Raw genomic sequence first — 72,089 nt, 5'->3', positions numbered from 1 at the left:
ACGATTTAGCTCAGAGATGTGGAATTAGATGCCCATGAGCAAATAAGAATAATTAGGGATCCCAGGACTTAAAATTTCAGAACCTTCATTAACTAAAATAGAATATGCCTAAATTATAAACTCCTTTTGAATATATTATTAGAGATAAAAAGCTACAGGGATGTAGACCTCGTGGTTGCTCATGGACTTGGTGGAATGTCTATTGTCAAGCTCTGTCTCTGTCTCTCTCTTCTCTCTCCCTCCCTATCTCCCTCCCCCCTTCCTTTCCTCTCTCTCCCCGCTCCTGTATTTATATATGTGCATGTGCACATGTGTGCATGTATAGGTCAGAGGCCAACCTCTGATATTCCTTTTTAAGTCACTTCCCACCTTCACATTCTGAGACAGGATCTTTCCCTGGGTGGGACTTGATGATTGGGCTGTGTGGCCAGTGCACTCCAGGGACCCACTGTCTCTGCTTCTTCAGTACTGGGATCACAGGCATCAAGCATTAAATTTGGGGTTATCTCTTCACCTGCTCACAAGGTGAGTACTTTATTGATGGAGGGATTGCCTCAGCCATCTGATATAGTTATTTTGAATAACTTGTATGTAGTAAGTCAGGGAGTTTCTCATCTAGTTTTTATCTCACTATGTGGGTTCTCCTGCCTGAGTAGCAGTGTTTGACCAACAGAGCCATCTCCCCAGCGTTTTGTATCTTAACAGTCATGAATCCTAAGGTAGTGTGTGGAATCAAGGTAAAGGTCATTAAAATGAGAAAAAAAAATACATCTCGAAGTTGTGGATGGAGTTTGATCTTAAGTATGGCTTTCTGGAATTTCACTTTTTCTTGTAAAATGTATAGTTCCTCAGACTCAGTGCATGGCTGTGTAATTTGTTCAGAAGTAGTTGTTGCACAGGGAGCAAACCTTGATTTTTAACTAGAATTATTTTTTTTAATTGGCTATTTTATTTATTTACATTCCAAATGTTGTTCCCCTTCCCGGCTTCCCCTCTGCAAACCCCCATCCCATCCCTCTTACCCTGCTTCTATGAGGGTGCTCCACCACCCACCCACTCTGCCTCACTGCTCTAGCATCCCCCTATGATGAGTCATCAAGTCTCCACACGACCAAGAGCCTCCCCTCCCACTGATTCCAGATAAAGCCATCCTCTGCTACACATGCAGCTGGAGCCATGGGTCCCCCCATGGGTCCCTCTTTGATTGGTAGTTTAGTCCCTGGGAGCTCTGGGGGGGGGGGTGTCTCGTTAGTTGATATTGTTCTTCCTATGTGGTTCCTCTTCATCTCTTCTAGTCCTTCCCCTAGCTCTTCCCTTGGTCTTTTTTTTTCTTTAGTTTTGTTCTATGTGTATGGGTGATTTGCCTGCATATGTGTCTGTGCACCACATGTGCACAATGCCCACAAAGGCCAGAAGAGGCATTGGGTGCCCTGGATTGGAATTACAGACCCTTCCAAGGCCTCATGGGAACGTTAGGAATCTGACCTTAGTCTCCTAGAAGAGCAGCCAGTGCTCTTAAATGCAGGGCCATCTCTCCAGTCCCTTAACTAGAATTCTTAAAGAATGTCATGCTCATAACTTAATCTGGTGAAAACCTAAATTGTATTCCACAAATATCAGCCACAGTAGTGCACCTGACTGCTCATAACATGAATCCCAATCAATCCAAGAGACTTCAGAATCTTCTTAGCACACCAGTACAGGAAGCTCAGCTTCTCTTGGTGGGCTGTATTTGTTGTATAGGCTGGAGTGTTCCCCATCCTTCCTATTGTCATTAGTAAAAATGTTTAATTTTCCAAAATTTTGAATTTTGAAATTCCTTTAAATTTAGTCAGAAAACTTTTCTGTGTTTTAGTGTTTATAGCCAAATCCTTTCTGGTCATTTCCTATCTTTGCTGAGTCTAGCGAATACATTGTAATTTTTATGTCTCAATTCATTTAAATCTTCATTTCCTGAAGATTTAACTGGATGAAGTGATTCAGTGTTATCACTACAAAAACTGGCTACAAGGAAACCAAAGAGATGCTCCCAGACAGAACTCTCCTCCTCCCAACTGTCTTTCCTTTTTTGTCTAACAAATCCTAGATTCATAGAAAGACAGTTAAAAAACAAACAACAAACAAATCATAAAACCAAAAATAAAAATAAAAATAAATGAAACCAACAAAGCAAGCAAGTTTTCCAAGCCAGGGCTTAGAGAAAACACAGGACACAGACTCTCTGAAGTGTCCAGACTCAGGGCTGTCAGCTCTGAACTTCAGCCTCTGTCTGCTTTGTTGTCTGCTGTTTGTCTCCCACCCCAGCCCTGCTTTGATCTTCTCCTCTGCTATTTTCAGGCTGGCCTCTCTTGACTGAGTAGTTTCTGTCCTGGACCCTTGCACTGGTTTAAAAAATGCATAGCCCTCTCCTTCTACTCCTTCCCAAGTTAAGCATTAAAACTAGAATCTATCTAATTGGCAACTATCGACAGAGATATGTTTAGCAGACTTTACTAACTTTACTAACTACAAAATTCATCAAAGGGGACTTCATTCTTGTGGTCAGGCAATGTAGGCTGGCAGTAATTCTGTGTGTGGGTGTAAAGGTCCCAGGGAGAACTGGAGACATTTCAGGATAGCAACCATTACCTCAATTTAAAAAAGGAACGGCAAGAATTTGATATATGGTCTAACTGTGGGGCAAATATTGTAGCAACAAAGAACTGTAGGTTATCACAAGCATACCACAGAATAGGTGTAGTTGACATTATCAAAGAATAACTAGGAAATGTCCTTGAAAATGAAGAAGGAATGATTTATATGTCTATAAAACAATTGCGAGGGTGGAGAAATTAAAGAGCTACTTCCTGTGCACTAAGTATTGCTCCAAGCTTTTGAGTGTATTCATTGTTTCATATACACCTGTTGGGGGCTAGCTGCTATGACAGCCCTCATTCGAGATTGAGATAGTCAGTTCCTTGAGTGACTTGCTCAAATGACTGCTAAAGGGCAGATCTGGGGCCTGAGCCCAGGGAGGCTGACTGTAGTCCACACTTGGTTTGGTCAGAGTTTCTAAGGCTGAGTGTGCTTTGTTTTTTCTTTAGCATTCCTAAGTTGACCGTAAGTCATGTAAGCACAATCTCTGGCCTCTGATACTAGAAGGAAAGAGAGGTTACAAGAGGGGAAGAGAGGTTTTGGATAATGACAGACCACCCTCAAGGCTTTCATAATCCAACTTCCAGGAAGTCTGAAGGAAACAGAAACCAGGAAACAATTAGCAAATCTCAGAGCTTTGGATAAAACCAGCCCCAAGACCAGGGTTTTCTTCCCTGATAACTTCTTTTTTTCTTTTATGAGTTTTATGGCTAGTTAATATTGAACGGCTTGAAAAAGTCTCCAGACATAAAGAGGATGAAGCTTGGTGTCTTACAAATGAAGCCCAGGCTGGCAGAGGCACAGTGCTGGCTTCAGTTCCTCCACCAAGAGCAGCTGTTGAGGAGACAAAGAAAATAAAGCTACAAAGTATGTCCATCCCATCCTCACCATTAAATAACTGGTTCTCCAGGGCATTTATTGTTTCAGGTTGGATCCTTAGAAGTTACATTGTAGAAATAGATTGCTCTCCTCAAACCTACTGAAAATTCAATATGCATGAAGTGTGGTTAGAATTACAAGAAAATAAAATCCCTTCTGTTTACTGCTCTAATTGGCAGTGGCACCTTGGAAGATGGAGCCTAAAGTTGAGGCAGGCTAAAGTCTCATGCACTGGTCAACTTCATTCAGAGTATCAGACAATTTATACTCTGCGGGTTAAGAATGGTCCCATGAAAAAAGTGCTCATGAGTTCAAGTACGTGCAACCACAAGGATAAGCTTCATGGGGCAAAGACATGGCACTTTGCATAGAGAAACCTAGCCAGGATTCACCCTACTTAGGAAGCCAATGCACACTGATGGGTCCTGCCTGCCAGCAGGACATGAAAACTTGGGGAAGATGCTGGAAAACGGAGAATCAGTAGTCCTAACCTCAAAATGTCCTGGAGACCAGAATGGGCAATGCAGGGTTCTTTCTGGGAGGCAGTGTGATGTCACTAGTTGGAAGTGAATCTTGTGTGGGCAGACATGCCAGCGGCTATTGTGGCTTCTCCATTGGGCTCATCTCAGACATTCTTAGAGTCATGTTTTCCAACTTCATAGATTTTTTTTTTCAAAATAAAATTCAAAAGCCAGAAGGAAGCCCTGTGTTCATAAAACAAAACATACAAACAGATAGCATGTGCTTTCCTTGTTAGATTTCCAGAGCAGGTTCTGCAGTTTGCTTTGGTTTGGTTTATGTACCACACAGACAAAGCCGAAGGCCCCAAACACAACTGTGCACATCTGTACACTGGGCCCTCCACTCCAAGGCAGTGCAGGGGAGAACCAAGTGTTCAATGATAACCATGATAGCTCCAACTCACTAACAAAGAAGAAGATCCAATCAGTGAGTGGAACACCATTGTAACCTCCCTCCTCCCACCCCAGTTTCTCAAGACAACCCTGCAGTGTTGCAAAGATGCCATCTCTGTTTGTTGAAAGAGACAGACAATACTCAGAAGAGCTATTCCTTCCCCATCTTGCAGCTAGGAGGTAGGACCACAGTTCCCTAAAGCATGCTGCATGCATGCACCACGCCCCTTATTTCCTTATATGACCCATGTTAGAAAGCTCCGTATCACCTAACTCATGGCTGAAACAAAGAAACAAACAAACAAACAAACAAACAAACCCACAGCTGTGTTACAAAGTTAATCGTGAGGGGTAGGGTGGGGGGTGGGGCGAAGGGAGGGCTTATCAGCCCATCCAGCTATTTCTGATCACTGATCACTGATCACTGATCACTGATCACTGATCACTAATGCTTTGGGTCTAAGCTTTCAAAAGCAGGCTTTCCAGCCAGACAGGTGTGTGTCTAGACAGGAAGAAGGTGCAGAGGCTCTGCCGCACGAGGTGCTCCTTCCTGTCAGAACATATTTCCGCAGAGCCCCGCAGTCTGCAAGCTGGTGACACCTCCTGCTTCTGCCTCCTAGTGGGCTGTCTGAGGAGGCTATACATATGCATTAAGTTATTAAGCGGTGGTATGGGTTCTCACAAGTTCAAACACAAAGCCCGCTGTGTCTCTGCTCGAGCATCTCCAGGGGGGCCTGGATTAATAGGGATGCAAATAGAGCATCTGCACGAGGCCATATGATTAGAGCCTCCCCCTCACACCTCAGAGTCAAGAGCAGAGAAACACTGCATGCCAAACACAACAAAAAGTGGTGATATAATATGCAAAGTCTGCTCCCCATCGCAACAGCAGTCAGCAAAACATCTCTACTCACAGGGCTCGCAACGGGTTCTGCCCCGATTCCATTATGTAAGCTACTCTTCTCATCTCCGACGAAGGGCTGGCCCGTCTTAGAGACCCACTCACTGCGTTACGGCTCAGAACTCTCTGCTTGCCACTCAAGTGTCCGTCCCAGAAACACACTGTCACACGGACAAGCCTGGCTTTGATATTTTACCCCAACTCCTTGTTCCTGGGTAGAGATATTAGGGTCCCCCGGGGCTAGCCATCAGCTTCAGCCCTGGTGGCACCAGGCTGCTTTGGGCTCCCTCCATACCTTTGGAGACTCACACTCTCCCCTATGCTACCTTGTAATCCTCTGACTTCTCAGGACAAAGGCCAAGTCCAGTATCTTGCCACAGTAGTGTTCTGGATATAATTCGGGGACGAGCAGATGAAAGAATAAGTTAAAAGAAAACTCCACTGGTCTCCCAGCACACGCCTCAGGCAGGGGGTGGACAGTGTGGGGCTGTGGAGGATTAATGTGGCTAGCTGTAGCTACGGGAAAGAAACACCTTTCTCTGCTTGTCTCTCACAGTTCTCTTAGTGTCTCCCGGCCTGAACCGAGCCCTCTCCTTTATTTCTCCTTTATTTTATTTTGATTTGGCTTGTGTCTAAGTGGTTCTAGAAAACAATCATTTCCTGATTTTGACCTTGTGAGGCTGCCCAGCCGGGTGAGCGAAGCACAGCATTTTGAGACAAAGTGTCTAATTGGACTTTCCCAAATAGGATAGCCTGGCCTGCCAGGAAGCCCCAAGGGGTTGCTTGTCTCTGCCTCCCCAGGGGGCAGCTTGTCTCTACCTCCGGGGGGCGGGGGGGGGGGCTGCTTGGTTCTGCCTCCCCAGAGCTGGGCTTATAAACCCACACCATCTCGCTTTGATTTTAAACATGGGTGTTGGAACTTGAACTCAGGTCATCAGCTGGCAGGGTGAGCACTTGACCAACTGAGTTACTTCCTATCCTAACATCATACACACTCCAGACTTGAGGCTTAGATCCATCGTGGACTGCATTCATGGGGAATATAATTTTCTAGAGGCCATGTTGGTGTAGTAGAGTATCTTGCCTTACTCAAAGAATTCCATCTGGTGCAGGATCCCCGATGAAGGAGTTGGAGAAGAGATTGAAGGAGCTGAGGGGTTTGCAGCTCCATGGGAGGAGCAATCCTGAGCTCCTGGGGACTGGACTACCAAGCACAGAGTACACATGGGGGAACCCCTGGCTCCGGCTGCATATGTGGCCTTGTTGGACATTAGTGGCCCTCGGGCCTGAAGGTGTTTGATGCCCCAGTGTAGGGGAATGCCAGGGCGGGAAGACAGGAGTGGGTGGGTGGGTGGGGGAGCACCCTCATAGAGGCAGGGGGAGGGAGGATGGGAAAGGGGAGACCTGGAAAGGGGAAAATTTTTGAAATAAAGAAAATATCCAGTAAAATGAAGGAGGAGGGGGAGGGGGAAAAGGAGAAGAGGAGGAGGAGGAAGAGGAAGAAGAAGAAAGAAGAAGGAGAAGAAGAAGGAGAAAAAGAAGGAGAGAAGGAGAAGGAGAAGGAGAACCCCATCTGGACTCCCTTTTCCTCAGAACACAGCCATGTCCCTATAGACCTATAAACCCTCCCCCTCAACTGGGCTTCAACTATGTGCTCCTGGCTGGCCTCTGGGCACCCCACCCTCCACCCCCCACCCCTCAGTTTATATGCTGCACACTCTTCCACCGCTGTCATTCCAAAGCTGAGTTCTAAGTATCTCCTTAGCTCAACTCTTTCAGTAACTTTCTTTTGCCTAAGAAACAAACTTCTCTAGGACAAGAGGTTCATGTCTATGATCCCAGCACTTGGGAGGTTCAGGGAGGAGGATTACAGGGAATGTGAGTCTAATCCAGGTTACACAGTGAGCTCCGGGTTAGCCTGGGCTACAGATTGAGACTAAACAAACAAACGGAACTCAAAGTTTCTTTCCCAGACACTGCAAGATCTCTCAGCTCCCTTTGTATCTTGCAGCATTTTGAAATATCTGCACTTAATTTTGTGATAAGATCTGTGTCTTTTCCTTTTAAACCCCAAATACCTTTCATTTCAGCAAACATGCATCTCCTGTTCTGAGGTAGTGCTTTTCAGAAAGTATCCAACTGTCATCTCTCTGACCCCCGCCCCCCCCCCCCCCCCACACACACACAGCACGCCAACGGCTTCTCTGTGCGTCCGCCTATGGCGTTTGGCCCTTGTTTTTGGTTGACATCCCACTTTTTCTTAGATTCTGGGCCATACATGTCACTTGGACAGGGATGTGCTAAGTTACTTAGCAAATGAAAGAACGTTGGTGAGAGTCTGGCTGAACTCTCCCAGCTGGGTTCCGGTGGACCCCGAGGGACTCCTGGGACCTATAGGAGTCTGGGTTTCTGGGTCAGACAGACACCTGCACTGAGATCTCTCCTGGCCTTCTCTTTGCAGGACCGCAGACGAGCTAACTGGCTTCCTTATGCCTAATCTTAGTTGATGTTTATAGAACACACGGATTTTCATTGCAGATTTGTTTGTTCTTGTGTGGGCGTATTCCTTCGCCCCTAGAAATGCTGAGATTGCTTGTCTTACAGATAGCGAGCAGCTTCCTCATATAGATCCTGGTATGAACTGACATCATATACACCACAAACCTGGGAAGAACCAGTTGAAAAATAACAAGTCAGGTGGGCATTCCTTGGTCATGCTGGCACCGACCCCGGTGGCAGCTGAGAACGACAGAAATGGCCTGATTACTTTTAAACAGCGCCAGTTCGGATAGCTTAACTAATGTGGAGACCAGTAACACCAGAGGTGTGGTCGCTGCTCCAGTGAGGAATTTCATGGGAGAAGAAACAACGGGAGAGAGAGGTTTCTACGGTGATTTCTCGCATCTGCAATCCTAAATCTGATTTAGTATTAGTGCTCCTGACAGGAAAGGAAAATTCGGTGTCGTTACTCACATGTTTGAAGGTTTTATTTGGTTTAACCTCAGAAATAACTGTGGTGATGGAACCCAGTGCTCTCCGATGTGGGCTTCCTTTCTGAAATAAAGGACTTGAGTTTCTGTCCTGAGCTGAAATGGGCTCTGAGATGCTGTGGAGAGGGGTGGGGTGAGGGGGGTCGTTCCTGAAGACGCCTTTAACTACTTGTTATGTTAAAACATAAAACCATCCGCTGCTCGCTTATCGGTTTTTCTTTTTCTTTTTTCTGGGACACGGAAGAGACTGTGAAAGCTCATTGACCATGTGATGGATTTGAAGGTGATGGACATTGTAGCTTGCTGTTGACACGTGTCCTTCCTCCCATGTGCACTTCCTGTCATCCAGGGCTGTGCTTTGTGCCCTAGCCGCTGAGTTATGGTAAGAGGTCCACCTGAGTCCTGGGCTCGCCTGGAAAGACTTCCATGTTATTTACAACTCCCCCTCCCTCTTCCTGGCATCTGTCCTTTCCTTCTGAAGTTTCCCCCTGGCCTTTTGTCAAACTACAGCGGCAAGCATAAAACAGGAGGCACACACTCATTTTTCTGTTGGAGCTGAGATAAATAACTAAACAAGAAACTGTCAATCTTGTAGCAAACACTACAGGTGTAATACCTTGCTCTGCTGCCGCATGGGTAACAGAAACGGGTGGTTTTAGCATGGGGGTAACTGAGCTCAAGGCTACATTGCTGTTGATCATTTGTGTCCCCCTGCCTGGTCTGATGCAGTCCTATGAGAGCTCAGGAAGCAGGGATCACTGGTCCTTGGACATTTCCTGACATTTGCAAAGTGCTTCCCCCAAAGTTTTAGTATCAAAGAGAGCACCCATTATTTCTATCTCCTAATGGTAAGAGTTTCACAAGTTAAGTAACAGGCACTATGGAGGAGCCTCATGCTGCCCACGGTCCCGCTACCCTGGGAAGTGTTAGTGTGGGAAGTTCTATCCTGAGACAGATGAGAACTCAAGAGGATGGGCATAGATGAGAAGCCCTGCTTACGCCCAAAGTCCAGGGAAGCGCATTCTGAGGAAACCCGATGAAGAGGAGGATTCGGGAAGGAGTGGCCAGGAAAATCCTGGGCCTCTCTGAGTCCCTGAGAAAGAGTTCCAGGACTGTTATGTGGAATGTCTGTAGCTGTTGTTGAGATTATTTCTATGTTATTTATTCATTTTTGTGAGTGTATGGTATATGTGTGAGTCGGCGTGAGTATGTGCATGTGTGTATGCAGGTGTGTGTGTGTGCGCCCGTGCGCGTGCGTGCGTGTGTGATTGAGCAGTCTCAGATACCGATTATAGATTTGGAAATGGTAAAGCCTTTGGACTGACAACACCCAGGAGATACAGACAGTGATGTGAAGAAACGTTTGAATGTGTAAGGATAGTAACAGGGCTCCCGTTACTCTAGGAATCCCTGCTTGGCTCTTCCCTCACTTCCTTCCGTGATGGTTGATATTGGTCAGCTTGATAGCATGGGAAAGGATCAGAGACGAATCTCTGGGTGTGTGTACTTTTAAAGGTTTGTTTTTAATTTCAATGATGTGTCTCTAGGGTGTGTGAGGTATATGTGCACATGTGACTGCAGGTGCTGGCAGAGTTTAGAGGGGGCCAGTGGAGTCCGGTTGGAGATACAGCCAGTGGACCCAGGGGCTGGGGACGGACGTGGGTCCTCTGTAAGAGTGGTATTCATTCTTAACCTCGGAGTCACCTCTCCAGACTATAGGTGAGATTATTTTTATGTTATTTATTCATTTTTGTGTGTATGATAGATGTGTAAGTTTGTGTATGTGCATGCAGGTGTGTGTATGTATGTACATGTGTATATGTGTGTGCGCGCACATGAGTGTGCACATGTGTGTGAATATGTATTATTTGATTCCTTTCCACCTGATTATTTATTTATTTAGAGTCACAGTCACTGTACCTGGAACTCACCAATGCATCTAAACTAATAGGCCAATGAGCTCTATAGATCCTCTTATCTCTGCCCCGACCAGCTCGAGGATTACAGACCTGAAGTCAGAGCCTCGTGCCTTTGTGTTAGACACTTTACTGGCTGAGCCAACACCCCAGACATCCTTAGTTAACATTCTTAATTACTAAATGCTTCACTGGAAAACTATTTGACCGTATGAAAACCTGCTAATCACTCACCTTAGGGGTCTCTTCTAGGAAACTGCCTAGATGAGGGTTTTCAGTGTGTGTGCACCAGGCTGTGGGGCTCAGCTGGGGCAGCTGGGATCCCAGAAGATCCTCAATCACGAATGTGGGGAAACAGTAACTCCCTCCACACCTAAGGAGACCCTGGGGAGTCTCCAGGGGAGGAGTCGATGGTTTGGTCCATTTGTTTGTTCTGAGGCAGGGTCTCTGTCCGATTGTCTGAGCTGGGCTGAAAGTGCTTATATATCTGCCTCAGTGCCCTGAGTGCTAGGCCCTCAGCCTTGTTACTCATTGCTAGGCTCATTCCAACTTATGGAAAGAGAAAATGCAGTAAAGGACATTTGCCCATCTTGCGGATAGGTCCATGATAGTTATGGGTTCTAGGTCACAGACTGGTACCTAAAATAGCACCTCAGCTGACTTCATCCCAGGTGTAATCCAGCTCCTTATGTAACATATGTATATACCATGGAAGACACAAAATCAGTAAGGGGAAAACTAACAGTCACATGAAGAGCACTTTTTGGGAGTCCCTTGATTACCAAGAACACGTTCTGGGGAGACATTTATTGCATTTTGACCTGGAGGAAATGGAGGCCTGGGTGGGAGAAGATGGCCTGGACTAACCAGAGGCGCTAGGAAACTAGACAACTGTCAGTAAGGGGGTGGGACAGAACAGTGGTGTCTTGAGGTGCAGAAAGGCCATGGTAGGTCACATGTGTGCTAAGGAAGGTCAAGGTTGCTTCTGGCAGAGTGTAGAGCTGGTTACCAGTGTGAGGAACACAAAGACCCACATGGGAGCTACAGAGGATTGTGTGCCGGGAGAGCAGGGCCTGAGATCCTAAGATCCAGTTGTAGTTCTTGATCTGTTTCTCTTCTTTCTCTCTCTCTCTCTCTCTCTCTCTCTCTCTCTCTCTCTCTCTCTCTCTCCCTCTCTCTCTCTCTCTCTCTCTCTCTCTCTCTCCCTCTCTCTCTCTCTCTCTCTCTCTCTCTCTCTCTCTCAGGGGTAGGTGCATATATGGGTGCATGTGCACGTGGTGTATATATGTACATGTGTACACATGCTTGCTTATGTGTTGGTATATATGCACTTGTGTTCATATGCAGATAGAGGCCAGAGGCTAATGTCAAGTTTGTTTCTCAGTCACTCTCCACCTTAGTTTTTTATTTAGATGAGTCTTTTACTGAACATGGTATTCAGTGGTGAGGCTGACTGGCCAGCAAGCTCCAGAGAGCCATTGATATTATGTTATGTTATGTTATGTTATGTTATGTTATGTCATGTCATGGTATGGTATGGTATGGTATGGTATGGTATGGTATGTATGTTATGTTATATATGGTATGGTATAGTATGTATGTTATGTTTGTTATGTTATGTTATGTATGTTATGTTATGTTATGTTATGTCATGTCATGGTATGGTATGGTATGGTATGGTATGTATGTTATGTTATGTATGTTATGTTATGTTATGTTATGTTATGTTATGTCATGTCATGGTATGGTATGGTATGGTATGGTATGTATGTTATGTTATATATGGTATGGTATAGTATGTATGTTATGTTTGTTATGTTATGTTATGTATGTTATGTTATGTTATGTTATGTCATGTCATGGTATGGTATGGTATGGTATGTATGTTATGTTATGTATGTTATGTTATGTTATATATGGTATGGTATAGTATGTATGTTATGTTATGTTATGTTATGTTATGTTATGTATGTTACCACACTTAGTGCTTCTGTGGTTGGCACTTTGCTGACTCAGCCACCTCCCCATCCCCCAGTGCTTACATTCCTTTAAACTATCTTACTGACTATCCCAGTATGTTTATCCATTAAAGCACCTGTCATTCCTTCACATCTTCTTGAGCCAGACTGAGGCTCTTTGCAACCCAACTAATCAAATGCTAACCCTTGCACAATACTAACCAACATTCCTTTTCTCAAGGGAACAGTCAACACCATTCCTCAGCATCTGTTACAGAGCAGGGGCTCGTCCTTATAGGTCGAGAAAATATGGAAATCGGTGGAGCCACCTCTGTCATGTAATTGGTATCACCTAGGTTGCTCAGCAGAACCTTTTGTTAACTGGCATAGGTTAGGGAACCAGAACTCATGGGCCTCACTGGCTTCTATTCCACCAGGAAATATGCACACGAGGAAGGCAATGCTATAGGAAGACCAGCAGTCTCAACTAACCAGGGATCTCTCAGACACTGAGCCACCAATCAGACAGCATACACCGGCTGATATGAGGCCCCCAACACATATAAAACAGAGGACTGGGTTCAGTCAGAGAGTTGGGGCCCCAGAGAGTGGGGAGGTCTAGTGGGGTGGGTTGGGGGTGGTGGTGGGGACATTCTCATGGAGACAAGGGTGGGGTAGGAAGGTGTGGGATGTGGAACAGTCAGAGGGTGGACTGAGACTGGGATAGAGTCTGGACTGTAAAAAAGATTAAACATGAAAGAAAGGAAGGAAGAAAGAAAGAAAGAAAGAAAGAAAGAAAGAAAGAAAGAAAGAAAGGAAGGAAGGAAGGAAGAAAGAAAGGATGAAAGAGAAAGACAGACAGAAAGAAGGAAGGAAAGAAAGAGAGAGAAAGAGAGGAAGACAGACAGACAGACAGACAGAAATATGCACATCAGTCATGTGCCCAGCCTTAGCAAGGTGGTGCCTCACAGTCCCTCAGATTTCTGCAAAGAAGTGGGAAAGCTTCACTCACTAGCCACCAGTACTCATGGAGGTCATAAAATCAGATTAAAGGAATGAGGAAGGAGGAGAAAGTGAGCAAGTCGGGTAGAGTGTCATTGAGTTTTAGGGCATTGGGTTAGGTTCCTCTACTCAAATCTCTTGTCTCATAGGCAGGCTGACTGAGTCGGGCAGTAATGTGGTATTAATGTCAGCACATTAAAATGTTCTGTCACTTTTCATAGTCTCTTCAGCTCTCGTGAGACAGCTCTACAAAGTGGTAGGAGAGGGGAGGGTCTGGAATCATTCAGATTCCTTTGAGAACGTTCTAGGTTTACTGCTAAGGGGAGGAGTTAAGATGCCAAAGGTCAGGGTGTAGGATACCACAGGTGACCAGATTTGAGGAAGAAAACATCCTTCCATGAGTATGCATGGTAGTGTTCGCCTGCTGGGTCCCTGAAATCTGTGTGCGCTCATTGCCGGATGATGGATCCTGGGCATTTCAGGTAACAAGCTACCTGCTGTCTGAGTGGAAGTATTTAAATGCCTGCTGTTTTCCATCAGCCGAGTTGATTCCCACTATGCCTCTCCTGCTAGCAAGCAGGGCTGCCATATGTACAGGGCCACCTGGCTGGGGGGAAAAACCCACTTGGTGTTGGAACTACGAGCGGCTGCAATCTCCCAAGCACCTAGGATAGGCTCGCTCGCTTTGGCAGTTCTGTGCTTACGCCCCAGCTCCTGGAGTTATCTCTTGCGTTCTGGTCTCGGATGGGGGTCAGGCGTCTCCGATGTTCTTAACAAACGTGGGATGTTAGCTTCAAATCTCACATCTGAAGTTTCCATGAAGAGTTTAGGTTCTAGGGCTTAGAATTGGGCTCTGCTTCCCTTACTGTTAGGCCTGAAGCAAATGATCTAACTTCTCTAAGTCTTGGCTTCTCTATTTATAAAACGAGGTTAAAACAGTATCTCTCTCACAAGGTTAACTGTGGATAAATGAGGACACACCTGTGACACCCTTGGCCGTGTGTTAGCCTTGAATAAACACTCAGGTAGCTTTATGCCAGACATGAGCAGCTGGTCATTTCTTACCATTTCCCTGGACCTTGCTTATCTCACTTGCAGTGTTCAAAGTGTTAGCTTGTAGAAAAGATGTAAGATTTATTTTATACCTTTACCTTTAAATATTTTAGAAAACCAGGCTTTGTAAGATTCATGCCAAATGCAGAACAGTTCAAAGGAGTGTGAATGCTGGTTTGTTGGTGGCCCTGCCTCTCACAGACTGCGTAGCTCTGTGAGACCGGAAGGCACCGTGATCTCAGCTCCCCGTGTCCGGAGCCTCTCATCTGCAGTTACCCTTGGTTTCCTACTGGTGCATCTAATTTTTATACAATGATTTCAGCTCCTCATTTCTGCTCCTACTAGCTGCAGCCCCAGCTCAAGGCATAGGCTCATAACAGAAGCAGAGAATCATCAGTTAAGAGGAGCTCTGTTGCTGGGGATGACTTGTCCTGTTGCATTGGAGAGAGTTAGTGTTCATTGCTAACCTGGGTGGACTTGGTAACTTCAGTGTTGTCTGTGAGGGGGTCCCAGAGAGCCTTATCTGTGCAGAGAAGCCCCACCCCAGGTATGGATGCCACCATCCTGTGGTCTGTGGTGTGTATTGACTAAAAAACAGAGAAGTGGAAAGCCAGCGGGAAAATGAAAAGGAGACAAAAGGTGAACCCTAGCATTTATCTTTCTCCTGAGTGTGGCTGACAGGGGTCACAATGTGGTCCGGCACCCTGAACTACCACAGTCAGGGCTGTTTCTGTCTCCACCCCTTCCCTGTCATGGCGGGGGTGGGGAACGGAACCCCCACGCTTCAGTTCTTTTTTTGTCCGATTTTTATTCCAGCAGTGAGGTAACATGTCCTAATAACTCTGGAAAGCTCATGTAGGAGAGATGTAGAGACGGTGGCAGGTGGGGAGCTGGGGTGGGTGCAGATGCAGTAGCCTAAGAGGCTTGTTGGAAGCTGTTAGAAGAGGAGGTGAAAGGGGAACCGGGGAGGGAAGGGAGGTTTATGACAGAAAGTTTGCTGAGGGCTGTGTAAGCTTGCAGAGATGGGCAGCTGAGAAGTTAGCTTACTCATTTTAGGTTCCCAGGGAAATGAGAAATGATGATGGCTTTCCCGTTAGTTTGCATAGTTGGCCGTAGCCAGAAGAAATACCAAATTAACAGACCACACGGGCAGCTGTAAACAAGCTAATTATTTTATTTATTAGAGCCATAAAGCATGCATAAAACATTGGCCTCGTTATGTACAGAGGATCACGCGGTGATAACAAAATTGAGACTCGACTAGCAGAGGAACGTTTATATGACAGGAAATCTATATGTGTAGAAGGGAGGCATTTAACTGCTAGCAAATTAGGAACGTTATTGAGAAAGATGCTGGCCCAGGCTTACAGAGCTACTCTCCGTGAAGTAATTACTGTCGATGCAGCAGGTAGCTCGCCACCAACTCAACTGTTCTACCCAGAAAACTTCCTAATTATAATTGTTTGGCTTAGTAGTTCATTAGAACACCCAAGGAAGAGAATGAAGCCATAGTCAAGAGATCCTGAAGGGGAAACTGTGAGAGAAGCCATTTGACAGAATTAGATCAGATCACTGGGGGTGGTAATTTTCCTCATACATTTATTTTTAAATAAGGAAGAGGGTATAAGTATGGGCATGTGTTTTAGAAACAGCCATATAACTAATTTAATTCTAAATGCCTCTTTAAAAGGCAGGTGAGAATTCAGGGTTTAGATCACCTCAAGGGGAATATCACTCTGAATTAATACCATACAGTGAGTCTTACGTCGTGCAGGCGCTTAGTGAATCCATGGCGAAGGTTAGTCCGTGAGGAGGATGCAGGAGGAGTGGATCTGGAAGGCAAACAAACTCACTTGTGGCCTTCCATGTAGGTGTGGTAGCCACCGGGCTTTAGAAGTTCCTTAGAGTCAAGGCTATTAACTTGACAGTGATCAGACCAAGGCTCAACTGATAGTTATCATGGAGAAACTGTGAGATCCAGCCAAGACACTCAGAAACATAGCTGCACGTGAAGTCTTTTCGTTGCTATCCAGAAGCCCAAAGAGCTTCAACTTTTGGAAGCAAGAATATAGATGTTGGGAAGCACAGGTAATGATATAACTGAAGCTCTCAGATCCTGCACAGATGGTAAGACTGTCTCTTTATTCGATAACAGTGGGGGGCTGAGGCGCTGTCACCCCTCACCCCCATCCCCCACCCCATCCCCAACCTCCCTAACACTCCCCAACCTCCCAGCCCCCCAGCCCCCACTTATCTGACCGAAGACACTGTTATCAGCACCGCAGGCAACCTGTTCTATGACTGACTTCTCTCAGCTGGTTCATGGACCTTCAGTCTCTTCCTTACCCTCATTTAGAAGAGGGAACCAACTAACTGAAGTGGAAGCCTCAACTTGGATTTGAACCTAGATCTTTTGATCTTAAACCTGATAGTGTCATCTGTTCTATCAAGATGCTGCTGTCTCAGGGTTGTGCAATGATCCCTTTAAGGAGGTTTTCATTGTGTGCTATAGGACATAAGGTCTTGAATCATGGTAAATAGATGCTTTAGTACCATAGGGCATATGAACAGGCATGTTTGGGGGTGGCGGACCCTCCAAGCTTTCCTGAAATCACATACCTTATTTCTGGTATAATAGTTCATCTTTACCCTGCTCCCCAAAATCTGATCCTAGGATGGTGGTGTCCTTGTTAAATTCATGGGTGTGTGCGTATGGGCATACCCAGGCATGGTGTCAGTTCTCAGATGTTTTCAGTGCCCCGAAAACTCATTATACAGGCCAGGCTCACCTGCCCTGAAGCTTTCAGAGATCTTCCTGTCTGGAATTACAGGCATCTGCTACCTGCCTGGCTTTTTATATGGGCCATGGGGATGCAAATTCAGGTCCTCAGGCTTGCAAGGCAAGCAAGTGCCTTACAGACTGAGCCACCTCTCCAGCTTCCTTATGTATTTTATTTTTCATGCAAGCAGATGGGGAATAATATGGGAAAGAAAAGAATGAATCTCTCGGTCTTCATTTTATGAAGAAGAAACTAGAAGTTAGGGAAATATCACCCAGAGCCTAACTATGTAAAAGTAAAGGCCTGGGTTCAGGGTTGCCCTTATCATCCGTGATCTTTCTGCAGGACCCCGAGACCACTATCTATTGTATATAAACCTAGAAAACTCCATCCACTATAGAAGCCGTCATGCTCACTGTGTGCTTAACAAGGAAAATTCCTCTAAAATGGCTTTTCCCCCTTAGTGTTGCTGGCATCAAGTATAGTTATTTATATGCTTTCCATTTGCTGCTTGATTTATTTTGGAGAATGGCACTTTTACAAGCTGACATCTCGGCAGACAGACACTTTTTTTGCTTTGCTGAATGCGGCTGATGCTGCTTCCTTGACGCCATGCGGCGCAAAGCCTAGTTAGAGGTTTCTCTTCGTGCCACAACCCATCACTCCCATCACAGTTCTTCATCTGGAAAGGGTGTAAACGGCCTCCTAATTCTGGCATCTGTTACCTGACTCCCTGGCGCTCCCTGTTGCTTCCTGAGATCACTCTGTCAGGTAGACACTTGAGGATTTCACTGCCACCCACTAGTGCAGCAAATTCAGAATCGTTTAATGGTGTTTCTAAAGCTCCCATTGAGATAGTTATGATAGATGAATGACTAATAGCAAGCCAGATATTAAAATAGAAACCTGACCATCTATTTCGAGTGGGTTATTTGCCTACTTATTCCATTAGAAGGATGTGTACAATTTGTCTATTCTGGACTACCAGAGTCAAGGCAAAATTAAAGTCCTTTTCCCTCGAGAAGTTGAGCATCGTGAAACAGACCATTCAACGGTCTGTTTATAAAACTGTGGATTCTGCTTTCAATCCTTGTCTGTTCTTTCTTCGTCTCTGTCTCTCTGTCTCTGTCTTTGTCTCTGTCTTTGTCTCTGTCTTTGTCTCTGTCTGTCTGTCTGTCTCTCTCTTGCTCTCTCTCTCTCTCTCTCTCCCTCTGTGTGTGTATTTGAGAGAGCAGTTTCTCCACCCCCAAAGCACCATACACCAAGTCCCTGTCTTCCTGGATTTTCTGTTTTCCTTTCTAGTATCCAGCATACCCGTGCTGTAAGCCTGTGCTTTCCTGTGTCGGTAACAGTCAGTAGAGCCAGGGTTTGTTCTAGGTGCTGGAGACAGGTGTTACTTTGGCTTAGAGCTTTGAAGGGCCATGGACTTCTATAAGGTGTCTATGAGGTTAGGCTCCCTCTGTCAGACTAAAGTGTGAATAGCATAATAAAGTGTCGCTCCCTCTGGTCGAAGGTTTGTGAGCTGGCTGCCTGGAGACGTCTTGTTCCATGAGGCAGTCTCCTATCTGTCACACCATTGTTCTTTAGGGCATCAGCCTCATCGCCATGAAAGATCCCCCATCCTAGCAGGTTCTCATCCCACAGGCTGTGAGGAGGACTGGAGGGAAAGCTGCCTCCTTTAAGAGTACAGCCTAGACATTGTCCCAATCATTTTCCCTTAAGTGTTATTGGCCAGAATTACCTTAAAGGTTGCAGTGACTTGAATGGGATGTGGGAAAATGCATTTCCTAGCTGAACAACTAGATACCTTCCCCTAGATCTAGAGGAGATTTATATTAATGAAAACACCGGAAATGGGGATATTGCGGCAGCGACCCTGCCCTGCGTGAATGTCTGTGTACAATCTTTCATAGGGGAGGGAGTGGATGGGTCATCTCAACTTATAGGTAATTAAAAATAGAGATAGCTTTCTTGTATTCAGCACATCCTAGCAAGTGTAAGTGCCAGACCCCGGGTGTGCTTCAATGGACTGTGAGTGCATCCCTCTATTCCCTGGCCCTGATACTTTGACGAATATGTGGACTCTAAAGGCGTCTGTTTCAGCTGAAATCAGTTCATTAACTCTTTAGGACTCAGCTGCCCATTTTAAAGGTACACCTGAAAGTCCTTACGGCTCCCTCCCCACCACTTGAGTTTATCCGAGTATGACTAGCTGGCCATTTCTGGTCAGCCGCCTGGAGACTTTCGTTCTACTCATGATTGCTTATGGCCCCATTATGGGTCCCATTTGGAACTTAAGCCTTTCTAGTCCAATTTGCCCAAAGTCTTTGTAGCAAATGTATCGTGGATGCCTACCATGAGCGGTACCAGATGCTGATGCTGTGACGGCAAGAAAAGTAAAAAAGATACAGTCTCTCTTCTTAGTGTCTCACAGGGTAGGAGGTGAGACTGACAAACACATACAAAGGTTGAAGACAGTGTAGGATGTGTTAAGTGCTGTGCTAGAAATAAGGAAACATGCCTGAAGCCCAGGCTGGACGGAAAGCGATTCTGAATACGAGGGAGTGCACAGTTTTCATGGGGTTGTTGGATTTTACCTGAGAAAATGGGTGACATTTCATCTGCTCCGTTGGCCATCTGTGGAGCAAGTCTCTCCCTGCTGGCTTGCAGATTTGAAATATAGAACAGATACCTGTGGGCAAAACAAGGGGAGGGAAGAGGCTTTTGTGAGACAAGACTGGCAGCTCTCACCTTTGGAGGCCAGTTGTCTTCACAAACCAAAGTAAGAAGCTAAGAGAGTTCTAAGAGGAGTCTGTGGTATGAGAGCCAAGGTGTGTGATGTGGGTAGTATGTGTGCATGTGTGTGTGTGTGTCACTGACAGGGGAGAAGTCGTAAATGTCAGATAGGGGTGAGGCACAACTGTGGGAGTAGAAGAACAAAGATTGGGGGGCGCTTAGTCTGGCTGCAGTGGCTCACACTTGAGAAGCTGAGGCAAGAGAATTGCTCCAAGTTTGAGGCCAGTGTGGGAGTCAGATAAAGATTCTGTGTCAAAAAAAAAAAAAATGGAAGGAGATCATGAGAGTTTGATAGTAATTAGCCTCCAGAGCAGGTTGAGGGGGGTGGCATGGGGGTGGAGGCTGTCAGTTTTAACCACTGAGAGACACAGGTTAGTTTGCGGCTATAACTGGAGTTTTTAATACTTACCCTGTTCTGGCTCTATTGTGCAAAGGACTTTAAAGGCTTTGGCCAACCAAGTGGCAGATAATTCCAAGGAAACATTTTCTTATGAGCGCTCTAGAGCGTCATCCTCTCCAGGGAAAGCGGTTGTTTATTTCCTCCCTGTACCCTCTGTTTGACAGAATAATGAATATTAACTTGAAGCCTCCAAAACATCTCCAGTGAAGAACCATGTCACATTTCACTTGACCCTGTGTTTTATTGGGCTTTGAGCCATTTTCATGAAGATATCCCTAGACTGTCTCTCAGGGTAGTTCTTACAATACTGAGAACATGGCCTTGGGGTGATATATGATTAAGGGTTAAAAAAATAAAGGTGCTAAAGAGAGAAGGGCACTGGAGTGTCATCTGTCTATCTGTCTGTCTATCCTCTCTGAGCTATCCCTTGGCAAAGCCAGAGCCTTGAGGGGAAGTGCACTGCTGGCCTCTTCCCTTACACCTGATCACAGGTCTTGAAAGGCTCACCATCAATTTAAAACTGTGTCTTTAAAGCTGTAGATATGGCCCTAGGACTTTCCTCTTTAGACTCAAGTTCAAGGCGATGGTGGTCACAAGTATGTCCTGGAGGCAGCTCTGAGACCTTAAAAGCTTCATTTAGTTTTCAAATGTTTACCAGTGCTCCAGGCTCTGAAAGGTTACCAGACACTTCCAGAATTCAGAAACACAAGAAAGACATGTCAGGATCGAATTATCATGATTTCTTTCATAAGATATTGCTTCTATCATAGGGAGAAATTAAAACATATACATACATACATACATACATACATACATACATATAGTAGGAGATATAGTTTATCCTATTATAAAAACTCTTGGAAGGATGGGTAACAGAGAGAGAATATCAATCAGCAATCATGTGATGTTTTTCCTATGTATGCAGGGAATGAAAAGCACCCATATTAAAAATTATTGCATTAATATTTTTAAAAGGCCCTACACAAGGCATCAGCAAACCTTCTAACTTACACACACACACACACACACACACACACACACACACACATGTACACACACACACACACACACACATGTACACACACACACACACACATGTACACACACACCAGTTGTTATTCTAGTCAGTATATGTTATAGGCATTGAATTATCATTATGGGGCTTGATGTTGAAGTCCTGAGTGGTTCACAGTTATCCTAAAACATGTTCTGTTCCTATTCTTTTAAGGAGTAGCCACCGCCATACTTGCCTCTTGTCAAAAAGGACTGCTCTTTCATGAATGGTTAAAGTGCTAGGAACGAGATTTACAGCTCTCTTGCTCAAAATGCTCATGTGCCTCGTGTCTGATGAAAGGTACCCACCGTCAGGCAGATCTCATTTACAGTGTAATTCTTGGGTTACCACGGTAACATTAGGTTAATCATCTGTACCACGCTTTGCCTAATTGAGAGAGAACACTTCAGCTCCCACTTCAGTCCCTGAAAGATGAAAACCTTTCTTCTCATCTTTCTCCCAGTCTGATGACTGGGCTTGTTCTGTATGCACTTGACTTCAGAAGCATCTCCCTCTGCAGTGCTGACACACGCTTGTCTGCCAAGGTGTCACCTGTGCTGGAGTGACTGGGTTTTACTGCGGCCATCCCCTCTCTGCTGAATATAAACAGAATCACGGTTATGTAGCATTCTCTGGAATTCTACTGAGATAGTTGAACTTACAGTTTTGTCTGCCAGCAGCCTAATGTATCTCTAAATGGCCTGTTCTTAAGTTCCTGGGTTGGCGTAAATGAGGAATTTTACTTAAGCATAAAGCAGTGGAGACTTGGCTGAGCCCCCTAGAATTTTATGTGCCAGACTTTAAACAAAATTTCCAAGTGCCATTTTAAGTTTTTCTTTGTATTCATTTTATTTCCCTCTGAAGATGAGCAAACCGGACCCTCAGGCCAGCTACCACCTGCTTCCAAGGAGTCACATAGCAGCTGGCATTAACTGGAGTTAACAGTTGGAGAGCAGATATAAAAGTCACATGTGGTGGTGCCTGTCTGTAATCCCAGGACTCTTGTCACCAGAGTTTTAGGGTAGAAACCCCTCTCAAAACTCAGGCTGGGCTCATGCCTCAATACACCAATCAGACAAGGAATATCTTTGCAAACCTGGGGAAGAGGGACCAACATTGTAGAATCCGGATTATCCTCAAAATTTCAGTCTCAGAGAACACCGAGATAGGTTCTGGACCAGTGGTTCTCGACTTTCCTAATGCCATAGCCCTTTAAAACAGTTCCCTCAGTCACAAAATGTTTTCATCGCTATTTCATAACTGCAGTTTTGTTACTGTTATGAATCATAATGTAAATATCTGTGTTTTCCAATCATCTTTAGCAACTTCTGTGAAAGGCTTGTTTGACCTCTACCCCCCACCCCCAGGGGTCATGACCCACAGGTTGAGAATCTCTGTTCTAGAGAGACACTTTAGTGACAGCATGTCTATAGTAGAGGTAAGCACGTGTCCCAAAGACGGAGTAGGAAGGCAGAGATGCCATTCTTTCAGCCAGTTTTTCGTAATCTTGTAGACCTGAGGGGAAGTCAATGCAAAACAAAAATAAAGAGAACAAATATGGGGTTACTATGGCATTTAGCCTAACTGGCTGTTGTCTTAGCCAACCTAAAATAATGTAAAGTAAGCCTTTAAAAATCTACCCTGGTGGTATAGGTCTATAATCCCAGTACTGGGGAGTCAAAGGCAGAATCAAGAGTTCAAAGCCAGCATAGCAAGTTTGAGACCTCATGCTGTTTTGATACAAACAAGGACAAGACGACCCTGTGCCAGCTCCAGATGTTGACATTTGATTAGGTGATTTTTTGACCTTGATTAAAGAGAAATACTAAGGAAAATTAAACAGAAAAATGAACAATTTAGCTTTGAATGAGTTTCAAGACTGTAAGAAAGTCACACCTCAGGAGTGGTTTGTGTCCCTCTCTGACTCTTGCTTTTAGACTTTGGAAAACAATGGTTGGCAACAATGTATCATGTTGTTGCCTCTACGGCAACAATGTTTCATGTCATTGCAGCATTCTGTGTGACTTCTAAGTATTTCCAACATCTATGAATTGCTAAATGCCAAATGCCTAAAATGTTTCCTCTCCTACACCCTTGAATTAAAGATCAAACCCTCTCTCAAAAGGAAGTGAGAGCCTGCACATTTGAGAATCCTTGGTTGTGTAAGGGTTTAGTTATTCAAGGTTCCATGGAGGGGTCCTGGGTATAAGTTCTCTAGTCAGCACTCTATAAAGGTTAGACCTGGTTAACTTCTTTCTTTTATATAATGAGGAGTTCTTACCTTGCTGGGGGATAGCATGAGATCAAGGGTTTGTATTGGTCCTGTTACTCTCTAAGTGAGAAATATAGTTATTAGGGAACAACTTGAAAGATTTTCCCATTGATCTTTTTTCCCATAAGGGAATAACCATCTTAAGTGGTCTATAATTTTTTTCAAGCACATAATTTTAGGCTGTATATTTCTTCTTGAAGGGCCTTTTATCTTGGTTTCGTTTTATTGACATGAACAGTCTACTAACTCAAACAAGCTATATGTCCAAGCTGTGCACTTACTTCGATAGAATTATCAATGAGGAGAAGTGATACATATACAATGACTATTCCTTCAGTAAACATTATCAGCTGCTATGTTAGAAGCCACCAGTCCAATTGTTGCTACAGGAGGCAGCCTCTTAGTGTGTAAGTGGCAACAACAGACATATGTAATAGGACCTTCATAACTTGGCACAGGCTACAGAGATAAGCAATGTATCTTTTTTGGATTACCATCTGGAGCAATGTCAGCAGGTGGTTACTGAGAAATTTGCAAATCTGAGCATGTCCTGTGGGTTCTATATTATCACCATGCATGTTACTGTTGTTGGCATCTTCGTGATACCCATGTTGTTGCATAAGTGAGTTTGAGATGAAAGTCAATTACACCAGGACACAAATTCTTCTAGCTGTGTCCAAGAGGTTTCTTGACTTCTTCTATGTCTTCAACTGAAAAGTACCCTAGGGAAGTCTTCTGGGGCCACCAATGCTGGCTGTTCTGAGATCTCTGCCTTACTGTGTTCTATAGAAAGCTCTTTCATATTGACTTGCTGAATGCTTTTACATTTTATTTATTTATTTGTTTATTTATTTATTTATTTTTGTCGTTTGTGGGTGTGATTTTCTGGGTATGCAGGAGCATACTGGTGGGTTGAATCAGCCTCAGGTGTCTTCCTTAGGAGCCCTCTGCCTTGTTTTGTCTGTTTGATTTGGTTTGGTGGTGGTGGTGGTGGTGGTGGTGGTGGTGGTGGTGGTGGTGGTGGAAGCATGTTCTCTTACTGGCCTGGAGCTCTCCAGGTGGCCCAGTGAGCCCTTAGTATCTGTTTCCCAGCTCTGAGATTACAAGCATATTCCACTATGCTGCTGTGTGGTTTTGTTGTTGTTTGTTTTAAGTATGGTTTCTGAGTATGTTCTGCCATGCTTGTTTATGTATTTATTTTACACATGGGTTCTAGCAATGCAACTCCATTCCTCAGGTTTGCCAGGCAATCGCTTTAGCACCTGAGACATCTCTCTAGCCCTCGATCTTCCTTCTTTTGAACAACGCCTATGTAGTAAAGTGCTTCATTCACTCTTTTAAGCTTAGCATGTTTTGTTTTTGCTTTTGTTTTTTGTTTTTGTTTTGTTTTTTGGTGTTTTTTTTGTTGTTGTTGTTTTTTACAACTCTGGTGTTTCATATTGTCTTGTTGCATTTATTTTTAGAGACATGTGGACTTTGGGCATTTGTGTCCTGGCAGAAGATGGCTAAGTGACTTTTCTTCCCAGTGGGCGGTGGTGTTTTTGGCTGAGTTGGTTTCCATCCTTCTCACTCTCTTCTTTTTGATTGTGTGTCACATTTTTATGAACTGTATTTTTGGGCCACCTACTCCGTTCCTTTTTGACATATCACCCCATTCCAGTCCCTTGTCCCTATTTTGGGTTATACTAGTCATTGTTATGAAATTAATATTCAGTAAAGCCAGTGTTTCAGAAAGGAAACGAGAATTCTTTTACATAGTAGTTAGGAGCTGAGCTTCTTGTCTTAATTTTGTTAATGGTATCCCTCCTGCAATCACCTGACTTTAACCACAACTGTAGACTTAAAGAGTATTTTTAAAATGTATCCATGCCATTTTAGACTATGTTGCTGCATATTTAAAAAGCCACTCTTTCTGTCCATTTGTTCCAAAACTTCTTAAAAGTACAGTTGATAATACATAACGTCTCTGTGCCATGAAACTGGGCTTTAGAGAGTTGATTCTGTTCTAAAAGCAATCTACCATTAAACATCAGCAAACACATTTCATTTAGTTAAGAGGCTTGTTTGGGATGATCCTTTTCAGGCATCGAAGGGTTAAATTATATATCTTTCCCAGTTGTTACCGTAATTCTAACAATTATTATGAGCTTAAAAATATCGATCCCGCCAGGCAGTGGTGGCACATGCCTTTAATGCCAGCACCTGGGAGGCAGAGGCAGGCAGATTTCTGAGCTCGAGGCCAGCCTGGTCTACAGAGTGAGTTCCAGGACAGCCAGGGCTACACAGAGAAACCCTGTCTCGAAAAAAACAACAAACAAACAAATATCAATCCCTTCTTTGTCCTCAGTTCTGCCCCCATATGTGCACTCATTACCACTCTGCATTTCTGTGTAACAACGACACAGCGGATTTCTACGATCTACTTTATCCAAAGAGCACGGTGCATGCTGGACTGATCTCTTTATTGGCCAAAATTTAGTTGTTTCCAAATAAGACATTTTCAGCCAGATGTCGTCTGTGCAGTGCTCGAGTTCTGGGAATCGGCATTTAATCTCTGGTTAGCCGAAGTTTAGTCAGCAACATCGACGCCTCTGCATCTCAACACTGGGATTTCTCTGTGGGACACAATTCCCTTCAATCAACTTAATATCCCATCCTGGTCTCTAAGGGACAATAATTGAGTTTAGGCTAGTTTTAAATAGCAATAAGGACAGGGGACCCAGATGGGTGTTTCATTGATTAACACTCACCCTGGCCCAAGGCCCTGATGTCACGCATTAGATTAGGACATTATGAAGAGAGTGGCAGAGTTTTGGGACTTTATTCCTCTCAATAACATTCTTTCACATATTAAGTTTATCCCCCCTAGGTAGCTACTTTATCATGCAGAAGGCCTTAATCCACTGATGGGACTCTCTGCTCTCACTTTGATGCTGTCTCTGTTTACAAGAGTAATGCAGGCTGTGTAAGACAAAGTGCTCAGGACACGCACAACTGAATAGGCTTTCAGATGGACAGTGATCCGCCTGAAAGCCCGGAGTGTGCGAGCACACACACACACACATACACACATACACTCACACAATCGCACACAGACACAAATCCACAGACGCACATGCACACACAGACGCCAGCAAAACGAGCCTGCTTTGAAACGAAGTTATGAGTCCCGAGTCCTGAAGAAGCAGACATTAGGATTTCATCAAGAAGGCCCCGCGTTACTGATCTCCTTGTTTGGCACTTTATCTTTTCTTGACCTTTGACCTTCCTTTCAGGCGCTCTTCAAGGCGCAGTGCACGTAAGCCCTTCTGCTGTTCTTTCAGAAGCAGGGTTGCTGCCATCCCCGCGGGTGAGTTCAAACAGCTGCTGGGACCAGTGACAAGGTTGGGTACAGATTTGGTATCCTGGCTGGGAAAGAGATTACGGGTCAGTCCCCAGTGCTGGAGGACAATAGATTCAAGCAGTTCAGGATTTTTTGGATATCCGAAAAAGATTTCATGAAATTTGTAAAGATCTAACAGTGTCTTGCAGATTTCATGTGGTCTAAACAGCTTATTCTGCGCAGAACCCTCGGCAGCAGCGAGTGAGAGGCCTTTGCACAGCTCAGCAGTCTTTCTATGGCGGGCTCCTCTGGAACAGTTTAATTCCACCATGCTGGTGAAATGAAGCAGGTGACCACTTATATTTAGATGCATATCTTTCAAGGGCATCCTGACTTTGCCCTGAAGACTCGAGTTCACACCAGGAGGCACAGGTGACCAGGAGTGCTTTTCAACCTCCAGAACCTGGCAACTCATAGGAATTTACAGTTGAATAATATAAAAAAAACAAAAAAAAAACAAAGCTACACCATACTATAAACATATACTATAAGATGCACACGATGCACATGATGCACACGATAATGGTATTTTGGCAAGTCAAAAGGTTTATGCTGTAGACAGCCTGATATGTATAGATATGTGATGATAACACTTTCCCACAGAAAGAAAACTATATAATATGTCTCTGTCCTTCACTGTCTAAGAACAACTCTTCTTTGGGATTTATCTAGACTTGAAATTATTAAAAAATAATATTCTTGTTTCCTACTGCACTTGCAAAGAAAGATATGATTGCAGGTCAAATTTGTAATCGTCTGAAATTCTAAATACCTGCCAAATCTTCAGATCAAAGGCCAAGAACCAGGCACGGTCCTCACACACTATCTTGGGTATTTTCCTTCTTCACCGACTTTTCTTTCAAGATCTTTGAACCTACATTTGCAGGGAGAGCATATAGTGATTTCTGTGTGTTGTACCCAGTAAGAACTCAGAGGCATTCTCATGTCTAAAGATACACTCATTCTAAAACGCAGAGTATTTGCCATACCCAGTGTGTGTCCAGCCCCAGAGACCTTTGGACTTGGTTAGGATCAGAGCCAGTAGCCTTGACTCTGAGCCACTGCTCAGCAAGAGGCCTGGGGGTTTACAGGGTCAGAGCTGCTTACCTGCTGATCCAGGTGAGCCCCCCCCCGTGCCCCCCCCGTGCCCCCCCGTGCCCCCCCCCTGTCTCCCTGCCATGCTGCTTACTGCTTACTTAGGGAGAGTGACATTGCTTAGCTCTCTGGAGGCAGTGGCATGATTTGGGAGGCATACAATAGTGGTTTATGCTCCTCTTTCCAGAATTAACCAGAGTCCTGCCAACTCATTGGAATTAATTCACAAAATGTTATTGAAATCACAGCACTGTGGAACAATACATGATTCTAACCACTATTACATCAGCCTATCCTGGCCTTCCTACCAAGATACCCCTCTGTCCAGGCAGGACACAGGTCACACAGAAGAGTTACAAAAGCAGAACAGACTTTACGACTCCCAGTGTTTCATTACTGAAGGTCTTTTTGTTGTTTGTTGTTGTTGTAGATTAAAAGCTGGGACTAGAGCCAAAATGAACTGTGTAAGTACAGCCAAACTTCTCCAGAGAACAAGCGGGAAAGGTGGGGATGGGTCCTGACCTGTGCGGGCCACATGAAGGCAAGAGGGTTTTCATGTGCAGCCTTTTCTCTTAGGTGTTGGGGCATACCTAATGATTCACACTAATGACTGTGGCAAGCAAAAGCATTAGGGTGGCTGCCTCTCCCTGACTTTTGCACATGGCTTCCATTGTTATAATGATTGCTTCTATGATAGTCATATGGATTTTACCTGTGCCCACAGAAGCAGGAGACGTCTATTAGTGAATTACATTCAGCCCCAAGGTTTTCCGTCTTCAACGGTTCATTACCGCTTCTGGGAACGTGGATGTAGCACAGCCATGATCCAACTCTTAAATAATATGGGGTGGTTGCTGAAGTTTGATTTTTTTAAAAATTCCTTTCATGCATTCAAATGACCACCTATGTGAGTGTTTTTATGCCTGTTATGTGTTGGAAAATGAGGCCGTTGGTTTGAATTACTAGTTTAAAGTGCTTTTGTTTGTTTGTGTTTTGGTAAGGTAATAATTTGCTTATCTCGCCCTGGTGATTTGGTCCCTTGAATTTTCTGACAGTCAAAGTTTAGCTCAAGTTTTACTCCCTCTGCCATTAACAGATGGCATGCAGATCTAAGCATAAGCTGGGGCTCTCAGGCTACAGGCAAAGGGTGAGGGCTGCTCCCCTGTGGACACCCTCAAAAGGGCCTAAGCTGGAGCAGCACCAATGAAAAGGTCTAGGGCTGGTGTTAATTACACAGAAACCACACAGAAAGTGCTGGCTGTTACTGAGTTGAGAGGTTGGGCATCTCTTCTTCCCCAGATAAAAGGTTTGCTGTGAGAACACTTTGCGGGGGACAATGCAGTGCGGATTAGCATAATCTCTGCCGTGTCCTCAGAAAGCCATCGGGAGCTGCTTGCCACTCCTCTCATCCCTTCCCTCTAATGTCTGGATTTAAGGAATGGTATTGTGAAGAGTCAGCTTTGTCCCGGGAGCCTGACAGTTGTATTTTCCCGCCTTCATGTGATCATCCCTGTTGCTGGGCTCCTGCTCTCTGGGTAGGCCGACAATGGAAGGAAAAACGAAGTGTCAGGTCACTGACAAAACCTCTCTGGGCTACTTTAGTCTTCATCCAGACTCTGGAGTCATTCATTCATTCATTCATTCATTCATAAAGGCATCTTCTCATCTATACTCCCTGTTTGAATACAGGAAAGTCCCTTTAATATTATCCTGAGGAAAATGTAGAGCAAGGGACATTGATCTTTGGAGATTTTGGGTGACTTTAAATTTTAAAAAATGCAAATAAATAACATTCAAATTGAGCTGTCTCTTCCACACTTTAGATATTGAAGTATTGTTCTTATATTTTTTATCAGAATGTGGGCTGCTGCTAATGTGGCTATTCAGACGTCTATACTTAAAGCCTTTGGTGTTGAGTTTTTTTTTTTTTTTCCATGAAAAGAATTTAGCCACTTGCACAATGCAGCTTAATGCGGTCCTCTTGGGGGCTGGTCCCGTGGCTAATGCGCGGGTTTGTTGGCCACTTTGATCCTGGATGCCCTGTTTTAAGTCTTGCTAGGACTGGTTAAGCTTGTGCTGTTACCCCGGGGATAACTTGAGGTTCTGAAAGTCATGAGGCACGGTCCCCAAGATCAAAATATAAAAATAGGTCCAGGGTCAGGGAACTCAACAGGGCCCCGGAAGCTCATCACTTCTACAGCTGGAGATGCTCTCTTATGTATTTAGAATTCGCCATTAGGATTCTAAGAAGTAGTGCAGTATGGGATTGCTGCAGGGCAGGCTCTTTGAATCTTATTCCTGATTTCTTTTTAAAAACCAGCTACAACAACCCAACTTCTGGCTGCTGACAGGAGACAAGGCAAGTACAAAGAAGCAGCTATGTCTGACAGTGGCCAGAGAAGGGCTGGGGTGGCTGAGCTTGGACTTTGGGTAAAATCTCCAGTTTCCTTATTATACTTGATGAATTTTGGGGAAAGTCACTGGTGGTTTCTAAAGGCCTAGAGAAACTGCTAGTGTGGATGGAGATCTTGAACTCCAACATCAAGTTTGCTGATCTGCCCGAGGTTCCACCCTGGCCACCTGGGGCCAGATCTGGTTCTGCATCTTGACACGGTGCCTGTACCCAGGTCACACTCTTCGCCTGTCAGAGTTCCTTAAGCTTTGTCTTTCTGGCATGAATCGCTTAAATGCACCTGGTTTTCTTTCGCAAGTAGCTCATTCTATGTCAGTCTATAATCTGAACAAAGTTGAAGCATCAGGGGCAGCCTGGACTAGCTGGACTTCCATGCGTGCAAGACATGCATGGGTTTACATGTGCAAGACAGTAAAACATCAATGTCAAGACATTCCGAAGTATATCCTAGATGATTTAAGAGATGTTTACATTGAAGTTATATTGTGCTTTTTCTGATCATGTGGAAGTTATACTGTGATGCCACATTATTCATTGGAACCAAAGGCCAAGCTAAGTCTCTCTCATGGCATTTAGTGTGGTGTGTGGACAGAGGGGAAGGGGTACTTCATGTGGAACCTGACCCATTCAACCAGTTCTGGACCTACTCCACCAGCTTGGTGGCTGACCTTTGATGTTGTCCTGCCATCTGTACGGTGGACTTGGCTGTAACTCCAGAGTTCTGTAGGAGGGTTATGTAAGCCTTTCCTCTTGACTGCTAGATTTAGATATGAAAAGTTAATGGTAAGGTGGCACTGTGTTCCTTCTGGAAATACGCCAGTGAACATTTCCTCATTCAGGAAATACCCACGGAACACTGATTACAGACGGGACCATCGGGACCCAGGACAGGCGGTTCAAAAATCTGCAAGACACAGTTCTAGTCCTCAAGGAGAGTCCTAGCAGGATGTACCCATCAGAAACCACAAGACCGATGCACTCAGGGACTGATGAAGTGCTTGCTTAGCACCCACAAACCCCTAGGTTCATCCCCCAGCCATGGACACTCCAGGTGTGGTATCACATACCTGTAATCACTCAAGAAGAGGAGAAAGGGGGAGGCTGGTGGGCATTCTTGGCTACATAGAAAGTTTGAGGCTAGCCTGGCATACACAATACCTTGTCTCAGAAACAAAACAGAACAAAACAAGACAAACAACAACAAAACCCAAACAGACTAAGGAACTCTAGCTTCCCCAGTAAGTACTGTTTGAGGACCTACTATGTATGCTGCACTCCACTGAGTGTTTTGATAGTGTTGGTGGCTCACTGAGCATGCTCACTTATTTGGGAAGATAAGGAAGATACAATGAGTTCTTCTATGTAGTAACATAAGACAATAAAACACAAATGCCCATTGCCTAGGGTGCATGGTGATAGCCATGATTTTTAATGATGAGTTGGGTGGTCTAAGTCTAAACACTCTTTGAACCTTAAAAACCTATCATTCCATCTTCCTATGATACCTAGCTTTATCTAATATGCATTGTTGTGATAAATATTATTATTATGCTACTAATGTTGGTTCTTATTAATCTCATCTGGAAGTAGAAGGCCAAATATTTGCTTGTAGGTTAGTAGCTGAGTAAATAGGGTGCAAGTAAGAGTGTTAGAGATCTTTCAGTTGTGTATCTCAGATCACACGGGCTTACCGATGCTCTTCTCCACACAGACAGTGGCTTTGAATCAACAAGCATATGTGTTTTGAATGAGCATATCTGGTGCATCTCTTTCTTCCCAGCCTGGTCAAATGCCTCACCCACATCAGCTTAAACATCTTTTGGAATCCGATGTCCTCCTTGGTGAAACATTCGTCTTGGATTGGGAAAGGGCTTACAGTCAGTCCTCTTGCCCGATCTTGGTCCCCATAGATAGTTCAAGGTAGGTGTGTACAGAGCATTCTGAAGTTTATTCTCTGTTCCATTCTCAAGTTCTTTTGGGTTAATGTTTCTGACTTCAACTCCAAGAGTCCAGTTTCCTAGCCTCATCTGTAAAATTCTTTAAAAAAAAAATCCTTTGCTATAGTTAATTGAGTGTCTCTGCAACGGGGTAGTGTCTTTTGCTTTCTGTAGCTGGGAGGGCTTTTTAATTAATTAATCTATTTATTTATTTATTTATTTATTTATTTATTTATTTATTTATATGAAGTTTGTCCTTATTTCCATTTGTATGTGGGTCCTGAGGATGAAACTTAGGTTGCTTGCTAGGCTTTCTCAGGAAGTGAAAGTAAGTATATACTTGCTGGTCTAATAAATAGTGTTTTAAATAATAAAATAAACAAATTCTTCCAGAGCATCTATGGAAGTATCAAACTAATGGTAGATGTTTCTGTAGCCCAAAGATTTTTTTTATGTATTAGTCTGGAGCCTTTCTTGCTTGAAACAGCACTAGCAGTCTTGCTAATATTGTAACTTCTCCCTCAATATCCCATGGACCAGGGGAAACAAGAAGCTGCTGGGTTACACAATGTATCCATGGCACAGATTCCTCTAGCATTGTGTTGGAATGCTTTGCTGTGACTGTTTGTTAATTCTTTCTCTTCCCCCTTCATTATGCTTGCCATGACCAAGCTAAGACAGCAGCAGTCATGAGCGTGAGCTAAGAATGTGTCCTGCCTCAGGCTCTGCCTGCTTTGGTGTGACTCCGCACCGCTCTAGTGTTGGCCTTATAATGGAATTGTCCCTCCATCATGATCTGCTACTTCAGATCTGGTTTGTGTTAAATGTGATAATTTTGGCTTTTGAGCTGGAATGGAGCTGGGCGAGCCGACTCCTGAAAGTGGAATGGTGTCCTAAGTGATCATAGAGAGTCTGGTTTCCGTGAAAGATCCTGGGAAACATTGTAACACCTACTACAATATTTCCAGGGTGACCCAGCAGGATGGGTAACATTCAGAAAAGAGATTCGAATGTGGAGACAAATGGCTGGCCTAGCTGTGAGAAAGGAGTGGGTTAGGAGCTAAAGACACCGGTGATATGAATGTGTATGACCTCTTTCAGACTCTGGATTTATTTTTGTTTGTTTGTTTGTTGTTTTCAAAACATGGTTTCTCTGTGTAGCCCTGGCTGTCCTGGAACTTGATCTGTAGACCAGGCTGGTCTTGAACTCACAGAGCTCCTACTGCCTCTGCCTCCAATGTGCAGGAATTAAAGATGCAGGCAGCAGGGGAAGAGATAGACTGAGCCAGATATGGATATGGTCCAGCAATATTTTCTCAAAAACATAAGAACTATGGAGCTTCCTTGGGGTTGCTCCCAACTGCTTCATAATTGGAGATCACAAAATTAAATCAACTACTTTCTCTGCCCTAGATTACTCATGGTGGAATGGTAGGGGTCATTTGAATATGGTTTACTAAGTAGGTGTCTCTGCTGGTATGTGGTACACAGCACTGGGGTGTCTCTATTCTGAAATTTAGGCAGAGTGGCATCAAGGAAAGCAGTATGTCTGGGGCCTGTGGAGTCACAGCTCTGTGAAATCAAGGCATGCCCTGCCTGCAGTGATGGACCATTGTGGAGATGAAATGGTCACTGTATTAGGAAGTACCAAAACGCCATATAATTATAACATTTATATTTGGGAGGCTGATGGACATGACACAAAATAAGTACTTTTTTCACAACAAGGGTAATTAAGTATTTAATCTGGTTGGGGGCTGTTATCAGTACAGCAGGAGCTCAGGGAGAAGCTGGTGTGGATTACTATGGCCATAGGAATGTTTGCTTTATTCCTGTTGCTATGTGCAGTTCGTCTCCCGTCTTCCTGAACGTCTTCATACCCTTGAACAAAGCGGCCCTAGTTAGTTCTGGCTGTCTTTGTTCCCTGGCAGTAGTTAAAGCTTCCATTAGGCTGGTACCCATTGAAAGCTGACATACCCATTTCTTTTACGTATTTGTACAGACATAGAAGTGTGTGTATTTGGGTTGTGTTTTGGCAGGGTTTGAAGTCATGTTCAAAGATTTAAAAAAAAAAAATCCTGAATGACTGAGGACACGGAGTAGAATTCTAACCTTCAGTTTGTGTGTGAAATCAAAAACATGCAAAGTTTATGGGAGCTGAGCTCCATCTGATCATTCCCACATAAAAGTCTGAAAGGAAGGCCCAGAAAGCCGAGTCTTGTCAGTTTGAATGTTAGTTAAATAAGTACATAAGATAAATGGTTCACAGAAGGTTACCGCTGAATTCCCAATCAGTGTGCATACATGACTATGCACCACCATCTCCTGGCAGCTGGAGCCTGTTGGATCTCTTTCTTATCCTGCTTATGAGGCAAGGTGTTTTTGGTTTCTGTGCGTGCATGTGCATGTATGTGTGCATGTGCGTGTGCACATGTGTGTGTGTACACGCTTGTGCACTCATGTACATGTCTGGAGTATATGTGTGAGCACATGTGTATAGAGGCCAAAAGTTGATGTTGACATCTTTTTTACCTTCTACTTTCTGTATTAAGGCATGGTCTCTCACTTGACCCCAGAGATTTCCCATTTGGCCAGCTTAGCTACCCACTTCCCTCTAGGAATCCCCTCTCTGCCTCCCAAGTACTGGGACTACAAGAAGGCTGCTATGCCCCACCTAGCACCTACATGAGTTATGGGGATCTAAATTCCAGTCCTCTTGCTTGCTTGGCAAATGTTTTACATGCTGAATCATCTCCCTGCTTTAATGTTACTTTTCATGGGGCAGCTTTATTATGTCCACACTGCTTTGCCTCTGAAATAATAGGCCCACTAGCTTAAACTCCCTTTGTTTCCCACTGAGCATTGCTTAAGGAGGAGTGAGCAGCCTGACACTATTGTCAGCCCTGATTGATCCCCTTTGCTGCTCTTCCCCAGTAACTTTTCCTCCTTGAAGGCTGGACATCAGTGGACTTCTTATTTTTATCTTATGAGAGAAAAGAGGTTGTAAAGCCTAAAATGGGGGTTCTTAGCATGAATAACAAGATGGACATTGGGGTGTTGTGGATGGTGGAGTGTTCAGAATGACCCCAGATAGTTCTTGCCACATAAGAATACTCTTCACAATAAAAACAGGAGTCACGGCTCTAACAGTGCCCTTTAGCTCATTGATTTTTAGACAGTGATTCATCTGCTGACAGGTGTGAAGTTGGGCAATGTATGTGGTAGGTGAAAGCAGGGGCTTTCGAGTCAGACTATCTTGAATTCGAATCTTGTCGCCATTGCTTGCTTTCTCCACTGCTACCTGAGCCAGTCGTTTGCTTTCGAGGAGAAAGCAGCCTAAGACCTACCATTCAAGGTCACTCGCTCACTGACTGGCATCAACATTCCCTCCGCAGGTAAGTGGACACTCCCAGCCTGTTGGATTTCTCACCCTCATTTGAGCTCTTGGCTCAGCCTAGGAACTCCATTCCCCGAGGAAGCGTCCATGCTCATTTTGAAGGCATGAACTCTTGAGGGCATGAACTCTGCCTCAGCCTTGTTCAGTTCCACCCCCTTCCCCACCTCTGCCTGTTAACTCTGATCACCGCCTGTGTCTCATTTGGCACAGTGCTGATCAGCCCTTTTCTTGGCTGAGAGCATTCCACTTACGGACATACTACACTGGTTTATCTGTTCCCCACCGATGGCATTTTGAGTGCCCCTTACCCCAGGCTTTCCACATTGTAAGTAATGGGGCTGTGGATGCTCATATAAGGACCTCTGTGCATCCAATCATTCCAGTTTCTCCTTGGTAGGTACCTCTCTAAGAGTTGGTGGTTGTTAAGGACTATGGAAGGTTTCTGTTTAACTTGAAGACAAGTGACAAGTGTTTCCCAGAATGGCCATAACAATCTACATGGGGTCTGGTATCTTAACACCTTGGTTAATGGTTAGCACTTCATCACTATTTTCCCTCTCCTCCTCCTCTCCTCTCCTCCTCCTCTCCTCCTCCTCTCCTCCTCCTCTCCTCTCCTCTCCTCTCCTCTCCTCTCCTCTCCTCTCCTCTCCTCTCCTCTCCTCTCCTCTCCTCCCCTCCCCTCCCCTCCCCTCCCCTCTTGCTCCCCCTCCCCTCCCCTCTTGCTCCCCCTCCCCTCCCCTCTTGCTCCCCCTCCCCTCCCCTCTTATAACCTCCTCTCTTATAACCTCCTCTCTCCTCTCTCTTCCCTTCCCCTCTTCCCCTCCCTCCTTCCTTTCCTCCCTCCCTCCCTCCCACCCACCAAAATTTCTGTGTGGCCCTGACTGTCCTGGAACTCACTCTGTAGACCAGGCTGGCCTCAGACTCATGGAGATCCTCCTGCCTCTGCTTCCCCAGTGCTGGGACTAAAGATGTGACCACAGCCCTTTGTGACAGCAGCTATTTTAATGAATGTGTAGTGACAGCCTAGGGGTAGCACAGGTCCTAGACTGAGCATGTGCACCCATTTTAGTTTGTCTTTGATGACTAATGGTGCAGTGCTTTAGGGTCCTTTTATGTGCATGTTGCACTCATGTATCTGCTTCAGTGAATTGCTCATTCGACTCCTTTATCCACTCAACCTTTTTGTCTTATTATTGACTCATTAAAGTTCTTCCTATATTCTGTGCGAAAGTCTTTTGTGGTCAGTCTGTGGCTTGACTTCTCATTTTATTAATAGCATTTGGGAGAACAAAAGATTTCTTTTTTTTTCCCCCCTGAATGGATTTTGCTTTTGATGTTATATTTATGAAAGCATTGTCTGCTGCACGGCTTGCAAAGACTTATGCCTCTCCGTTCCTTATGAAGTTTTAATTTCAAATCTAATACTTAGATCTGCAATCCATTTTAAGTTAGGCTTGTGCATGTGGGGGTGTGGGAGATGACAATCTAGGTGTCCTGTTGCTGTCCCCCTCCCAAAGGTCAGAGGCAGAGCTGCAGAGATGGTGCAGGCATTAAGAGCACTGAACACTCTTCCAGAGAACCTGGGGTTAGTTCTCAGGATCCACATTGCTGTTCACAAACATCAGCCATGGTCCCAGGGGATCCAATGCCCTCTTCTGGCCTCCATGGGCAGCAGACAAGGATGTGGTGCACAGATACATATGCAGGGAAAACATCACAGGAAAATAAATGAATATAATTATAAATAACCTAAGTTTTGCTTTTTATCATATGCTTGCTAATTATTCCAGCAGTATTGGTTGAGAACATGCCATTGACTTACCAAATGACCTTGTGGCTCGTGGTTTGGAAGTATGTTTCTAGACTCTAGTCTTCATTAGAGTTTGTGTGTCTGTCCTTACCAGCCTTGGGACTGTGGCTTCACATTGTTTGGAATCAGGTGACTTGTTTTGCAGGACTCTGGCCTTGATTCTTTGTGTTTCTATCTACATAAGATAAAAAATTTTTGTAAAGTTCTTAATGGAGTTTTGATTAAGTTTATGTTGACATATTACTTTAGAAAGAAGAATTGTTATCTTAGAAATATCAAACCTTCCAATGCATAGGAAAATGGTTCTAAATATTAATAATGCATTCTAAATATTTTCTGAATTATAGTAAAATTTCTTTTAGAAATGTTTATAGGCTTTTGAAGTTTCCCTCCTTTTTGTTTTTCATATTCCTCCATGGATTTTTTTTCCTTTATTCCTTTCCTCTTCTACTTCTCCCTCCCCTCTTCCCCCTCCTCCTCACTTCTCTTTGTTCTCCTCCTCCTCTTCCTCCCTCCCTTCTTCCTCCTCTTTCTCCCCTCCTCCTCCCCTCTTCTTTGCTCATTCCCCCCCCTTTTCCTTCTCCCATCTTCTTCCCCTTTCTCTTTCTTCCCTCCTCCCCCTTCCCTCTCCTCAGTCCTCCCCTTATTCTTCTTTCCTCTCTTTGTTCTCTTCCTCTTCCTCCCCTCCTTCTCCCCTCTTCCTCCCTTCCCTCCTCCTTCCCCCTCCTCCTTCTTCCTTCCTCATTCTCCCCTCCTCATTCTTCCTTTCCCCCTCCTCCCTCTCCCCTCCACCTCCTTTTGCTCCTCCCTCCTCCTCTTTCTCATCCCTTCCTTCTCCCCTTCTTCCTTCTCCTCTTCTTCCTTCTCCTCCTTCTTCCCCCTTCCCACCCCCTTCTCTAAGTCTGCAGTGCTGAGGTTGTAGGCCTACTTGGCCACGATCAACTTGAAATTGCCTTCTTAAGTTTATTTTTAATTAACTGCGATTAATTAGTTTTCTTGGTATATTATCCATGTGTCCTGTGGTCTTGTAAGTCTTATTTGTTAGTTTCAGCAGAGTTTTAAAAGATTTCTAGAAGATTTTAAAATTTTTAACATGGAACCATCATCCAAACAGGAGAGCTAATTTTTTCATTTCACTAAGATATTCGATTGATTTCTTTTTCTTGCTTGGCTGTACCCTCTACAACATCCAGTGTGATGTATGTCAGAAGTAATACAAATAGCCACCATCGCCTGCTTCTTGATCTTAGCAGCCAGCCTTTGCTTACCGAAGCAATCTTTCCTTCCATCCTTTCTAATTTGTCAAAGGGTTTTTGTTGTTTGTTTTTAGTCATGAATGAATACTGAGTTTTGTGAAATGCATTTTTGGTGTCAGTACAAGCAAAGGTATATCAGTTGTCCTTTGTTAATGAGTGCATCCTGCGAGTTGATCTTTGGCCTGTTGGTCATTCTGTAGGTAACTTCTCCACAATTATGTTAGATCCCCTTGTGTATCTCTGGATTCTCATTGTCTTTTCCTGTGAAGTCTTTCTGGTTTATCAGGGCAATGCTAGCTTAATGAGACAACTGGAAAACTCATCCCCTATTTTCTGAAAGCCTTTAACGGATAGCTGGTGGACGTTATGCAGGGAGGTTTTAATATTTACTCGTCTTTTCTTTTATATATGTAAGAGCATCAGGAAACAGTTGTTATGGTGGAGATAGTTTTAGGAATTTGTAGCTTTTTCCTGAAATTTACCTCTCTCATCTATTCCTTGGAATAACTGAATTCCAAATTTATTTCTATTTTTGACATATTTGTCATTTTTGTCCTGGTTTTGTTAACATTTGTCTTTAACATTATTTTCATGGATAATCTAGCCACAGGAAGTTTTGTTAATTTTCTTGATTTTTTCCAATAAATAAATCCTGGTTTCATTAATTATCTCTTCTCCTTGCTGTTTGATTTAATTTTCTGGATGGTTTCACTTCCTGTTTGGCAATACCCTCTTTCAATCTTTAGAATCTACATTCAGGATCTCTTTGAGGTGTGTTGGAAATGAATCTCTCAGTGTGTGTTCACCTGGGAATATATTTAACATGCCATTATTTTGAAGGACAGTTTTGTAGAATATAGAATGCTGGGTTGAGTTTTTTTTTTCTCTTTTGGGGAATTTGAATACGTCATTCAAATGCTTCCTGGTCTACACTGTTTTATTAATGAGCAGAGAGTTACCCTGGTGCTCTGAATACAAGGCTTCCCCGAGTATTTCCAGGCTTTCTCATTGTCTGTGACCATCCACAGCCCGATTATGTTGTCTCTAGGTCTGCGTCTCTTTCAGGTGTCCTCTTAGGAACTTGCTGAGGTTCTTAAGTATGTTAATGTGTTCCTCTGATTTGGGAATTTTCATTTATGATGACTTCAGGTACATCTCCCTTCGGTTTTTCCTCCAGAGTCCATTACACATCCATCAGCAAGGCCAATACAGATCTGTGGATGTCTGTTTATTTTCCCTGACTTGTCTCTGTAGGACTAAGTTCTCTGGATTAGATAACTCCTTTTGAACTCTCTTTGAATTTCCTTTTCCTCTCAGACCTGCTGCTGAGCGCACTCTTGCACAGCTCTTTCCTTCAGTTCTCTTTTCTAAACTTGAGAATTTTATGTGATCCATATTATATATATATGAACATATATCAAATAAATGCTATATGCAAACATATAAAATATATGTTATATATAACATATAAAAATATGTTATATATGCCATATATGTTATACATTTACATGTTATATATGATATCTATTTACACATTATATAATTCATATATATGCACATATACATCTACATATGTATATATGCTTCTATTGTGATCTCTATTTGGTTGTCATTATAATGCTTCATTAGATTATTTGGGTATAGTTTACCTTGGTTCTTTGATATATTTATTACTTATGTTTTAAAGTCTTTATTAATAACTGTATTTTCTATTTGCTATTTACTAATTAATAATTAACTTTCGCTACTTGCTCTTCTGTTCTAAAAATAGAGGGCTATTTTGCTAATATTACCATTTTTCAAGTTTCTTCTTATTTAGGCATTTAATATTTTAATTCCATCCATGTTCACTGAACAGAGCACCCCCCAGCACCTTTCCTCCCCCCGTGTTGGGAAACCAGTCAATCGAGGGCCTTGCACACACCAGTCAAGTGTTCTACCACTGAGCTCAATTCCCTGCCCAACAGATCCATCCTCACATTCAGCTCCACGTGACCTTTACCTCTGTCTTTAAATGTCTGCTTCACTGATGGAATCTCTGTGTAGCTGTGGCCTGGACCAGTGAGGACTCTTTATGTTGCAAGGGATATACAACTCAACTTTCCCCATCTTAATTCTGTTTAATTGGGTTAATTCCCATTTCTGACCCAATCCGTGTTGTCAGGGAACTGGGAAATGGCCAGTGTAGCAGGTAGGAGCCCAAATTCACTGGCCTATGGCTAAGGGAAGAAATGGATTCCACAATATGGCACTTGGGTATATTTGGTCCGAGAAGAAACCAGTACACCTTCTTCTATCTTCACCTTCCTCTCGTTCCTCCTACCCCACCAAAATGAGAGGTTCACTTTGTCAGTCTTATATTTTCTTGCTTATAGTCTTTAAGTTAATTCTTCTTGACACCATAAGATTGAATCATGGTTTCTTTAGCACTTACAACTTTCAAAATACAGAATACATTTGTGGTTTTGTCAAGCCTTTTTGTCTCTTCTTTTCTTCCTATCATGGACTAAGTTTATCATCTTGTTCTTGGGGTTACAGCTTACTTTAGCCATGTTCACAGACACTGGCTATACCTTTGGACAGGACAGTCTGTGAGCATAACCTCTACAAAGCTGCAGTGGGTAATGAAAGCAGGGAGTTGGCTTTTTTTCTGAGGCAGAGACTGGCTAACCAGCAGAAACAGCTATCTGTTGTATCAATGGCTCCTAATGGTACAGAAAGAGGACACAGGATTCGAACAGACGGATGGCAGTTAAGCTCAGAAATTAGCTGCAGGACCTTGCCATTTACTATAGACTATTCAACCAGTAAGTGTTTATTAAGGATTTAATAATAGCTACTGTTGATTGAATTCTTACTTTGTGCCCTGTACTCTTTATTTAATCCCCTCAATAACTTTATTACCTCCATTATACACTGAGAAAAATGAAAGCTTGGAGATCTAAGAGGAACAAGGCTCCACATTTTACCGCTTGTGACCTAGATCAAGCACACGCTAATATCAGCACTCATGGCCCATAGTTACTGCAGTATGTCATCCACCAGGCTTTAGCTGTGGTGATGACCATGGTATGGGTCATCACCTGGACACAGTAAGATAGTTTGATACACATGTAAAAATGCATAATGACTTGGTAAGGATAACTGTGATATCTATGTAATTTCTCTGTGTGTATAACATTCAAATCCATGCCAATTTAGTGCAGACATAACCAGTTGGTGTTAGCCACAGTTGACTACTGTGCTAGAGATTTTGAGGACTTTTTCCTTTCACCAAACTACATCCATGCAGCTACTAGGCACCTTTCTGTTCCTCCTAGGCTGGGGTAACCATGGTTTCTCTCTCTTCTTCCTTGAGATCAACTTATCCACTGGTGAGTGAGTGCATGCCTGCTGTTCTTAGAGACAGCCCAGTGGTGTTGCTAGGCTAGAGACAGCTGTTTCATGACGAGGCAACTCCACCCACTCTTTCTCATCTAAAACATCCATCGAAACTTTCCAGTGTTAAGGTGGACGTGGTGAAGTGAACCTGTAATCCCAGCACTTGGAGAGTAAGGCAGGAGAATCAAGAGTTCAAGGCCAACCCAAGGTACACGAGAAGCTGTACAAACGCAGAATTACCGTGTGATTCAGTTTGGTGGGTTCAGCATGAAGCAAGGCGAAGTTTGCCGGGTGCTTTTGCTTGTGAAAGCAGGGGCTGGGTTCATCCTCTGAGTAAAAGTATTGTCAAGAGAAGACCTCTTCAAAATTCAGATAAAAAAGACGGTGATACGGACCAGTAATTGAAAGTACTTGGTCATGCTAGAGAAGATTGGTGTTGGTGGGAGGTAGGCACATTTCCAATACTCTATTTACAATTTGAGCCCCAGTTAAACACAGTCTTCTATATTTTGAACTGCAATGCCTTTGATATAAGAGTTATAAGCACATCTTTCACTGGTGTAATTTTGATTTATGGCAAAATATGTTTTGTAAAGCCTTTTCAGATTGTTATATTAACAAAAATCCTGTTACTATTTTCCTACTATAACCTTAGGATAACTTAAAGCAGAGAGGGAAGTAGTCATTCTTTGAAAGGATCCTTGTCAATAGACTATGCCATGAGGACCAGAGTTTAACCAGAATTTCGAGAAGGGGAGGACCAGAATTTAACACATTTAGCTACACCGAGCTCCGTGGGAAGACTCTTTCTTGTGTTGCTTCTGCCATACCTACAGTTCCCGGGGTACTGCCTGACCTATAACTGATTGTGTGGTTGATAGCAAACAGTAAACCCAGACATGAGCCCGTGCAAACACAGAACAAAGAATGGCGACAGGAGATCGTGGTCAGAGGTAACGACCAAAGGGGTTTAAGCGCAGGTGTGTCTTTGCCTCTCACAAACGTGTCGTCGATAGGACTACACTGGATATTCCAGTGCGACCCATCTGCTTGCTCCCCACATAGTTTCATGGGGAAGAGACATTAGTTTTTCCTAGTAACATGGCAGCCGTACTCAGTGGGGCTCATATAGCTCACGTAGCCCACTTTCACTCTGTCGACCCTTTCCATAGAAAAGCATTATGGCTGCCATTCTTCCCCCACCCACATAGGGCCACACTGAGCTGAAAACCATGAAGGAAAACTAAGTGTCTTCCTGGGATTTGAAATTGTCCTTTTCCATAGAGTCTGCAAGTACTCACAATGTCCTAGGGGTGGCTGTGTTTTCTAAGCACCCACCCTCTCGAGTGTCCTGAGGAGAATGAGTGGTCTTGGAGAAGTTCGCAAGGACAGAAGATCCCGTTGCATGTAATGTGTTGGGCAGTGTAATCCCAGTTGAGGGAGGGAGTAGGTGGATGTGCTTTTAGACTGGAGTGTTGACAAAGGCTTCTGCTGATGCCACAAGTTGGGGAAGAAGAGGGGAGAGGAGGAAGGGGGAGGGAGAGGGAGAGGAGGAGGAGGAAGGAGGAAGGAGGAGATTTGGTATGGGCTCTGGTTGATCTCAGTCTTGCCGTTCTAGCCTATGTTTTTTGTTCGTTTGTTTTGTTTTGCTTGTTTGTTTGTTTTTTCCTATTCTTCTGTCTGCTTGGAAATCTCTTGTGTCTCAGCTACTGCTCACTTTTCACGGGTACCACCTATTCTGGGAAAAATACCAAAGTTGTGTGTAGGACAGTTATATCAAGTGAGGTGGAACCACGGCCTGGTTATTGTTTTCCTGTGGAAATTAAACAAGTCAAAAGGAGATGTGACTGGGTGTCAAGTTGACAGGGGTGGACTGGTGATGGCTAATAATGATTTTCAACTTGACTGATGTGCAATTAGCTAAAAATCAAGTTTCCAGTTACTCCAGAGATGTATTCATTTGGCGAGGGAAGAGTTAGTCTGAAGGCAGACAGCACCACTCCCTAGTTAGGGGCTCTGGACTGTGAGAGTGGATAGAGCTGAGTGCTAAGCCGTTTTCCTTTCTCTCTGCTGACTATGGTTGGGATGTGATGGGATGTTAAAGTCTTCCTGCTCTGACTTCCCTGCTGTAACAGACTGGAACCTGGAGCTGTGAACAGAATGATCCATTTGCTCCTGTGTTGCCTTTTGTCAAGTTTATTATTATTATTTTCTAATCACAGCAATAGAAACAAAACTGCAATTAAGATTTTTATTTTCCAAATTTGACTCCAAGAAGTGTGTATGATTTAGTTACTTGACTCCTTTCATGGTGTTTAAAAGTTAATTTCATACTTGAATAATTATCTTCCCCAAACTACCGTATTTCAATATCTGGGTTACATTTTCTCTGAGGCTGCCGAATGCTTAACTATTTGACCATTTGACCAGCTTGTGTCTGCTCACACCCCATGGAAGCAAGAGCTGCTGTCAGTTTGTTCTAGAGTGTGAGTGTGCTGAGGCCAGGGCTCCTGCGATTTATAATTATATAGTGTTTGCAGCACAGTGAGGGATAAATAAAAAAAAAAAATAAACACTTCACAAATGACTGACTTGCCTGTTTAATTATATGATACAACAAGAGTAAAGCATGCATATAAGCGTAATTTAAATCCAGATATCAACCTTGGGAAGATAGATGGTCATCTCCATTACTAACTTCTCAGGTATCTTAGGATAACTGCGATATCCAAAGTTGCAACCTGTCACAGGCAATGTAAATATAACAAAGTAAAGAACACCCCTTTCCTAAAAACGTGTGGCTTTTTGTCAGAGCCAAGCCACATCCTCAGGCAGAGCTGCTCCACGGCAGGCAGGGTCTCTAGAGATTCTGCGTGTTGACAGATCTCTAGAGAGAAAGCCTGGAGTGGGATGGCTTTTTAGCAATGAATTTTGCAAGCTTTACTCTAAGAAGTGCTTATAATTTAATTACTTGACTCCTTTCTCAATGTTAAAAAGTTAATTTCATATTTGAATTGGCACGATAAATTCATTTTGAAAAAAAAAGGCAGGAATTTATGATAGTCCTAAACTAAGCTTAGCTTTGAGAGCGACTGTAGAAGGCTCTTACAGATGAGGGGCTATATGAACATGGTTGGGTGGCAGGGAGTTCAAGTGTTATCCTCAGAGAAACAGAATCACCATGGTGAGAACTGAAAGATAGGGTGGTCCTACTTGGTGTAACCTGTGTGGGCAGAGTGGACCTAGCATAAGAAAATACATGCGTGTGTGCGTGCGATCTTGCGTGACTCACAGCCCTTGGGCAACCACCATGCTAACTACCAGGTATTTTTAAGGGAAGCATCACTGGAGAGCCTCACAGACAAGGATATTGAACTCACTAACTGGGCTTCAAGTTAATGGACACTTACCTGGTGGACATTGTGGTACGGGTTTTTTCAATTATATTAATTAATAATCTCAGACACATGACCTCTTTCTAGGAACCAAAAGTGCTTGTGTTAGGACAGCTAGGGGCAGCAAACACAACCATCCTTGATTTATGGGCATGTTCCCAAAGTAGTCACAAAAACCAACTAGGGCAAACTGATTTCCTGAAAGGGCTAGTAGTACAAACATCTCTTCCTCAGTTTCTCCAAAGCTTACTAACCATTTCCCCTATTGTATCCAGGGATTCTACCCTCAGTTCTTTTTTTTTTTTAAATTATTCCATTTATATGAGTACACTGTAGTTGTCTTCAGACACACCAGAAGAAGGCATCGGCTTCCATTACAGATGGTTGTGAGCTACCATGTGGTTGCTGGGAATTGAACTCAGGTCCTCTGGAAGAGCAGGAGGTGCTCTTAACCACTGAGCCATCTCTCCAACCCCCATGTCCATTTTTTGAAGTTCTTATTAGCTCTTTGAGGCACTTCAGACAGAAATGTGCCTGTTCCTCTGTGTTTTCCATACCACACAGGTGCTTGATAACCACGCCTTCTGATGGATTTACGACAGAGCCTGTCTTCCTCTTCTGCCCATTCCCAGAGTTCCCAGTTATGGCAGGTACTTCTGCTGTCTCCTGCTTTCAACTGGACATATGGGGGGGAATGTAGCCAATCATATGGGGCTCTGTTTTATGTATAGTATTTTAATACTTAAAATAAATATCTGCCTTACCTTTAAGATTTATGCCAAGCTTTTAAATACCATACAACTTAATGCAAGTAAACTCAAAATTTGTTAATGGTAGAAGTGTGCTTGCTATTACTATTTTACTAGGCCACAAAGGATCTAGTCTCTTACCCCACAGTAAGAAGTTTTCCAAATCTCACACCTCAAATGATAGGTGTAACTCAACAGAAGTGTGGGCTACTATACAGCTAGTCTGCCATGCATTTGAGATCCAGCTAGAGGGGATGAGCTGGAAGAAGCAGGAATTTTCCTGCCAGTATTTCACTATGATTGTGGTCACCTACCTTGAGAGGACAGAGACTGCTCAGAGTGTAGCTCTGGCAGTGACGTTCGCACACAGAAGGTTTGTCTCTCTGGACCCCTTCAGGACCAGTGTCTTCATTTTCTCAGAGTTAATCAGAAAAGGTGAGCTTGATGTTCCTCAGGTATAGCATCTTGTTAGATGAAATACTCCAAAGGAAGATATCAAAGAATGCTTAAAATTAGGCTGGTTGCCATAGCAACCAGGCCAAGCTCCTACAGATGGTCTTTGTGACTGCAGCTTGGTCAGGTAAGCAGACAAAAAGGAAAGGAAACTGGTTCCTAAACTTAGCCAAGACTTGGCTTTGAAAAATGGCACCAGCAACGTGTCGCAATAAAGACACTGCCATAAAGCTTGGAAATCAATCATTTTAATTTCTGAAGTCATAGAAAAGACATTTCTTCATAGAATTCCTTTATATAATTTTCTATCGGTATTCAATGCAAAGATGAAAGTGACCAGGAATACGTGCTTCCTGGGTACCAGGTGAAATGGGCATTAGGCTGGAGTGGATGGGAGTTTGGCAAAAAATAGCAAAAATTTATGCCTATAATTAGAATTCTTTACTTATGCCTGCTAGCAATCTGCTTATGTCCCTTTGAAGAAAGAACAATGGAAAGCAGGTGACCCACAAGCAATGGCGATTTTGGTCAACATACTCAAACCCAGCAACAACGTGATATGAGGAGAGCCAATAAAGGAAGAAATATTTTAACATCTATCTTTTTATTGAAAACATTTTTATACAATATATATTCTGATCATAGCCTCTCCTTCTCCAACTCCTATCAGATTCTCCCTAACTCAAATTCTTATTAAAATACCTGCAAACCAAATGCAAAAACACATAAAAAATAATTATCCATTATGGCCAAGTAGGCATCATCCCAGAGAGGCAGGGATGGTTTGACACATATAATTCAATACAGTAATAAACAGAGTGAAAGACAAAAGCCACCCACCATCTCAGCAGGTGTAGATAAGGCCTTTGGCAAAAGTCCAACACCCCCTTCAAAATGAAAGTCCCAGAGAGTCTAAGGATACAAAGAACATATCTCAACATAATCAAGACAGCAAGCAACCCCACAGCCAACATCAACCTAAACTTACAAAGAGCTCTCTACATGTCCCAGAACCCTGAAGAGAGTCAGAGCTCTGACTCAGTCTGAAGTGGCATGGAGTAGTTTGTGTAGGAATTCAGGGTTAAGGGAAAGTGCCCTAAGGATAGAGTTCAAAAAGCAAGTAGAAACAAGGAGACTAAACGGGGAGGGTGAGGACTGGATTCTAGGAAGTAAGCAAAGTGTAAAAGGCATTCAAGAGTGGGGAGAGCACCGCAGGCCAATGCCCACCAGAGGGCATGGAAGGTGAATTGTAACGGGGCTGAAGGCCAGGAGAGACACGGGAGAAAGACCAAGCAAAAGTCTATCAAAGACTAGTGTTTCAAAGCAATGGGTGTGGTGCTCTGAAGACCTTCAGGCTATGGATAAGTGGATACCTGTATTTTAAGATAGTATGTTTTACCACACTGTAAGGAAGGTGTAGCCCTGGGGAAGGGGATCGCTGAGCCAGTCACAATGGCTTCAGGGACAGAAGCCATAGAAACAGTCGGAAGAGAGCTGTGATGGAAGGACAAACACAGGAGTGAGAGGTAAACTGGGGAGGACGGTGTGTCAAGGCCATCCGTTAGAGTCTGTACCTGCCTGAGTGGAAGGGTGTCTATGCCTGTCTGAGTGGCGGTCCTGGGATTGGGCACTGAAAGAAGGCTTTGGAGGAGAGGGTCACAGATGTCTTACATTGAGAGAGTCATCTGTGTGTCAAATGTGAACTGAAGATAAGTTATCTCCACTTCAAGCAAAGATGCTACATATTTAGGACTCGGGGCCTATAACTGAGACTATGGGACCCAAAGGTTAATGAGCAAAGTAGATAAGAAAGGCATTCAGGATGGACCTATGGAGAACCCCAACATGCCAGGATGGACCCTTGGAGAACCCCAATATATCTTGGGTTTCAAATGGGGACAGCCTTGAGAAAGAAAGAGAAGGGTTGGGAAGATGGTGTTCTAGGAGGGGTGGCTGGTGTCTCTGAGTCTTTGAAAGGAGATAGAGTACATAGTACCCCAGCCTGCATACGAGTGGTTACTGCTGTTGTGAATGCCAGGGCAACACGGCACTGAGGATGTCTGTCTGTCCATCTTCCTATATAAATTCAGTCTGCAATCCTGCAGAGCAATGGCCAGCATTTGTCTGAAGAAAAATTTCTGTAAGTTTTCTATCAATTTTTTTTTTAAAAAACAATGACAACATCATTGTAATTAGAAAAATCTCCTGCTTGTTAATATATTTTGTGAGACATGCATGTGACTGGGAGAGGAGATTAAAGTTGAGCAGAGAAATAAACATTTCATTATTTAAGGAAAAGCATAAGTTGGAACATGTCCATTGTTCTTACAGTGAGTGAATGAACACAAACAGTAGCTTATTTTATCTAAAGACCTCCATTTCCTAGTGGGAAATGCAAACATGTATATTAGAACTAGTGTTACAAAGATTTCACGTTAAAGCCGTGTCCCAGAGACATGAGAGAGGCCCCTGGGAGATCTTGTGATGTTCCCTTGGCTGCATCACGTCTGGATGCTCGTGTGTATGTTGTCTACTTCTTTTGTCATATGAAACTTTTGTCTCCCTCACGGAAACATACATGGAGTGAGCACTGCTCCTGTCTACCCACCTCAGTATGTAATTTTTACAGCTGTTTCTCAGCTGTTAATATATTTCTCTGGCATATGTGTCAATACACACGAGCAAACTGTCTAAAAGTTATTCAGCTAGCCAGTGAACCATGTAATCTGTTGGTTCAGAGACAGCAGATAATAGAGTGAGATATTTGCTTTGCCCATCCCAACACTCCTCGTAGCATCTAGACTCCAAAAGCCAATTTGTGTTCTGTTGGGGCATGTCTTATCTCACTATATTATCACATCCGGGAGAGGAAATTTGGATAATGACTGTCTGGTTTAGAAAAACAGACGCTATTTAGTGAATCGAATATTGGCAAGGTGGGAATTTCGAACTGGAATTTGGTTCTGTCCTTGGTTAATTTCATACTCTGCAATTCATCACCACTTCCTGTCTTTTAACAACGTAAGTTAGAAATAACCTTGTTAATTAGCATCTATTTTTAGGTTGATGACATGACACAGCCAAGACAGAGTGAGAACATCCCAGAGCCACCGCACACAAGCAACAAGCTCTGCTCTAAAGGGAAGGCAAGCGAAGGCCACAGAACGTGAAGGTAGCGTGTTGGTGTGCTCGGAGCCCACCAGTCAAAGTAAGGAAGCACTTGCTTGGAGATTTGGGTCTTACTCTTCTTACTCAGCATCAACAGCCAGGCTGCTTCTCTGAGCAGCTTCTGTTGGCTCCTCGTTACCCTGACAATGAATTCGTTCCCTCAACACCTCCATTCATGTTCTCATTTGTATCTTTTCCTCTAACTCCTTATTTGTCTATCACCTTCAGAAATGCTGATTTTTTTCCTTCTGTGTACACATGGGCTTTCCCCTCTTCTCTGATTTTGGTAATGCTGTGTCCTCTTGCTTCCAAGTCCTGTTCCTTTCTATCCATCCATCCATCCATCCATCCATCCATCCATCCATCCATCCATCCATCTGTCTATCTGTCCATCCATCCATCATCCATCCATCTATCCATCCATCTACCCATCCATCCATCTATTCATCTATTCATCTATCTATCTATCTATCTATCTATCTATCTATCTATCTATCTATCTATCTATCTATCTATCATCTCTGCAATCCAGTGCACATTCTCACTAAAAGGACTTTTCCTGACCCTTCCTGGCTAAGTACTCCATTTGCATCTTGTAAGGCACCTAACACATTCTTCATTTTGATAATATACGTGTATTTTACTTTCCTTCTAGTCTGAAACCCCCCATTCATGGAGTCAATGGGCAGGTTAGCCAAGTCAGTGAAGGCAGAGATGAGGAAAAATTCTGGAACAACATGGAAGGGTCCAAGTTCACACAGAAAGACCTGGGATTTCTCCACTCTTCTCCCAAGAACTTCCCCTAAGTTTAGTACCCTTTCCTAAGTGAGGCTGCATACGTTGTCTGTCCTTCCACTTTAGAAGGTAACAATGTTTTTTCTGTGTAGTAACACCTAGGTGTGTAGGCCTCATGGTTTGGCTGGCAAAGTTTAACTGGAATGGGAGCCATCAGACTGGGTGAGCTTGAGTGTGGAGAAGGCTGAGGGTGGAGGGACAGAGGATGTCGTAGAATCACTTTGGCTGCTGGTCATCTCTTTCCTCTGGTCACATCAACATGAGATAAGTTAGCATGTTTGCTTGGCTTGGATACAGAAGCTTTGCCTTCCCCACCAGTTTGGAAGCTTCTAGAAAGTACAAATACCTTACCTTTACTTTGCACATGTGTGTATGTAAGTGTACATCTGTGTTACATGTGTGTATGTTTGGGTCTCCATCACATGTGTGGATGTATGTGTGTGTCTGTATTGAGAGAAGACCCATGACAGTCCTTGACACACATGAATGCTCCAGAATCAGTGGAGGAACTGGAGAGGTGGCCCAGTGGTTAAGAGCACTGGCTGCTCTTACAGAGGACATGAGTTCACTTTCTAACACCCATGTGGTGTTTCGCAACTATCTGTAACTCCAGTTCCAGGGGATCCGATGCCCTCTTCTGGCTTCTATAGAAACCAGGCACGCACGTGGTACATACTCATAGACATAATTTTTGCTTTTTAAAATCAGTTGATCTCTGGTTTGTGCATTGACTTATTACTTGGTAGATCACTTATATTTTGTTCAACAGTTGTTTAAATCCAGAGATTGCGTTACCAGCCTTAGCAAGTAGAGATGGCTCAGTGGTGGACGGTAGCTTTACAAATTCATAAGAAAGTTTTAGACATGAAATATGAAAAAAATTGTCTGCTTGGCTGGAGGGTGATAAAAAGAGCACTTGCTTTGCATGTGTGTCATGGGTTGGGTTTGATTTTAGCACCTACAATAACAGCCCATCATGGACCCCATTAACTCCAGAGCTATGAAGGAAAAGCAGGAGAATCACGCAGGCTTCTTACTACTGGGCTAGCTCCCAGGTTCAGAGAGAGACCCTATTACAGAGGAATGGATCAGACAGTAATAGAACAGGATTCTGGCCTCTAGACACATGGCACACACATGCACACACTATACACCTATGATATACATACACAAACACACAGTGAGATAAACGCTCATGGGTGTGGTCCATGAAACTGTAATTCCTACAAACATGTACAGGCTCCTTTGTGGGAGGGATGGGTGAGTCTTTGATAGAAATGTGAAAAAGTGGGACATATCGAGGAGACTGTGGGAACAGGCATGTGAGGAGACACAGACGAGGGATGAGCCCGGCTTCATTCATGAGGCAGCGAAGACCATATATTTAAGAGTGCAAAGATGAATGATCTCTTATTATTTTCCAAACTGGGGATTAATAAACAACAAACTTTACCTCTCTTATTCCAACACTTACTTAAATGAAACAGATCACTCAGCAATTCCAAAAGGAACGAAAAAGGTAAATATTCTTTGGCCAAGACCTGCTTTGAAACCTCATGAGTACCAAATTCACTGTGGTGGGGTTTTTGGCTTCCGGACTTTCCTGTCTTATAATCTATCTTTATTTTTTACTGTGCCATTACAGGATGGGTCTTCTGCTGAGTTTTCCATGGATTGAGCCTCACATTAACAAATGGCTTTCTCAAATGTTTTGCAGATTTCGCTCGCTCAACCTCTGGGCTGCAGAGGTAGGGAGGGGCAGGTAGCTTTGTCTTGGTGGAATACGTAGGAAGCACAAGGGCAGAGAGGTTAAGTGACTTGTACAGGATCACATGAGGGTCAGCGACTGGCTGTGAATAGGACTCGGCTTCCAGGCTGTCAGTCTCCCAGTCTGTCCACTCCTTCCGCTCTCCAGGGCTGCAACTCTGAATGTCAGAGGGGAAGGAAGTCATGTCTCAGCATTCTGATGGGAAAATTAAACAGAGATGTGACTGATGTGGGGGAGGGGGAGTCATTTGCAGTAACTGTTGCTGAATAGCTTGCCTTTTGCTTCTTTTGCTTTTTGTTTTTTGTTTTTTTTTTTTTTTTTTTTTTTAGGGAAGGAGAGTTCCAAGTTCCTTACATGCCAAGAGATGTGGGGAGCAGGGCACTTGAGTGATGGAGACGCTGCATCAGAGAGCCATGTCTGCTTCCCTTTGCTACCTGCCTCCCCCATCAGATCCTACATCTTAGGAGCTGTGTCCCCTCTCCACCCATCCTGGGACTGTGGCTGCTTTTACTTGATTCTTCCTAACACACCAGCAGCCTTCTGAGGTTTCCAGCCGAGCTGTGGCTCAGTTTCTCTTACTGCTTGGTTTACAGTCAGTACCTGTGAGCTTTGTGCCTGCCTCTGCCCCATCTTGTTCCTTCCACTCTAACTCCTGAAGCCCACTAGCATCCTTGCCACCAAAACTGCCTCCCACAAGTAATTCTTGGGATCCAGCTCCCCCCTCCAAACTTCTCTAGCACTGTGATATTTCCCAGGAAGTCGCACAAGTCTGAAAAAAGCAGTTTCAAAAGACCAGCACCCTGAGCTAGGCTATTATCCTGGGGTTCTACCACTCTACAGTTGGGTTTCTTGCATTTTTTTTTGTCCTGACCCTGCATTTTCTTCAAATCTTGACCCTACAGAGGAGTTCTAATGAAACAGTGGATTGCTTTCTGCCCCACTAGAGAGAGACAATTGGATATAAGGTCCATTAAATTCAGAGAACCGAAGACTTACCCTGTGTCTGTTTCTTGATAAATCTGCCTCTCCCATATACATTTTTAATGACAATGTAGTCTCAAACACAGTGTTATTCAATGCTAAATCAAAGCTGACTCATGGAGAAATGCTGTTTGATTCTATTTAGTCCACATTTCCATCCCACTTTAGGGTGTCTGCCTGTGCACATGGGGGTTGTATAATGCTCTCTGAAGCACAGAGCCCTCCGTGACCCCCAGAGCCCTCTGCTGATCACTGGTGTTTGTTGTAGGAGGAAGGCAAACAGGAGCATAGAAGTCTGATTGAACAGCAGCCGCTTCAAAAATGTCTCTGGGCTTTTGTTCCTGGGCTGCATAGCAGTAGGGGGCTCCCGTCCTCAGAAAGCATACTTATGCAAGTGTTAAGAACTGGCTGGGATGAGAGGCTCAGCTTAAGAGACCTTCATCATTAGCTGCTAGTGGTAGAGATTAGTGATCCTACTGCAGGATTACAGAGGGAAGGGGTGCCAGTGTTGGCTAATTGTTCGTTAATGCTTGTAAAATAAGCCAGCTGGAGGAACACAGACCATTGTCCATTCTCTCAGATTGAAGCTAAATTGGATAGCTCCTCAACAGAGCATTGATGCCAGAAGAGAAAATAAACATGTACACCACTTCCCTGAGACTCACTCTTGATTGAAAATATTTAATTAAAAACTGTTCTCCTAATAAACAATGCTTAAGTTGTCATTGCATCTTCTGTCTGGGGCTGACCTTGATCTCAAAGACACCTTTCTTCTCAGGCATTGACTCTTTCGGATTTCCTCTGAAGCAGGAAGTACAACAGACTTCCTACAGGGACCCTAGATAGAAAAAAAAAAAAAAAAAAAAAAAAAAAAAAAACTCCACATGACTTGAAGTTGGTATTTTGAGATATATTAGGCATGTAATTTACAAACTCCAAGGACTTTGGCCCTGTCTCTCTTTGTTGGCTATCAAAGATGACTGTAAGGTAATGTATAGGAGATATAAGACCAGGGATGAAGGCTGTCCCTGGGCACACACAGAGGTAAACAGTGCGCTTAAAGTCACTGCTGCCCAAGTGAGGGGAGAGCTAACCACATCTGCGTACTTTACCTCATCCTAGAAAATGTCACTGAACATCAGTGTCAAGGCCTGAGAAGGCACACCACTCCTCACCACAAAGCAGGCCAAGTTGAAGCATGCTTCCTCTAGCCCTCCAAAGTTGGAGTTACTTATCCAGGGAACAGTTGCATTTCTGCCATGCGCAAAGGTGAGGGACCAACAAAGGTGGCTAGGGTTCCCACTCCCCAGTGTGGGACCTGGTCCTTTTCTAGTTGCAAATGCAAGTTGAGGAGCGAGAGAGAGAGAACAGGGAGAGGTTCTCAGAGACTAGGAGGTTTAGGATGGTGGTTAAGGTGAGGCATCCCAAGGGGAGACGGGTGAGGGGTGAGTGAGAGACTGGCTAGTATGCTGGTGGAGATCACTGCAGGCATAGGCTAGAAGTTGGAGCTTGCATAAGGCCCCATTGTGCAGAGGCATCTCAGGTCATACAAGGTACACTGCAAAGGAGGGAATACTCTTTACGTATCTGAGAGAGTTCAGCTTAGCCATGTGCGTTGCAAAGGAGATGATAAACAAGCAGGATTCGGCACTAAGTCTGTGTTAGGGATTATCAGAGGAGCCGTGCTCTCTCATGATAGGTGAGCAAGGCACGTTGCTGATGAATTTGGGATATCAGTTTAATGAGAAGCGTTGTCTAGCTCCTGCCTCCCTCTCCATTCACCTCCTCCTTCTTCTGTCTCTGTATCTAGGCTGAGGTTAGACCAGCCTTATAGTCATTTCTCTAAAACCCCATTCACTGTCACTGCATTCACAGACTCCTTGGTCCTAGTGTGTGTGTGTGTGTGTGTGTGTGTGTGTGCATGTACGGATGTGTGTGTGTGATTATATATGTGTATTTGTTCACTTGTGCACAGGTATGTGTCCATGTGTGTGTGCATGTGTGTGTGTATGTGTGTATGTGTTCATTGAACACAAGTGTGTGTGCATATGTGTGTGCATGCACAGATTTATGTGTATATATGTGTTCACTTGTGTACAGGTATGTGTATACATGTATACATAACATGTATATGTGTGCACACATGCATGTGTGTGTGTATGCCCAGATGCATATGTGCATATATGTGTTTCTTCGTGCACAGGTGTGTGTGTGTGTGTATGTCAGTGAATGTGAGTCTGTATGTGTAGGTCAGAGGTTTTCATTGTCAGCCTTCCCTAATTGTTCTCCACCTATTTTCTTCTGGGCAGCCCCCCTCACCAAAACTGGAGCTCACCAATTCCGTTAGACAGTATGGCCAGTGAACCCCAGGAATCCCCCTGCCTTGGCCTTTGTAGTGCTGGGATTACGGGTGCCTGGTACTGTACAGATTTTTGTTTTGAAGTTGTGGGTTTTGGGTTTCAAACTGAGGTTCTCGTACTTACACAGCAAGCACTTTAGCAGTGGGACCCTCCCCACCAAGCCCCACTCATGCCCCCGGCCCTCTCTCTGTGTTAGACTCTTGCACAGTCCAACATCTGTGGCACCTTCTCTCTGATCTTTTATTTACTTATTCAATATCTATCTATGAAATCTTCAGCAGTTGGCAGTTCTAGGCCCCACTGGTTTGTTAGGAAAGGAGAGTCAATGCCTTCTTCCCCTGTCAGCTCTAAAGTTGCCCCTCAGACTGCGCACGATTCTCAGCATGGTTCTCAGCAACTGTCACAGTGTTGTACTACTGTCTGTTTTCCCCAAACATTTGAGGAGAAGACTAAGCTCCTCCAATGTATTAGTCACTACCAGGATAATAGCACCCTGCACACAGTAGGCATTTTTGATAACCCCGAAAGACCAATATGTAGTAAAGAAAAAAGGTACACCCAATTAAAGATCAGATAGCAGCGGACATAAAGTATGGGAGGGAGGTGGTGTTAGCCCACGGCGCCAGCTGTTTATTAAGGCTTGTTCCCTGGATGTCAGAGACACATAACACCACCAGACTCTGCAGCCACACTGTGGTGCTGGCTTTCAAAGCTCTACTTCTAGTTTGCTTGGAGGGCAGATGCATTAAAGTGACCGATTCTGTTGAAATGTTTGTGTTACTCGCTTTATAAAAATGCACTAATAGCCGAGACACTGTCAGACCCCTGAACATCCTTCAGTCCGCCAGTTAAATAGCTGTCAAGTGGAATTGAAGGTCATGGCCACAGGAAATACCAGTGCTTTCTGGCTGCTGTTTCATCTAAAGCTAGAACGAGAAGAAGGGAGTCCCTCTGTTTATGTGCTTGGCTCTGAGCACCACATGCATTCTAAATCTATTTGCTTTCCTAACACACTGCTTGGAGAGGAGAATCGGGCCTTGGTAATGATTCATTGCTTAAATTAATTGGGAAGTCATAAGGGAGATGACAAATGACCTATTCCGGTCAGGCTGTTTCAGGATAGACTGGATACGACCCATCAAGGTTCTGTATCAAGCCTGAGTTAGGGACTGCCCCACAGTAGCAGGCAGCTGCCGACATTGGCTATAAAGCAGGAAGCTCATAAAACGTTACGGTAGAAGGTTCACCTGGGATGGAGGACTCTCTGCTGTCCCGTAGCTCTTCTGGCCTCAGTTGTGATTCCTGATTGTTCCTGGTCTGCTCTTGCCTGGACTCTTTCTTGAATCCAAGCAGATGCCTGGTGAGAAATAAAGCAAGGGACAAAATGCCAGGACCAGTGTTCACCCTGGCCTCTTCAGCAGGTTGCCGAGCTGCTGGTGGGAGGGATATAAAGTATTGCAAGTAATAAAACGATCTGAACCCTGTTTCCCGGCTAACCCTGTTTTGAATCACCGGGACTCCCACTGTAGCTGGATGTCCACCGGTGGCTGTAAAAACAGTGTGGCAGTCTCCAGAGCTACAGAAGCCTCATGCGCCGTGTCTGTATCTCCGTAGCTTGTGACTGACTGGTGATGATTTAGAACAATTATAGAATAGTTTACACGCCACTTGGAAAGGCTCTGTTTTTGGCAGTGGGATTGCTATATGAAAAGAAGAGACTCTTGTGTTTGACCAAAGGAGAAGAAGAGGAAAAAGAGACTAGGAGGAAAGAGGATGAAGGAGCAGGAAAGAGGAGGAGGAGGAGGGAAAAGACATAGGTAGGGGACAGAAAAGGAGGGGAGGGGAGGAAAGAGGAGACAAAGGGAGGGGTGGGGCCAAGGAATGGGAGAGAGAGACGCTGAGATCAATCAGGCTAACATGGCTGTAGACCTGAGGGAGCAGCTTAGTGGTGCTGGTCCTCAAGGGCTTGGAAAGAGCCATCAACCAGAGATTGGAAGAAAGTTTATCAGTCTTGACCCAGCTCTAACGCCAGCAAGGGTCTGGTTGCATAAGAGTCGGACAGATTGAAAGTAGCAGTGTGTATTGTTAGAATCAGTCTTAGCAAGTTATACGGATGATCTCGATTCCCTACACCTTGCATCTGAAAAACAGTTTTTAAAAAAGCTTTTCCTCACCTCTTTGTAGCAGTGACGAGCAGAGTTCAGCTTGTGACCATCTAAATATATCAGAGTCCCGATCGCATCGTCTGGCTCTTCTTCTCGCGTCTTCGTGGCACAGGTGAACAGGACTGTAGAATTTACTCATTATCTGAACTACTCTCCTGTGCAAGGGAGGCCCCCAAAGCCGAGCCCAGAGGCCCTGGCATAAAGGCAGGAGCTCTGTAGGTAAATCTGTGGATTCACCTGGTTTTTGCCAATGAGTCTCTGCTAAACCCCTGTCTCCAGAGATGCTGCCAAGTACAAAGTACTTCCAGGATACACATGCAAACGATTATGAAGAGACACTAATATCTGAAAGGCAGGATTTCCACATCTTAAAACAGATATGCTCATGAGCCCATTAAAGGGCAATAGGTAGGTTTAGTGTGTGTGTGTGTGTGTGTGTGTGTGTGTGTGTGTGTGTGTGTGTGTTGTCCTGGGTATGTGTGGTGGTTTAATAAAGACTATTCACACCACTCTGCTTTGGAGAATAGTCTGAAGGGGAGCACTATTTTCCAAGTCACCCCGCTTTCACCATGTGGCAATATGCTATGAAGTCAGGAGAGCACCAGTAGAAGGCAGTGGTTGTTATTTCAAGTATCTGTACAGTTACCAGTGGGGGTGCTCCAGAGCACAGTCCATAAGATTTTCTTCTCTCAGAAACTATCTATTGACCAAGAAGCAAAAAGGATCTACTGATCTGGCTGGTAGGGCTGCTTCTTAAGTGGACTTGAACCCTTAGAAAATAATTTCTTTTTCCTTCCATTGACACCACCCTTGATGTTTTGGGCAGACCCAATGACTACAATGACTTAGGGACATTAGAGATACCTCTCTTTTAGTAACTATAATGTAAGTCCAATGTAAATGAAAGCTTTGTTTAATTCAAAGCCTCTCTCCTCTATTTAGCAGAGGACTAGGTCCAGTGATAGAGAGGGAAAAGAGAGCCTCAGGCCTTTATTACTCTTTTTTTCTGTTTTTAAAAGTTATCAACCTATTTTTTAAAAAAATATTGTTTATTTAATGTATATGAGTACACTGTAGCTGTCTTAAGACACACCAGAAGAGGGCATCAGATACCATTACAGATGGTTGTGAGCCACCATGTGGGAATTGCTGGGAATTGAACTCAGGACCTCTGGAAGAGCAGTCAGTGCTCTTAACCACTAAGCTATCTCTCCATCCCCTTTATTACTCTTAATCAAAATCTTCTCTTTCCATTTTGGATATCTCAAGGTTCAAGCAGAGAGGAGGTGGGAGAGAGAGAGAGAGAGAGAGAGAGAGAGAGAGAGAGAGAGAGAGAGAGAGAGAGAGAGAGAGAGAGAGAATATATTGTGGCTCTTTATATACTGTTCCTCTGCCATATTAACATTCCATAAACTCTGTCTTTATAGACAAACTTGTGCCCCATCTGGGAGGTGACTCCTCTGCCTTGCAGATACCCTAAATTAAGAGAGGATACTTATATCAATCACTATGCTCTCACAACAGAGATAACGAGAGTCAGGCTACCCTTCTCAGCATCAGCATGGTTTGTGGGAAAGTTTACCTGTCTTGCTTCATCAGTAGGATTTGAGCTAAGTTGACCTCTGCATCTCTCTTGTCTTGCCTTCACGGCAAATGTACTAAGCAAGCTCCCAGCAGACTTAACTCTTCTCTCCATCATGTGTCCCTCAGACTCGGGACCTGTGCCTGTGGCTTACCCGGAAGCTTCATGAGTTCAGCCCTGGTAGCAGTCCTGACAGTCAAGGGAAGGCCTGCCCATCTCCATCTCTAAGCAAGCATTAGTTCTGTGTTTCAGAGTAAGATCTCTTCTCCAGGGAGTGATTCCAGAGGAGTTATGAGTGTTCTCTTGCAGTCCCCTCCACATGAACAGGTTGGATACTCCCCAGCACCTCAGCGTTTCCTATGTCAACAGCTTCCCTCTCCTCAAAGGATCTTGTCAACAAATGCCTAACTAGACAGGCAATGGTGGTGGACTTCTGCCAACTCTGAGTAAAACCTCACATGGATATATCTAGCACTACTTTTTAAATTTATGAACTATTATCATTGTCTTTAGAATTTTAGCTGAAAGTTGGAGATGACAGAAAAACTTCCATCCTCACTTCTAGTCTGCCAGCATTTGCAGTCCTTAACAGCGGTATCTCCATCTTTCTTAATTTGTATCTGAACTCACCTCTCCTGCATCTTTTCAGGATCCTTCCTGGGATGAGTTAGCTCTATCACTATCCTCTTCACCACTTCTGTCTCCCTCCCAAATTCAAATACTTATTGGAATACGTGTAGTTGGAGTAGGTGTGGCCTTGTTGGAGTGGGTGTGGCCTTGTTGGAGTGGGTATGACGCTGTGGGCTTGGCTTTGAAACCCTCATCCTAGCTGCCTGGAAGTCAGCCTTTCCCTAGCAGCCTTCAGATGAAGATGTAGAACTCTCAGCTTCTCCTGCACCATGCCTGCCTGGACACTGCCATGTTCCCCCCCTTGATGGTAATGGACTGAAATTAAATTTCATGTTCTTATTTTTATTTTATTAAATTTTAAATCCATGTTCTTTGAGTATTTTGTCTTTGATATAAAATTATAGGGTACTTATATAACAACAACAACAACAACAACAAATCCTGCTGAAAACGCCTGCTCTTCACTGACAGTTTGAGTATAACTGTGTTGGCACTTAGCTCTTTGATTGGACTAAGAACTAAGGAGTTTCAGCCAAGTATGGGAGCACTTGCCTGTAACACAAACACTTAGGAGACAGAGGCAAGAGGGTCACTCCAAATTTGGGCTAGCTTGGGAAATACAGCAAGTCTCAGACCAGCCAAGATTATACAGTAAGACCATATCTCAAAATAAAAGTCTCTATAGAATAATTAAGTCAAAGTAGCTCCTAAGTCTCAAGGATGTGTGTGTGTGTGTGTGTGTGTGTGTGTGTGTGGTGTGTGTGTGTGTGTGTGTGTGTGTGTGTATGGTGTGTGTGTGTGTGTGTGTGTGTGTGTGTGTATGGTGAGAACACTGATGCTCCACACATGCCCACACCAAAACTGCCTCTACTCCTCATATAACCATGTTCTGTGTGATGTTCTCTACTTGAGAACCCTGGGACAATCAAAGGGATACATGTGAATATATCCCTATGCTAATGAGAATATATTATCATATATAATATATGTAATATAAGAATATATAATGTATGTGGGTTATATTATATACTAATATAATTCTGACAGATATTAAATTTATGCAACATTTAGCCTTATATGGATATACAGTAAATTGATATATGTGTTGTTGATAAACAGAATTAAATTCACTGTGATGTCATACAAAATCTTGTGATGTCATACAAAATTTTGCCAATGATATGTCATCATTAAGAATGTTAATGGTAACTCATTCTTGGTGTTACAAAACTGAAAACTTCTCTCTTCCATGGAAAAGGCTCTATCACAGAAAACACTGGATAACACCGAAGATGGTTCCAACAGAACATGGTCACTTGAAATAAAACCACAACAACATATTAGGAAATGTCAAGTTCAGCATCCTCAGTGAGCATTTTAATCCTGATACTTAACTCCTCATTAGCAGAGGCATGTGTTTGGGTGCATCCCCGTGTCTGCTCCAGGGTCCCCAGGGTGTGTCACACAGAAGTTGGTTGTATGAGGAGTAGAGGCAGTTTTGCTGGAGGCATATGAGCAGCAACAGCGCTCTCACCACAAGGAATGTTTTGTGATGTCTTGTGAATAATAAGTGAGCAGCTGGTTAAGAAAATAGTCACTTGGGCTAAAGAGGGTCAGTTTGTAAAGTTCTTGCCATGCCACACAAAGATCTGAGTCCAGATCTCCAGCACTCAGGTGGTCATAACAACAGTCACAGTCATAAAACGCCAAGTTCAATGGTGTTGTCTCTAACCTCAGTGCTGGGAAGGTCAAGGCAGGTGGGCATCAGGTGGGCATCATGTGGGTATCTGGGCATCAGGTGGGCATCAGATGGGTATCAGGTGGGCATCAGGTGGGTATTAGGTGGGCATCAGGTGGGTATCAGGTGGGTATCAGATGGGTATCTGGGCATCAGGTAGTCATCAGGTGGGCATCAGGTGGGCATCTTTGGGGCAATCATTACTTTTTTATGCCCATAACCAAGTCTGTTTCAGAAATAATCTTTATGAAAAATAATGTGAGCTGAGCAACAGGAACTCAGGTGGCCTTTCCAGAAGAATCTATCTGACTTTCTCAGTGTGTGTAGGAATGACTCTACTGGGTGACTGACAGAACGTAGGGTTTCTCACAATACTTTCTGAGACCACTCCATGGACAACCAATACCCGTCCATGCCCACAATAAGGATTCACTGGCCAAATTAATTAATTTAGAAATGCTAAATTAGTGTTTCTAAGTTAAAATGAAACAAATTTATTTACTATTTGACTTTCCAAAGTGTTTGAAATCACTTTGTAAAACTCTATGTGTTTGGCTGGGGTGAGGCACTTCCAAACACACGGGATCATGGCATCCCAGGATCCTATTTATGGTCTTGTGCTCTGTGCAGCGTGCTTTGGTAACATCTTGTCCCATGAGGTCTTTTCCATACCTTGGATGGAGGACAATTTCTGATTCATCCAAATTTCTCTAGCTGGGAACTGAAAGAACATAATACCATAGTATGGGGAGGTCCGGCACCAGTCTACATCATGCTTAGGACATGCAGTTGCTGGGGATGTGTGTCCACTTCACTGGGATGGAACAACAGGGTGCTTTCTCGGAAGCAGAGGCAGTGGTCCTAAGCTAATCATTTCAATATGACAGTAACGGACAGGCAACAGGCACACAGAATGAACAGACGCTGAGAAGAGTCACAGCCACAAGCAGTCACTACCAAGGAAGAGGTTGGGATTAAAAACTAGGGAGGTTGATATCTGGAGGATATCATCATCCTGAGTGAGATAACCCAATCACAAAAGAAGTCACTTGATATGCACTCACTGATAAGTGGATATTAGCCCAGAAACTTAGAATACCCAAGATACAATTTGCAAAACACAAGAAAATCAAGAAGAAGGAAGACCAACGTGTGGATATTCCTCCTTAGAATAGGGAACAAAATACCCATGGAAGGAGTTACAGAGACAAAGTTTGGAGGTAAGATGAAAGGATGGGCCATCCAGAGACTGCCCCACCAGGGGATCCATCCCATAATCAGCCACCAAGCGCAGACACTATTGCACATTCCAGCAAGATTTTGCTGAAAGGACCCTGATATAGCTGTCTTGTGTGAGGCTATGCCAGTGCCTGGCAAATGCAGAAGTGGATGCTCACAGTCATCTATTGGATGGAACACAGGGCCCCTTAATGGAGGAGCTAGAGAAAGTATCCAAGTAGCTGAAGGGGTCTGCAACCCTATAGGTGGAACAACAATATGAACTAACCAGTAACCCCCGGAGCTCGTGTCTCTAGCTGCATATGTAGCAGAAGATGGCCTAGTCAGCCATCATTGGGAAGAGAGGTCCCTTGGTTTTGTAAACTTTATATGCCCCATTACAGGGGAACGCCAAGGCCAAGAAGTGGGAGTGGGTGGGTAGGGGAGCGGGGGGGGGGGAGGGTATAGGTGATAGCATTTGAAATGTAAATGAAGAAAATATCTAATAAAAAATTGAAAAAAAAAAACCCAAACCTAGGGAGGTGGGGTGGGGTGAGGGTGGGGGAGAGTGGCTTCCAGACAGCATCTGTGACCACAGAGCACTCGTAAGGGTGACGAGGAAACCTGTGTTTGACTTTTGATGTTACCAAGAGAAGGACTGCAAAAGGTGCCTCCCTGGAGCAGGAGGCTGTGATGTTTGGAAAGAGGAGGCTTTTACAACCCTCAGTACACCCCCTGCACTCACCTACACCCCCACAGGGCTCTTAAACGTTGGCCAGCACTCTGGGGGTGAACTATGGGTAGAGGCAAAACCATTTTTTTTTCTCAATTGCATTAAAGCAAAGCACATCTGCAAGTGCCTTAGATAACTTAATTTGGGTCGGTGACAAAAGGGACAAAGGACAGCTGTGCAGCCCAAGAGCAAAGAGTGGTTTCTCGGAGAGCTTCCGCAGACATCAGCCCCTCTCATTATACCTTAGCTGGCGGCCTGGGAGGGGAGCCTGCCTCTGTGTAGCAGCTCATTAGCAAAAAAAGAACTCTGACTTTAGTTACAATGTTGATAGACATGACAGGGGATCAGGCTGAAGTGGAAGCCCTGCAGCCTGTGTCTTGATTTGTATAGCTCTTTTTTTTTTCTTTTAATGCAACATACTTTAAATTGCTAAAAAAAAAATAAAAAATAAAAAAGAGAATCTTTGTTGAGTAAAATGTGCCGGTAAAGTGCAGATAACTGTTCCGAGGCCTGAGCAGAGCTGTCGCTTTCTTCCCAAAGCATTTCCTTGCACTTAGCGTTTATGAATACCCAGATCTAGTGTTTACCTTCATCTCGAGCCTTTTTGATTCCGTGTGGCTGTGTTATTTGTGTTCTCTCTTATCTCCAAATTCTCTATTGGATCCGTTTCCTCTGCCTAAAAGTGTGCTGACGCCCCCTCTGTTGGGAAAAGCTTGATAAAACAAGAGCAGAACAGAAGCAACGGGGAACTCTTTCCTCTGCCTGGGAGCCCTCTGGGGCATTCACACAAGCTGCCTTCCTCACAGCACCACAAGGCTGGTTTTAAAATGCTTTCTCGGGATTAGGGATAAGAGTGCTTGGTGTGTTAATCAGAAGACCTGAGTTTGAATTCCCAGCAATATGTAAAAGATGGGCATGGCAGAGTGTGGGCCTAGGGACAGGTTCGCAGGACTCATGAACCAGACAGTCCAGTAGAAAGAGGAAGCTGAGGTTCAAAGGAATAAAGTACAAAGTGACAGAGGAAGACATCCTATGTCCTCTTCTGGTCTTCATATGCACACTTTCACACACATACATACACACATATACATACACATACTCACAGATGCACACACTCACAGATACCATAGACATACAAACTCACTCATACACACACACTCACACACTCACATCATACATACATACACACACACTCTCATACACACACTTGTGGGGCAGCGGACTGTGCCATCAGACAGAAAACTTGGTAAGGTTGAGTAGATTCAGAAATCCCAGTACCGTCACACCAGAGGATGGTAGGTGTTTTATCTACTCCCAACCAGGATCCTGTCCACATATATTTAAACAATTCTTTCTGAGTCAGGGTTTCTTTACATAGTGTGGGGCTGGCCTGAAATTTGTTATGTAGTTCAGGCTGGCCTTGAACTCACAGAGATCTTCCTGTCTCTGTGTCCTGAGTGCTGGAATTAAAGGCATGTGCCACCATGACCAGCAACAGCATGTTGTTTTGTTTTGTTTTATAAAAGACTCACTCAAAATACTCCTCAGGGAGAGAGAATGAGAAGCTGAAGAGGTCCTGGAGAGATGGCTTACCAGCCAGGAGCACTTGTTCTTCCTGTAGAAGACCACAGATCATTTTCCAGCTCCCAGAACCCACATGACAGCTAAGAACTATCTGTGGCTACAGAGTCAGAGGATCTGATACCTTCTAACCTCCGAGGGCAACCTCCACTTGCACATAAAAATAAGTAAATCTTTTTTAGAAGCCAAAGGATTCTCTGTGTATTGAGTTCAAGATCATTTATTGAGGCCAAGGATTATATAAAAATTAATTAAAATCAATTATTAGTTTTTATAGGCTCCACACATCCTAGCTAGCTGTCTTGAGGTAGGTTTCCACCAGGAGGTGGTGGAATGGCACCTGATGTTTTCCAAACTAAACTTTCTCTGTGCCTTTTAAAAAGAAAGGCAGATGTAGATGACTACAGTTCTTGCTCCAAAGAGTGCTGTTGGATGTGGAATCTCTGCAGCCACCTTTGTACCCCTGCAGAGGGGGCCTGATAAGCTTGTGCCCCTTGAAGTAGGCATCTCATGTCCCTACACCTTCTTCCGTATCATCCTCTCTGTGCACAGAGGAGTTCTGTACCAGGAAACTTTCCTGTTTTCTCTTTGTAATGTTTAACCTCCATCGGGGATCGCAGCTCCTCTCCGCCTGATGTTTTACGTGTTGCATAGTGATTTCTAAAACTTAAAGTCAACATTCTTGGGATTCTGAAGGTTCTGTTAAAAAAAATACATCTCCTAGTAGGATGAAGGAAAAGTGGTAAAAAAGTAAGATTATCAATTACGAGTTGGCAGACCTCTATAGATTATTAATTCAACTGTATAAACTACAGCTAAATAACCTTTATCCAGCAGACTGGGTTAGGGGATTGAAAGCAAGAAAAGAAGTACTAAAAACATACAGTGGGTAGCAGTTTATGTGTCAAGAAAAACTGAGAGAATTTTTGAAGCTCTGATGTCTAGCGGATAACACTTAAATCATTTTTCTCCAAACTTCAGTCATAAAACTTCAAAGAGTTATAGCCATAATACAAATTTTTAGACTAAGAAGTGGTGTTTGAAGTTATTTTATGGGATTTTGCTGTAAGGGCTCCAATTGATTTGTAGGAAGATAAAAGAAGGAAACTTATTTTCGAGGCTTTGTGGGAGAAGCAGCCTCCTTTCCATTGGTCGCTCTGCTGACGCCTGCAGGGCAGGGTGCTGTAGACTCTGGTACTGTATGCCTATATGAACTGAGCCACTCGCCGGCCGCCTGCTGTTTGTGTTATGGTTAAAATCTGTCATACGCTGGTGGTGATTTATTAAATGTTTAATGAAGGAAGACAAAAACTTCAATAACTACAAGCAGAAAAAGTAGACCATCGCATTAAAATATAATAACACATATTACATTTCTATTTTTCTTCCCGGCTTTCCTTTCTGAAAGTGCTGGGGCCCACTGGAAACTCAGTACAAAAGGAACACGGAGGCTCATCTCAACAAAGGGCCTGCTTTCCCTCCGAGCTTGGCTTCTCTTACCAAAGGGGAAGCGTAACCTCTGTCCTGGAAAAGCAGATGATAAGCAAGCCTCACTTGGCAGCAGCCTGACCCAGCTCTTAGTAGTACCAATCTCCCACCATCCCTGTAAAGGTGTATGACAGCTTTGAAGTGCCGTACCTACTGTGTGCTAGTCTGTCTCAATCATGCTCTGATGGCCATCCCTCCATCTATAAGCATGAAGTAATAAGAGAGTAGCCACAGTTGTGTCTGAAGCATTGTTTGTAAATGAAATCTGTTTGTCTCTCCTGAATCTAAGAGGTCACTTTACTCTGGAAGTCAAGCAGGGGTTTATATTGCTCATCAGGCTTCCTTACGTCCCAAGCTAACATGTGCTCTTTGTGTGGGGCAAGGAAGAAAGGCTAGGCTAAAGTTCTTATGTTTCATGTATTTCTATAGTTTCATTGAGTGGTTGTGTATAATAGAAGACCCTGCTTGCTGATACATTATTTCTCCCTCCTCAAATCCATCTGATGACTTTGTGGTATCAACTTGCAGACTTCATAATTACCCATGTTTATTGGTTGTTATCTGCTTTAAGCCCTATTATGAGCATTTGGACATCAAAGGATGGTGGAATTTTGAAGGTACCAATTTCGTTATAAGTATAAAATTCTATTACAACTCTACGACTATCTTACTTATATTAAAATTCTAAAAGGCCTTTCCATTACGTTCACAGAAGTAAATACACAGCCATTAGGTAATCAGACTCTTAGACACTCTTGAAAGATTTGACAGACATAAACTCATGGTCACAATTCAATAAAACAAATTGATTTATTATGAGATAGATGACTCACTGCCCAATCAATGGGCTCGGCTTTCACTTTTTAACTGATACCGAGGCCACACAGTGATTCTAAGTGGGAGTTTCAGCTTTGAAGTTTAAGTCCACATATTTGTTCATTCATTCATTCACAACTCACTCATTCATAAGTCACTCATTCACTCATTCATTCATTCATTCATTCTTTTCTCCACAGGACACTTAGTGGATACTAACTGTGCATGTCCTGTAGAATGCACCCAGGAGAAGCCATGAGGAAAACAGTAAGCTCCCTGGCCTCTAGGATTTTACAGACTAAGTCCAGAGAGAACCAAAAATGAAGGCTATAGAATGCTGGGAGTTCTATAGAAGAAAAATAAGTGCTGTGGTAACAGCAGAATTGCTCCAGGTCAGTCAGGACTCGGCTCGCCTGCTACAGAACGAGAGAATTTTCATCACGGTAATTTTATTTGATCAAATAACTCAATCAGAAATGCCATTGTTTCCATCATATTCGCATATTAAATAAAAGAAACCATGAAGCAATGCCGCCCTCACTCACTTTCTGATCTAAGAACTAACAGCCTGTTCTTAAAAAACTAAATCAAGCTTTATGACTATCTTTGGCAGAATAAATATTTCTTGATTTTATTTGGCTTCAGGATCTTAAGCACTTTAAGTAAGATTATTTTCCTTAGACACTAGAACTTGTTTGTCCTCTCTGTGACCTGACAATGAATCTTTGAAACTTACAGTATTGATGAGCTACTGCATTGGCATTAATTTGTTTTCTGTTACTGTAACAAAATACTGGATGCTGGGTACTTTTTGAATGAAGATGTTTAATTAGCCACGGAACATCAGATTGATACTGGGGTCTTCAGATAACATAACAGCAGTGACGGATAGAAAGTGGAAGAGGTCACACAGAAAGCCAAGGAGCCAAAAAAAAAACAAAAACAAAAAACAAAAAACAAAAAAACAAAAACCAACCAACCAAACAAACAAAAAAACAACAACAACAAAAAAACCAAATCTCTAGGGTCAAGCTCATATAACAAATCTCACAATAGCAAGCTTAGAGATCCAAAAGGCAGCGCTCCCAGCGACCTGCGTCCCTTCCCACCGGGTCTCACTTCCTACGGCTTCCCACACACATTCCAGGGCACTATATCTGGGTTGTAGCAACACTTAACCTGCAGATACTGCCTCTCCCTACAACAGAACTGGTAACATGGGCTAACATGTTTCAGATGTAATCCAGTGCATATCAAGATTGATTTAAACTAAATGCTTCAGTCACAATATCGCCCAAGAAAGGATGTGGCAGAGTGGACCCAACAGAGTGGGCAGGAGTCACGCTGGTCTTGCTACACCATCTGTGAAATTATTAAAACAAATGCAATCAACTTGACAAATACTGAACCAGACTTTTCTTAGTAGAAGCCATTTGAATCTTCACGAAAAGGCACCTGTTCTGAAGGATGTTGTCTTACATTTGTGAGGAAAAACATTTCACTAACACTGTATGGTGAGCCAGAACTGGTCTTGAGGAAACAGCTAAGAATTGTCATTGTTCAGATAACATGTGAAAAACATAAAAACTGGGGCTGGATAGATGGCTAAGCAGTTACAGGCACCTGCTTCAGTCAGGAGGACCAGAGTTTAATCTCAGCACCCATATCCAGGTGGTTTATAAATGTCCGTAGCTTCAGCTCCAAGGGGTTCACTGCCCTCTGCTGGCTGCTGAGGTTACCTGAACTCACAAGTGCGCAGACACTCACACATAGACACACACTTAGGAAGCATAAAAGAGAGGAAATCTGAAAGAGCCCTGAGCAGGACCTGGCAACCAAACAGTCCTAGAGCGTCAGTGGTGTTTCAGTAAACAAAGGTGGAAATGCTCACGGGCCATAGACAGAGAAGGGTGGGCGAACTGCAGTGACTCAGAACTGGACTTATAACCGAATAAACATGTCTAACCAGCTGTTCCACATGAACAGTGGCACCAACCTAAATAGGGGAAGTCTCACAGGCCTCACTGCTAGATGGAGCACTGTAGGCAACTAATGATGGCTGAGGGAGGGAGGGAGGGTCTTCCCTAGGGATGAACACTGCAAGTCTTTCCAATTTGTTTTTTTGATACCAACTTGTCAATCCTGAAAACACACATAGGACTCAGCAGGTCACATTGTATATTTGTATGCACATATCCTTGTGACAATGATAAAAGCAAACAGAGTTCTAACCTTCTTCATCCCGTGTTTGACATCCCATCTTGACTGTCACGTTTACACATTGATAATTCAACTTCTTCTCTGACTACAGGTTTCTGCAACACTGGAAGAAAGGGCAGGCTCAACTTTCATACAATGACTGACTGAGATAGAGATGTAGCATACAGTTTTATGCTCAACCCGCCTTTGCTCCAGGAAGTAGCTATGCTACCAGCTCCCTCCCAGCTTCCCTTGAATCCACAGATACAAGACAAAAACACATAGTTGCTCAATTACAACATGCCTTCTTGGCACAGTTGCTGGGTGCTACTATCTCCCGCCAGGAAAAATGTACCCTTGCCAATTTCTTATCTGCGTCTCTTCTACCTGCCCTATTCTTCAGTTGCTAAACTCCCCTGACTCCCACTTGTAGAAGTGGCCTGTGTGGCCACTCCATTTTGAGATATCACATGGGAGCCGGGTGTGGTGGCACATGCCTTTAATCTCAGCACTTGGGAGGCAGAGGCAGGCGGATTTCTGAGTTCGAGGCCAGCCTGGTCTACAAAGTGAGGTCCAGGACAGCCAGGGCTACACAGAGAAACCCTGTCTCGAAAAAACAAACACACAAACAAACAAAAAACCAGAGCTCTCACATGGTTGTCTGGTTCTCCTCTCTCAAAGCATGGAGAACTCTGTTCTCCTTCCTTGTATCTCCCTCCCTCCCTGACCTGGAAGTCCTGCTTGTCCCTTTCTCTCAGCAATTGGCTCATGGCTTTCTTTACTGACAAATCAAGAGCCAATTGGGGAAAGGACCTTACACCAGACCTGCCCTCTACATATAATCCCAACTATTGGTCCCACATGTGAATAACTGAATGCATCCATGTCTTAACCTCCTTTCCCTCCCAACCTCCCTTTGACTATAATCTAGAATGCTCACTGTTCAGAAGTCATTTACAAGCAGGATATCTCATCTCCTGGTCCCCAGGGAAGGGCCTACCCTGTCTCTTCTCGGGTTATGGTTAGAGAGGATCACCCTTGTGTTCCTGGGGTACTTGTCTGTGAATCTGAGAACATTTGGGGCTTGTCACACCTCCTTTTCTTGTCACTGCCTGTGGTTGCAAGTTATGGTGCTGTAGCTAGTGCAAGCCAAAGGGAAGAGAGAACAGTTGTCTTAGGAGAGCTCTACTCAGTTAATACCAATCAGACCTCTTGCTTCCTGGGGCTGTGGGGGGTGGGAGGCTGGGGGTTCTTACCTGGAATTTCACTCAGCTTGATATTATGCTTCAGTATGTTTGACAAAGTAAACCTACTGTGTCCTAGCAGAGCAGACACGTATGCAGGAGAGGGAGCCTGTGCTGTGCTGGGTGTGTGTGCATGTATGTGCCTGTGTGTGTGGATGTGTGTGCACATGTGTGCCTGTTTGTATGTGAACTTGACACAACTGGAGTCACGTGGAAAGAGAGAGCCTCAGTTGAGGAATTGCCTATCAGGCTGGTCTATAGGTTTGTCTATGGAACACCTTGGCTGATGGTTGCTGTGGGAAGGCCCACCTCACTGTGGGCAGTGCCATCCCTACACACATGGTCCTGGGTTCTAGAAGAGAGCACACATCACAAAGCATAGAGAGCAAGCTAGTAAGCAGCGTTCCTCCATGGCCTCTGCACCCGTTCCTGCCATAGGTTCTGGCCCCGACTTCTGTCAATGATGAACCGCGACACGGACGTGCAAAAGCCAAATAAACCCTTTTCTCTCCAAGTTGCTTCTGCTCATAGAGTTGATCAAAGCAATGGACAGCAAACTAGGTCCGGGCCCAAAGGCATTTCAAAGCCATCGTTTTGTAAGTCACTGGAGGCGATATTTTTACATTTAACCTTTTCCATTTGTTTTTATTTTTCCACTACAATTTTTTTTTATCCTATCCTGTCATATCCCGAGAAGAGTGAAACTGGAGACCTTGGTGAGGGAGGTCCCTAGCCTGGCACTTATTTCACAGTTCCCATCCTGCCAACACGATGCTTAGGACTCACAATGTGCCAGGAATTGTGCT

General features: G+C 43.9%; 3 long non-coding RNA genes across 5 annotated transcripts in view; 1 reads left to right on the top strand and 2 right to left on the bottom strand.

Annotated features, from left to right (window-relative positions):
- 4930458A03Rik overlaps positions 1-5,719 on the bottom strand; it is a 20,310-nt gene extending 14,591 nt beyond the window's left edge. Inside the window, exon 1 of the long non-coding RNA XR_880514.1 lies at positions 5,655-5,719. This is a non-coding gene — a long non-coding RNA (RIKEN cDNA 4930458A03 gene). The remainder of the gene's footprint in view (positions 1-5,654) is intronic.
- Positions 5,720-26,359: 20,640 nt separating this feature from the next.
- On the bottom strand, positions 26,360-28,241 carry Gm32921 (predicted gene, 32921). The gene is made up of 3 exons (NR_136913.1): positions 28,128-28,241; positions 27,704-27,805; positions 26,360-26,957 (listed from the first exon to the last, which is right to left on the bottom strand). It is a non-coding gene; the product is annotated as a predicted gene, 32921 (long non-coding RNA).
- Positions 27,129-54,242, top strand: Gm32973. 3 transcript variants are annotated; one of them, XR_389474.2, is made up of 4 exons: positions 27,994-28,050; positions 28,457-28,490; positions 49,880-50,025; positions 52,878-54,242. It is a non-coding gene; the product is annotated as a predicted gene, 32973 (long non-coding RNA). The 3 variants fall into 3 exon arrangements; XR_389473.3 differs by lacking the exons at positions 27,994-28,050; positions 52,878-54,242 and adding an exon at positions 27,129-27,220 and having other exon boundaries at positions 49,880-50,359; XR_880513.2 differs by lacking the exon at positions 52,878-54,242 and having other exon boundaries at positions 49,880-50,359.
- The last annotated feature ends 17,847 nt before the right edge of the window (positions 54,243-72,089 follow it).

The sequence above is a fragment of the Mus musculus genome, chromosome 5, assembly GCF_000001635.26.
Source record: "Mus musculus strain C57BL/6J chromosome 5, GRCm38.p6 C57BL/6J".
In the NCBI taxonomy this organism is placed as follows: Eukaryota; Metazoa; Chordata; class Mammalia; order Rodentia; family Muridae; genus Mus; species Mus musculus.
Note: the sequence above shows the minus strand (reverse complement) of the source record. Positions and strands in the feature narration are given on the sequence as shown.